At 36.1% G+C, this 72089-nt stretch overlaps 4 protein-coding genes and 2 pseudogenes across 10 annotated transcripts; 2 read left to right on the top strand and 4 right to left on the bottom strand.

Moving 5' to 3' along the window:
- Nucleotides 1-4019: 4019 nt before the first annotated feature.
- On the bottom strand, nucleotides 4020-7415 carry LOC103341620 (B3 domain-containing transcription factor VRN1-like). Of its 3 annotated transcripts, none has more exons than XM_089043483.1 (6): nucleotides 7176-7415; nucleotides 6527-7067; nucleotides 6246-6415; nucleotides 5647-6092; nucleotides 4884-5046; nucleotides 4020-4766 (listed from the first exon to the last, which is right to left on the bottom strand). In XM_089043483.1, the coding sequence occupies exons 1-4, from the start codon at nucleotides 7263-7265 to the stop codon at nucleotides 5826-5828; spliced, it is 1068 nt and encodes a 355-aa protein (XP_088899609.1). In that variant the 5' UTR covers nucleotides 7266-7415; the 3' UTR covers nucleotides 4020-4766; nucleotides 4884-5046; nucleotides 5647-5825. The 3 variants fall into 3 exon arrangements, with proteins under 3 accessions (XP_088899609.1, XP_088899610.1, XP_088899612.1); XM_089043484.1 differs by having other exon boundaries at nucleotides 4888-5046; XM_089043486.1 differs by lacking the exons at nucleotides 4020-4766; nucleotides 4884-5046 and having other exon boundaries at nucleotides 5725-6092; nucleotides 6268-6415.
- Nucleotides 7416-35421: 28006 nt separating this feature from the next.
- On the top strand, nucleotides 35422-42967 carry LOC103341392 (pentatricopeptide repeat-containing protein At5g39710-like). Of its 4 annotated transcripts, none has more exons than XM_016796576.2 (7): nucleotides 35422-38268; nucleotides 39024-39102; nucleotides 39198-39494; nucleotides 39576-39688; nucleotides 40074-40150; nucleotides 40259-40427; nucleotides 42518-42967. In XM_016796576.2, exon 1 carries the CDS (start codon nucleotides 35509-35511, stop codon nucleotides 37762-37764), a length of 2256 nt encoding a protein of 751 aa, XP_016652062.2. In that variant the 5' UTR covers nucleotides 35422-35508; the 3' UTR covers nucleotides 37765-38268; nucleotides 39024-39102; nucleotides 39198-39494; nucleotides 39576-39688; nucleotides 40074-40150; nucleotides 40259-40427; nucleotides 42518-42967. The 4 variants fall into 4 exon arrangements, with proteins under 4 accessions (XP_016652062.2, XP_088899547.1, XP_088899548.1 ...); XM_089043421.1 differs by lacking the exon at nucleotides 42518-42967 and adding an exon at nucleotides 41597-41669; XM_089043422.1 differs by lacking the exon at nucleotides 42518-42967 and having other exon boundaries at nucleotides 40086-40150; nucleotides 40259-40626.
- Nucleotides 42968-47223: 4256 nt separating this feature from the next.
- On the bottom strand, nucleotides 47224-48568 carry LOC103341393 (transcription factor ORG2-like; annotated as a pseudogene). Its single transcript, XR_016122468.1, has 3 exons — nucleotides 48263-48568; nucleotides 47608-47963; nucleotides 47224-47508 (listed from the first exon to the last, which is right to left on the bottom strand). The product of XR_016122468.1 is annotated as a transcription factor ORG2-like (transcript).
- Nucleotides 48569-54076: 5508 nt separating this feature from the next.
- On the bottom strand, nucleotides 54077-55417 carry LOC103341394 (transcription factor ORG2-like). Its single transcript, XM_008244908.3, has 3 exons — nucleotides 55088-55417; nucleotides 54448-54807; nucleotides 54077-54342 (listed from the first exon to the last, which is right to left on the bottom strand). Exons 1-3 carry the CDS (start codon nucleotides 55391-55393, stop codon nucleotides 54277-54279), a joined length of 732 nt encoding a protein of 243 aa, XP_008243130.2. The 5' UTR covers nucleotides 55394-55417; the 3' UTR covers nucleotides 54077-54276.
- Nucleotides 55418-59869: 4452 nt separating this feature from the next.
- LOC103341622 (putative polygalacturonase At3g15720) lies at nucleotides 59870-61616 on the top strand (annotated as a pseudogene).
- A 4612-nt stretch (nucleotides 61617-66228) lies between these two features.
- LOC103342955 (transcription factor ORG2-like) lies at nucleotides 66229-67796 on the bottom strand. The gene is made up of 3 exons (XM_008246620.3): nucleotides 67453-67796; nucleotides 66714-67073; nucleotides 66229-66604 (listed from the first exon to the last, which is right to left on the bottom strand). The coding sequence occupies exons 1-3, from the start codon at nucleotides 67765-67767 to the stop codon at nucleotides 66539-66541; spliced, it is 741 nt and encodes a 246-aa protein (XP_008244842.2). The 5' UTR covers nucleotides 67768-67796; the 3' UTR covers nucleotides 66229-66538.
- Between the last annotated feature and the right edge of the window lie 4293 nt (nucleotides 67797-72089).

Here is a 72089-nt window from a genome sequence, read left to right as displayed (position 1 = left end):
GCGGAAGCATTAAATAAACTAGGGATTCATGGAAGTCTCACTTGGTCCCAATCTTTATAAGTCTATGAAAGTGTGCACCAAAGACTCTCTAAATCCTATTTGAGAGAAAGATAAGATGTTCATACCCTTGGAGCGAATCTTGAAACCAAGAATGGTGTTCAAGTAGAGGGAGTGGTCCCTTTGTTGTTGGCTCTCCCTTTGATGCTGATTCTCCACCTTGTAGCTCTCCAAATAGGTACAAAGATATGCACCTCCCCAAAGCTCTTCACCAAGGACTGAATAGGATGAGAAAATGAGTAGACAACAAGTGAAGAGTGGTGCTAGCACCCTCACTTGATCTGCTAGCACCCTCACTTGATGTGATAGATTGAAGGGTTAGGGAGAGAGAGTTTGATATTTTCTCTTTTCCAATTTCACCAACTTGAAAACCCTAGGATGATAGGATTCCATAGCTACACACTTATAGGATCAAAAATGTCAAAAGAGTGACAAAAATGCCCCCAAACCTTAGTGTAGCCACACAACACCCCCCCTCTTTTGTGTGTCATCTTTTGCTATCTTGGTCCAACACATTAATCCTGTAATGTGTCACATATGTGCGTAAGTCTATATGGTCAAATCCATTTTGAATTTTCAAGTCATATGGGACCTTTAACTAAAGTTTCATAAATTTAATTGAATAATTAAACTAATCTAATCAATTTAATTACTCTAGTGACTATGTTAAGTGTCGGGATAACGGTTTGACTTTTGACTTTGACCTTGGACTTTCACATTGACTTTGACCAAGTCACAAAATCATTCATTCTCTTCATAATTTCCCAATCGATTCCTTTTTGGTATGCAATCTTATAAGTTCTAATTAGCAACGCAGTGGGTATGAATGATTCACTCTGAATCAAGTGTGAATTGCATCCCTCCATACAATTCTTCCTATTGGCATAGGCTAATTATAATTAGTCCTTACAGGGCTTCCACAAGTCATGAGTGATACCTAGCAGCAGGTCATGGCTACCCAAACTAGAAAGAATTCATTTAGAAAACCTAGTCAGTTTGTGATTACAATGCAATTTGATCCTTCTCTATGTCATATTCTCAAGATATGGTGAACTTGTGTCAAAATCCATAATATGACATCTCTAGATTATATGATTCAATTTGATGAAATTGCAAACGTTTTTGTTTCAATTTCCATCCAATACTTTGGCTAAAGATTCACGAATCATATCTTTAGAGTATTCTATCTTCTTACTAAGAACAAAGATCCCTTGTTGTACATTCACCTGTCTCTGCGTACACGCTGAGAATCCTAATGAACACATTTAAGTCTCATCATTTTGATACGACTGTATAGTGCTCTCAAAGAGAAACAACTTATACACAAGACAACTATGATGTCTCAAGTCTAAAGATTAATTTGCATTATCACAACTTAGAATTCTTTGTTTGACACTTGTGAGTAAGACTTCCATGCAAGAATTCTAGAGTTGATCGCGTTTAGTGGACTCCATCTTCTATAGAGCATCTACACATCTGTCTCAGTGTCTCTACACGAATAACTTGAGACTAGTCATCCTACCAATTGAGCAGACATAATGTGTACCAGTCTTCGCAGGTCACCATCGTCCAATTGGTGATCCTATGACTAGGAACATTTTAGGATACGATATTTATATGTATGGAAAGGTCTCGTGCATCTAACTTTTTTAGACAACTTTCCATTTATATCTTAATCCATGGACTTGTTACTTTGTGTACATTATGTATCTAAAGTAACGTTCTTATCCCTTTGATTATTATATATTATTTCCTTAAAATTATCCATTTTATATTGGCTTCTAGGGCATATATCTAACAACAATAAACTAAATGCAAAATGTAGACGAACCAGAAAGCCCAAGGCCTAGACAGATTGGTGGGGTAAACTGTTGGCGAGTCCTTACTTATTTAGGATTTTGGTTCCTTACTTAGTTAGGTTTTTGTTTACTTTCCCATTTATTTAGTCGTATTGTGATTGAGATTTATTTTCTATTGTAATTTAGATTTATTTTCTATTTTTTTTAGGGCTAACACATCTTTGTACTTCTTTATAAATACCTCCATATTGGAGAAGAATACAATCTGAGCATATACTAGCATAATTGAATATTTACCCTACTTTGTTTGACACAAACAACTCTTCTTTGAGGGCTTGCTTGTATCATTGAGAAATAAGTACATGAGAGGCCTTTTTCATTTTAAATTTTTTATGTTAAATTGTACTACAAATTGAGGGTTTTTATGGGAAGGAACCTTATGCACGTGGGACTGGATTCCCTACTTCAAAATTGATTTCTATTTCTTTTTTCCAGAAGACAACGACTTTCCTCTTTCTTTTCTTGTCATTAGTTGATTACGATTTGCCTTTCAATGATAACTGATATGTGAACATGGTAACAATGACATGGAATTCCTAGTTAAAGTAGGAAACTCTAACTTTTACTACATAGATAGAGTAAGAAGCATCAAATCTTGCTTTTTCTTCGAGAATCTCACGAATTCTACTTATCCTAATATGATTAGTTAAGTCTAGACCTTTAGGAAACACGAAGAAGAGTACATATTAGAAAATTACTTGCTGGAGAAGAAAATTTCGTGTTCTCCAACAAGTAGTCTTGTATTTCATGTTGAGAAGCTAGACATAATTTCAATTGCCACCAATGAGGGAGGAGGGGGTACCTACAAGAAAACACTCTGACACTCAAGTCAGTAGGAGTCTAATTGTATAAGAGTCATATCGAACATGTCTTTTAACCTTTCTTTAGGTTGGTGGCACTGACGACCAAGGAATTTTTCGGTGGAAGTGCAATTTTAAAAGGCTAAAAGCTTTTAAAAAAATTGATAACCAAATATCCTTATAATTCAAACAATACCAGTGCCATTCATAATTCATAGGTGGCGTGAGCAGCTGCCTGAGCGAAGAGGTAAGAGAACTGAACTGAACGAAGGGCAATGTGCCAAAAGTTTAGATTAGCTCCATTTTGGGGCTTGTGCCCCTTTTTATAAACCTTGGGAAGTGTGCGAGTTGTGTAGAATTTCGATGCGGGACTATTGACATTCACTGTAGAAGCCTCACGTGTCTAGTGGGTGATTTGTGTTTTAACCACGTGATCGGCAGGCCTGAGTGCCGAGAGCTTCCCTGCCGACGCCATATTTTGTCCACACGTCTAGCTTTTATTGGCCGTTGATTTTAGTATAAACAACACTTTTTACACACATGAGAAATGGAGACTCAGGGGAAAATCCTGGCCGGTCATCAATTTCCCGAGTAAAAGAAGCCATAGTTGATCTTCAAGCTTCAAAGCTTCACCACCAGTATATCGAAGAGAGTTGTATTTACTTAGGGGGGTGTATCCAATTTTAAAATGACAAAGTACAGTTATAAAATGACAAAGTACATTTGAAAATGTACCATAAGGAAATAATTGGCGTTCAGCTAGTCATGATTCAGAAAGCTTAGTCATGGTTCAATTTTTTTTTTTAGTGAGCTTAGCCATGATTCATTTCAATGACGGTGAATAAACCATAATACAAGATGGGATATCAAAGTAGAGCCCTAACCATAAAGAAAAAAGATCTCTTTGCTTGTTGCTTGATATAATGAGGGAAGAAAGAATTGGAGACATTTTGTTTCCATCTTTCCAATACTTTCATAAAGTCTGGTGTAAATTAGCAGAACTTTTGGTAGTAAGAATTAGCTTTAAAAGTATTGAAAATTTATTTATTTAACAAAGCTTTTAAAAGCCATTAACATTTTGGATATCGCAAAACTTTTAAATACTCTTTAAAACTCACAATTGAATACAACTAAACTTTTAAAGACTATTTAAAAATCACAATTGAATACCTTCAGACTTTTAAAACTTATTTAGTGTCAAGTATTCGAGTATAGAAGGGCAAAAGTCCAAGTAATGCAGAACGCCAAAAAACTCAAACGTCAGTAGTGCCACTCTCAGATAAAATTCTAATGCCAGAAAATGAACGTAAAATTTGAATATTAAGTTTAGCCAGCAAATTAAGAAATTCATCTGCCTTGGGGACACAGAATCATCCATCATTAAATGAGGGCATGATACAAAGTGTGAATTGGCTTCAGAATACAGAGGGATCTTGTTAGTTTGATAGGGCTGATAATCTCACGAGCACATTCTGTACGGAAAGAAAGGAGAAACTAAAAAAACCACAGGACTGATACATCTTGCAATTACAGGAAGGAGTCTGATTTGTCCAATTGGTTAACTGACTTAAACAAAAAAGACTTAAAGATCAATAATCAATTGATAAGGACTTTTCACCAGATTTTCAAGATCTTTTCACCACCCTTGTTTTTCTTGGGGGTGGAAACTTGTCCGTGATTTCAACAGAATCATCACCAGAATCATCACTCGAATCGTTACTAGAATCATCACTCGAATCCCCATCTTCATTATCAGTTTCTTCCTTCGTAGGTACTATTTGCTCCCCATCGTTGTGCACTTTGCACCTTCTCCAGAGCGGAAAATGACAAGATCAAACAAAGGTGTACTTTTGCTGGAAATCAACACAAAAAGACACAAATCACCAACTTCCAAATGATTGTCACGCACAACGTCCATCCAACCACGCCTGAATCTGGGCCTTCCTTTGCTCAAACCAACAGACCAAGTTCTCCCATTCGAAACTTGAAGGATGACTTCCCAGGAATGCTTAATACTAGGAGATAGCTTGTAAAACTTGGATGGCAACCACTGAAACAAAAAAACAAACCAAGGAAATGTTTGAAGGCGGAGAATATTAATGATTAGTAACTGATATAAATAAACAGAATTTGTTATGGCTCAGCAGGTGGCCTATAGAATGCTTACCAACCTCCAACGACCATTGATGTAACTGGGCCTAATTGAAACAATAAAAGAAGAAGGGTTTTGCAATCTGAAAGCATTCGCTCTGTCAAGAGCTGTAGCTTTTCCAGTTCGATTGCTATAGATGTGCCTCCACCACCTTTTTAAGTTGGAAAATCATGTCTCCCTGTGAAAATTTACAAGTATATCACAAGCAAGAACAGAAATGCAGGAAACACAATAAGATAATAAAATAGAATCATATAAGTTCCTATATTTTCGCTTCTAATTTAGAACAATGTGAATCTTCGTTTTCCATTGCCTTCTGAAGCATCATTGGTTCTCTGAAGAGCCAGAGCTTTTTCACATTTAGTCAATGGATACTTCCTCCCGAGAACATCAGTTGTTCGGTTTAGGAATATTTGACTGCTAGACAAGCCTCCTAAATCTTTCTTTGTGGGCAGATCATAGATTATAATCGGATATTACAAGAAAAATAAGGTTGCATCTTAATTAAAAAGAAGGTAAACTATAAAAAAAAATAACAAATATACATTCCATACTTTTGATTTCTGATTTTTGTGAAATGACTTGATTAGTTGTGGTTCCCTGATCTTAAAATAACCAAAAAGCTTACAATCAATAAGTGTGCACAATGTACTTAATTCACACCTCAGCACATTCCTCACTTACCTAGAGATGTGTTGCCTGCCTTCACAAAAGTTAAAAACAAAAGAACAGATAATGAATACGTAATGAATTCACAAATTAACAGCTGATTGTTTACCTGGAGACAAGGGGCAATTTGCAGCTTCTTCTGTGGTCCGGAAAAAGACAACATCAAATGAAAGTTTCACGTCCTGGATCAAGCTAAAGACACACACATCATTCACTTCCAAATTGTTGTCCCTTACAAATCCCAACCAACCATACTGGAATCGAGCTATTGATTTTTCATATTTGAATTTAACAGACCAAGTCAGCTTCTTTTGTAGTCCGGAAAAAGACAACATCAAATGAAAGTTTCACGTCCTCGATCAAGCTAAAGACACACACATCATTCACTTCCAAATTGTTGTCCCTTACAAATCCCAACCAACCATACTGGAATCGAGCTATTGATTTTTCATATTTGAATTTAACAGACCAAGTTCGTCCATCTGAAACCCGAAGGACAACATTACCAGCAGGGTGCTCAATAAGATGTCTCTTGGCAAACCCGGATGGCATTGGCTTAAAAGAAATGGAAAACAGGAAATTAAGACAGTAAGATTTTGAAGAAATAGAGCATTAATTTTGTTATTGTTCTTAATTATTTTCATGCTTGCATCTTTGACTGAAGTTAGAGGATTGTAGCGGTTGTAACTTGTTTGTAGATACGCTTACCAAAAAACTTTGTTTGACATACCAGGGTTGCATGACAACCCTGAAAGAAGGGTTTACAGATTTGAAAGCAATAGCTCTCTGAAGAGCTATAGCTTTTCCACTCGTAGTTGATATATGCATCCTCCCAACACCATCTTTGACCTCTGATGGTACTAATGGAGATTTGTCCCCTGTTCAAGATTATAATAGGATTTATTGCAAGCTAGAACATAATGAGACAAATTACAATAAAGGTAAGAAACAGAAGCAAAAAAAAAAAAAAAAAAGTATATATTCCTTACTTTTCATTTCTGATTTGGAGCAATCTGAGGCCTTGTTTCTCAGTGACTCTTCAAGCATCATTCCACTCGAACGTGTTCTCATTTTTCTGTGCGGTTGAGAACATGGCAATGGAGATTTCTCCCGTGCTTTTCTTGGGCAGGGTGGAAAAACATCCAAGATTTCAACAGATTCATTATCAGCATCATCTTGTTCTTCTTCTTCTTCAGAAACATCCAAGATTTCAACAGATCCATCATCAGCATCATCTTGTTCTTCAGAATCAGTTTCTTCCATCTCAGGCTTAGGATATTCAATTTCTGTAGCAGTTCTATCAAATATCAACACATGGAAGTTGGAGTTCCCTTCATATCCAAAGACTAGCCAACTACCATAGTCAAGAGAGCAAAACTTTGAGAACTCTGGCCAACCCTTGTCAAACCAAACCTCACCATTGTTGCATCTTCTGAGCTCTATTTCCATTTCCGCACCATTTGGAAGCTTAAGATGTACTGGACTTGATAAATTCTCTCCATATTTCATCAAAAACCTCATTGGAATTTTCTGCAGAACAGAACATGTTGAGAGAAAACATTATTAGCATATAGTAATAGAGAGAGAGAGAGAGAGAGAGAGAGAGAGAGAGAGAGAGAGAAAGAGAGAGGTGCTTACAATTCTGATTTTAGAACTGTCCTCTAGAATGATCTTGAAGAAGTGGGGTAACGAAGCTGAAAATGTTGGAGGGTCAAGAAGAGAAGCCATGGCTGAATTAACTCAAAAGCTTGATTGAGAGATGTATTTCTTTGAATGAGTCTAATGGATGCATGTTTTAAGTTGCCGACTAGACGGAGTTGATCTAGTTCACGAAGCTCGAAACGGAATCTAATCGTTTCAATCAACTCAAGAGACTACTTCAGTCGGTACTTATTACAACCCCTGCCTGTTGATTGATTTTATTTATTTACTAGCCCTTGGCATGTGTCAATTGGCTTTTTTATTATTATTTTTTCTAATTTATATAATTAAGAAAAGTATGATTTATTATCTGATTTTAATTTTAATTTTAATTTTTTTAATATTAAAAAATATGAATTTATCATATTATCCTCATTTAATTAATATTTTTAATTTTTAATGTTTGAATTAAACAATGACATTTTTTGATATTTTGAATGTTTCACCATTCCCTACCTTTTGCTTTATATATATAGATTATTCATGTTTTTTAGCTATCTCTTCTTCTTTTTTATTTTGAGATATAGTTATTTCTTCATATTAAAACAAAAAACATAAGGGAGTTTTTTTTTTTTTTTCCATTTTTGCTTTTTGAGAATGATAAAGATATTATAATATTTATGGTTAATTGGTGATTTGGCCCTTGAAATTGTACCTAACTCTCAATTTACCCTCTATTCTTTTTTTTTAATTTTTATAGAAAATTAAGGATATGAACTTTTTCTTTTCATCAATTTCCCCCATACCGTCTAAATTATCAACATTTCATTTAATTTTTTGTTAAATCATTGTACCACAACCATCACACACTCTCTCTCTCTTCCCCTAAACCCCAGGTCCATCCCTGACACCCACCTCACCACAACTTCTCTGCTCCTGATGCGGTTTTTGATCAAATAGATTTGGGTTTTTTGGTGTGTTCAAATATGTGCATATGGGTTTTTTTGTTCAAATATATGGTGGTGGTTTTGGTGTTGTATGGGATGTGTTTGATTTTGGGGAAGAAGAGGGTTGGTCTAAGGCTTATAGGAAGTAGGGTTGGTAAGCAGAAATTCACAGGCTAATAAGGAGTGGGGTTAGTCTGAGGATGACATTCTCTCTACTCTTTATTTTATTTTTTTTAATGAAAACTTTATTTCTATCATTATTGATTATTATTTCAAATTTCAAATTATTTTATTTCATTCTAACAGAGAAATGACCAATTTGCCCCTATATTTAATGGCAAATTGGATTAAGTGTTGAGATAAAAAAAAAAAGTTTGTATCGTTGATTTTCTATATAAAAAAAAAATAGGGGATAAATCAAAAGCTAAGAGCACCCCAGCAGCTTTGCCCGAGCAGGAGGGGGCTTAGGCCCACTTTTGGCTCCAGCACACCAGGCAGTTGATGGGGTCCACAAGCCTGGACAGGGCAAAGGCAAATCTTGCATGGGCTCTTGCTTGGTTTTTTTTTTTTTCTAGAGGTTCTTGCCTGGTTTGCTGACGTCATTAATGACGTCAACAACTAAATTTTTTTTTAATAAAATCGAAAAAAATACCAAAATTTTCAGATTTTTTATTATTTATAAATACCTAGTCCTATTTTTCACTTCTCATGCCAAAATTAATGGTTTAAGTATAAAAAATATATAATTAATTAAAATTAATAGTAATTGCCCTTACCCTTGCTATTTAGGGTGGAAAAAAAAGGCAAGGCTGGCACTATTCACGTGAATAGTGTCAAACCTTGCCTTGCATTTGCCTTACTATTGCCCTTTGGGGTGGAGGTGCTCTAAGTACAAGTTTAAGGGGCAAATCACCAATTAACCCTAATATTTATGATATTTGGGTGATTGGTCAGGGAGAACATGTTTACTTTAGAACCCATGATCAAAGAATTGGTGTTTGGTAATAAATTTGGTCAAAATAAATTGTGCATGTGTAATGGTTGTACGGATGAGAATGTCCTTAGTGGTTGGACCCAAGCATTGTCCTTTTCTCCGTTTTCTTCTTGCACCTACCTAGGAGTGAAGTAGATGGAAAGTTTAGTGTAATTGAAAAGACATAATAATATGCACAAAACAAATTTGTACATGTACATCGCGTTTAAGTCATCAATAACCTACCAATATAGTTTGGTATTTTATATCACCTTGGTTACATCTTATTGCCATCCAAAATCACAATATACTTCTCACTCAATCGATTCAGACTTGAATATAGCATCTACTTTGTGACTTTATACCTCACAATTTTGATTTCAACTCAAGACTTCTCCCAATTTGTCGCTCTCCCCTCTTCAATTCTCAATGAACAATATGATCTTGACCTATCATTTGTTCAATTTTTGGTCGATCTAAACCATAATAGCACAATATACTCTAACTTGTTGAGTTAGAGGAAGAAAACTAAACATGCTTTCTAGAAAAATTAAAATAAAAACTGCGCACTTAACAGAAAATAAAGAATTGTCTATAAATTATAAATTTTGGAAAACACAATTAGTAATTTGGCTAAAACTTTTTCTCAATGACTAAATTAAATTTTTGTGTAAAACTCAATGAGAAAAAGATAAAAAGAATAGAATATAAGTAAAAGGGATATTGAAGAAACTGGAAATGTCTATAATAGTGGAGATATTATAGAATATCGGGGAAACCATGGGACCAAGACGATGCATCCCTTTTACTCATATTCGGGTCTGCTACCATTGGTGGGCATCCATAGGAAATGTCTATAATAATAGGGAAACCATGAGATATTCAGAAATGTGAGCAAAAAGGTTTGATTTGCAATTTATAGACAGCGCCGACTATTGCAAGAGATATCTTGGTTTATGTGTATGAGATAAGAAGATCTGAAGATGAGTAAAGGGAAAGGGAAAGGAAAAGGATATAAATAGTGTACGGCAGATAAAAATTAGGTTCGATGGGCTGTATCTTAGGCCCAATGGGTGATCTGGGATGAAGTAATTCGGCTAAATGGGCTGGACCATGCTGGTTCAAAACTCGAAGGGCTGGACCTTGCTGGCCCGAAACCCGTAGGGCCAGCCCTTTTAAAGTTGGGGAGGTGCCGGTTGCGGTAGGAGGGGAGGAGTAGTGGGTCGTCGATGGGGATTTTGTGCTGACATTGGTTTTTTTAAAAAAAAATTTAAGGTTCCAAGTTTTATATATTTTTGTTTCATTAGAAGTGCAAAATTCCACTTTAGGCTGTTTAAAAAATATGATGGGTCTCATAACATAAATCTAAATTGTATAGTAGCTGATGTGTCATGTTATAGGACGTTAGATTATTACAACGATTAAGATGAAGTAAAATGCGAAAAAATACGTAAATTCTTAATACAAAGGCTCAACATCCGTATGGGTTCACCCAACCAAAAAATTATTTCACATCTAATGGATGATGACTGGTTATGGGTTCATTGTGCGGGGTCATCTTTGAAACAAATTTTTTTTTCTTTCTCTTTCTTCTGTTTTCTTTTCCTTTTCTCTTTCTTCTGTTTTCTTTTTCTTTTGGCTTACATAAGTACATCTATAAAATTCTATCTTTATATTAGTATTAAATAAAACTTCATAAATAAGAATATTGGTGTCCACAAATAGAGTTTGTATTGATACTTTCATGTCCAATGTAGTGGAAGGAGTACCCATGAATTTAGCAAAAATGGATCTCCAAGTGCTTCAACCCACTAGAGCATTGCAACTAGGGGAGAGCGGATCCACTGTCCTAAATATAACCCAGAAGGAATCCATAGTCAAGAATGTTGGCGTGACTTGTGGATATTGACTTACTTTCCTTACACACCAAGAATTCCTATTATAATTGTAATCGATTTACTTTATTTCCTGATTTCCTACTGTAAATAGATTTAGGAATTTATTATTTATTTGCCCATTCAGGTTTCATTGTATTATAAATATGACCTCCTACAAGGAGAAGAATACATAGAAAATTCCAACAAACAAATATTTTCTCATAGTTTTCATATTTTAGTATGGTATCAGAGCGGCGATCTTGGAATTGCTGACTCTAGTTTCACACCCCCGCCACTGCTATGGGGTTGATGATTTTTTCATCCCTCATGGAGGTAGCACCATCGACTCCTTCTCTCCTTCTCAACCAACCATAGCCGAGTTGAGTGCCCAGATGGCTCAGCTCCTACAGATGCAGACTTTGGCCCCAAATTTGATTCTGAATCAGGATCCTCTTTTGACGACCTCGACTATGACGACGACGACGACCCGACCGACCGACTCCAACAACGACCTCGACCCCACTCCGATGATGACTCCGACCCGACCCGAATTTGTCTTTGATTCGCACCTCGATCCCGACTTCGACTCGACTTCGCCCGACTCGAGCTCGGATCCCGATCCGAATTCCTACTAAACCTGTATCCTATACATCTTCCGCTGCACAGATTATGACTTCTCGACTAACGATCCCGACACATGGACAAGATTGTGAATATTGTGGTGATCTAAGACACACTCATGAGACTTGTTTTAAATTGCATAGCTATCCCAATTGGTGGGCTACTCTTAAAGATCGAGGACAACACAATACGACCAGTAATGGTACTGGTTATGGATTCTATACTTCCGTTAAGATTGATTCCAATGGCTAGATAATTGATTCCGGTGCAACTGATCATATGACGTTTGATCCTAATGATTTTCTTAATACTACATAACCTCGACAAACTTGTATTGCAAATGTCAATGGAGTAACTTATCTTGTGACAAGGGCTGGCACTGTTGAACTCTCATCCTCTCTCTCACTATCTAATATTTTACTTGTTCCATCTTTATCCAATAAATTGTTGTCAGTTAGTCAGCTTCCTGAACAATTGAATTGTTGTGTATTTACTCGAGTTTTTGTTTGCTTCAGGATATTCACACTAAGGAGATTCTTGGTCGTGGTACTAAGAGAGGGGGGCTATATTATGTAGATGACTTCAGTCCCGACGTGGCTAATAATGTGGCGCATCCTTTTGATAGCAAACAACAACAAATCTAGTTGTGGCACCGTCGATTGGGACATCCGTCTTTTAGTTATATGAAGCATCTTATACCAAATTTATTCTCAGGTTTCAAGGACTCCGACTCCACATGTGATACTTGTATTTTGACCAAGAGTCACCGTGTGCCCTACCCGTTGAGTACGAACAAGTATACTACTCCATTTACGTTAATTCACTCTGATGTCTAGGGACCTTCACCTATCACTGCTTCTTCTGGTGTTCGATGGTTTGTCACATTCATAGATGATTATATACGAATGACATGGCTTTATTTGTTGAAGAATAAAAATGAAGTGTTTTCCCGTTTTCAGTCCTTCCACAAACAGATGAAGACTCAGTTTAATGCTCAAATCCAGATTCTTCGCTCAGACAATGATGGAGAATTTGTCAATCATGACTTTCAAACTTACTTCCAACAACATGGAATTATCCATGAGACGACTTCTCCTTAGACACTGCAACAAAGTGGTGTTACTGAACGAAAGAATCGACATCTTCTTGAAACCGCCCGAGCACTTCTGATTAGCACTCATGTTCCTCGCTATCACTGGGATGATGCTATTGTCACCGCAGTTCACCTGATCAACCGCATGTCTTCTGGTGTATTGACCTTTAAAACTCCCTTACAAGTGCTTGCGCAACACAAACCTCTGCCCTCTGTTTTGGTACTCATACCCCGAATCTTTGGATGTGTGGCTTTCGTTCATCTCCACAAAAATTAACGTAGCAAACTTGATCCCTGTGCACTTCGTTGTGTTTTTGTGGGTTATGCCACTCATTAGAAAGGCTACCGCTGTTATCACCCTCCTATCTGACGTGGAATCTGAGTTGTTCTTCCATGACCCGTCATCCAACCCTACGCCTTCAGGGGGAGATACGGCGAAAAGCGCACTAGAGCAACTTATAAAATGAAGAAATTCTTCTCTGTACAGAAATGATCGATCGTCCCAAGTCTGGAGCACGGGATTACTCTCTGCCGACAAACAATCAATCACCCATTCATAGCGATCAATTGCTTGACCCACCTGATCCATGCGAAGATATTTCTGATTCGAGTCTCACACCTACAGACAATACAGAACAACAAGATGAAGAACCCCCTCTAACTCAACAGTACCAACAAACCAATCTCCTGAGAATATCTTTGAGGTAACTACTCCTACTAGACTTGTGCATTAAAAGGATAAAACTATTGGATATCAATTACCTTTCAGGTAAAATCGTGGGAAGCCACCAAACCATTATTCACCTGATATTGGCAAGACATCCAAGTATCCAATTGCAAATTATGTATGCACTGAGAAGCTTTCTGAATCACTCAAGGCTTTTGTGCATCAATTGTCTGTTATCCATATTCCAACCAAGGTCTCTGAAGCATTGAAAGATCCTAAGTGGGTCCAAGCTATAAAAGAGGAGATGAAAGCTCTTGAGAAAAATTAGACTTGGATATTGGAGACTATACTACGAGGAAAAAAGACTATCGGATGTAGATGGATGTTTACTATAAAAAACAATGTAGATGTATCTATCGAGCGATACAAAGCAAGACTTGTGGCAAAATGGTACACACAGACCTATGGTATAGACTATGAAGAAACCTTTGCTCCAGTTGCAAAGTTAAACACTGTCAGAGTCTTATTGTGCCTTGCAGCGAATTTGGATTGGCCATTACACCAGTTTGATGTAAAGGATGCTTTTCTACATGGCGAACTCACGGAGGAGGTGTATATGGACATTCCTCTTGGATATAATACTACTCAGACTGGAACAGTTTGCAAGTTACGAAAAGCATTGTATGGATTGAAACAGTCACCACCTGCATGGTTTGAACGGTTCACCATGGCAATGAAAAACAATGGTTTCAAACAGTGCAACTCAGATCATACTATGTTCTTGAAACATCGGAAAAGGATGGTAACAACATTAATAATCTATGTTGATGATATGATTATTACTGGGAATGATAAACAGGAAATATCACAACTACAAGACTATTTGGCTACTAAGTTTGAGATGAAGGATCTAGATGGACTCAAGTATTTCTTGGAAATTGAGATGACTTGATAACAGCAAGGCATATTTCTCTCTCAAAGGAAATATGTCTTGGACTTGTTGACAGACACAGGAATGCTAGATTGCAAACCTGCGGACACTCCTATTGTTCAGAATCATCATCTTGGAGAATATCCAGATCAAGTTCCAACAAATAAAGAAAGATACCAAAGGTTAGTGGGAAGATTGATCTTTTTGTCACATACTTGACCAGACATGCTTATGCGGTGAGCGTTGTTAGTCAATTTATGCACTTTCCAAGTGAAGACCACATGAATGCAGTTCTTCAGATACTTAGATATTTGAAGTTTGCACTTGGAAAAAGACTTATGTTCTCAAAACATGTTCATCTAAATATTAATGGTTATTCATATGCAGATTGGGCAGGTAATGTAACAAATAGAAAATCCACATCGGGTTACTTCACATTCGTGGGAGGTAATTTAGTGACATGGAGGAGGAAGAAATAGAATGTAGTAGCTTTATCCAGTGCAGAAGCCGAGTTAAGAGGCATGACTAAAGGGATTTGTGAACTTCCTTGGTTAAGAAAGTTGCTTACTAAACTTGGGTATAAACCTACATCCACAATGAATCTCTTTTGTGACAACAAGGCTGCTATAGCCATTGCACAGAATCCAATTCAGCATGATCGTACTAAACATGTTGAGGTGAATTGACACTTCATCAAACAGAAGCTTGAGGCTAAAGTGTTTCAGTTTCCTTTTGTGAAATCCGAGGATCAATTGGCAGATATTTTGACAAAGGCGATTTCCAGTAAAGCATTCTACAATTCACTGGATCAGTTGGGCATTGACGACATCTATGTACCAACGTGAGGGGGAGTGTTGGTGTGACTTGTGGATATTGACTTACTTTCCTTACACACCAAGAATTCCTATTATAATTATAATTGATTTACTTTAATTCCTGATTTCCTACTGTAAATAGATTTAGGAATTTATTATTTACTTGCCCATTTAGGTTTCGTTGTATTATAAATATGACCTCCTACAAGGACTACAAGGAGAAGAATACACAAAAAATTCCCACAAACAAATATTCTCTCATAGTTTTCATATTTTAACAAAGAAAAACATAAAGAAACTCCAAAACCCCAAAATAACCCCCAAAAAGGCATAAAACAAATAGAAAATTTGGACATCTTTAACAACATGAAGCTCTCCACAACCAAAATTCATGCAGACGTAGACACGGCCAAAGGCATCGCAACCGTAAACTAATTCCTTAATTTTATCTTATGAAATAAAATTAGAAAATACAAAAACTTAAGGAAAAAGAGAGAATTACCAACAACTACTCCTCTCGACCATAACACTCCTAAGAGCCCTTCCGCCAGTGTTCTTTTGCTAGGGCAGCCTGGGCTTGGAAGAAGCTCCACAACAAGAAAACTCAACTTGGGCAAGAACGGGCCCTAATTACTCAGGCCAGCCCAAAGGCAAGAGTTGCCTGAGCTGGTGCTTAGGGTTTTTCTTCATGCTGACGTCGACCAATTTAAATACAAAAAAAAATTAGAATATTTTTTTCTATAAATAACTAGCCATATTCTTCACTTCTCACATTAAAACTCTATACAAATTCATCTTTACATATCTCATGTGAATAGTGCTTGCAATGGTAATGAGTGAGAAAACCAAATTAAAAAAAAGTAGGACAGTCACTATTCACATGAATAGTGTATGCCCTTACTTGCCCTTTGCCATGACCAAATGGGTGAAAGTGCTTTAATGCCCAAAACCTGCCATGACTGCCACTCATCTCCCAACTACCTGTCATGATTGCCACCCATCTCCACACTACTTTCCATGACTACCACCCATCTCCTTTCCTCTTCATTTTCACTCCTTATAGTAATTGCAGGCAGTGGAGTTTAAAGGGAGAAAGAGAAAACTGGTATTGATGATGATGATGATGATGATGATGAAATGGATTAGTGGAAGTGTTGGTGTTTGTGTTAATGGTTGTGAAATGTTAGAGTGAATGCAAAATAGAGAGACCTTTGGGAGAATTTTTTTATTGTATTAATTGAAGTAATTTTACAAAGGAGTTATAGTATTAATGATAGGATCTGCCCCGGATTCCCCCTTGAAATCAGTGACGAACCCTACTTCATGTCCCACATCTAACCAATGCTAGGCCCACTTACTAAAATAACCCATTTTCCCAAAACAAAGAAGATGGGCCGAGACTTTTACCAAAATTTCGGCAGAGTCTCCCCTGAAAAATGGACTTTTCCCCAAACTACAAACGTCTGCAAATGAAGCAATAAAAAAAATCTCAAACGGCAACACGCACAATTCTAAGCACACATTTTACAACATAGGCCTCCCACCTCAGATTCAACCCTACATGGGCAATATTAGAGCAATCTAAGATATTCTTTAGTTTACACAACCCAAGTAGTTTTTGAAAAGAAATAAACAACAAGATATCCTACAAGGAAGTCGATGCACCGGAAGAGAAAGACTTGGCTTGGTTGTGCGAGTCACGTCAAGCTACGACTGGGGGGCGCAAATTAGAAATTGTGAGTGGACAAAAAAAAAAGTTTGTACATAATTATAATCAAACATACTAACCCTAGCATTTTATGAAAACGATGAAAAACCATGCAATGAAATCCATTATTATAGTATACATGAAATTGAAACCATTGTAATCCCATAAAACAAATATAGTATATAATACAATAATCAAATTGGACCTTTTTCACTTTAACTAACCCCTTTCCGAGACATATGCTTGTAAAAACACAATATGCAAGGAAAGATCCTTATAAATATATAAGTATAATATATATATATATATATGTAGAGTCCCCTTCAGTTGAGGGATCCCTCAAATAGTGTTATTTGAGGGATGAGGCGCTCAACCGTTGGATATGTTTTAATGACCTTGTGTGGCTGAGATTGAATTACATCTTTTAACCCGTTTTCACACTCTTGATCCACCACAAACTCCACTTATGCTTGGTAACGACGTACGCTAGAAAACCAAACGTCTCTCTTCTTCCTCCAACGCTTGGAGACCTTTCACGTAGACCAAACGACCCAACATGAAGAAGAAGACTCACCATCGTCAGCTGAAGAAGAAGACCCACCATCATCAGTTGAAGAAGAAGACCCACTATCTATGCGACAAAGGTATGCTATCATTGGTTCTGATTCTTTCAATATATGGGCCATGGTTCTTCGATTTGTAGTTCTGGGATGAGTTCTGATATGGTTTTAATGGGTTTGAAGATCACTCCTCCAGATTTTTAATGGTTTTTTAAAATTTTGGAATATCATGTGTATGACGTACAAAAAAACACAAAAAAAAGGGATATCCTGAGTTTTGATATAAAATTTAAGAACTCATCAACAATTCTACAACTTTTTTTTATTGAGTATTGTAGTTTTGTAATTTTCCATCAAACTTGTGCTTTCAATGCTCCATTCAACGTGGTTTGTGTTTCTTGTGATTCTTGGCTACTTATTTATTGTCTTTTTTTTTTTAATATTTATTAATCTAGTCTTTTGGATTAAGGAAAACAGATTTGCCCACCTGTTGTTCAATGGTTAAACAGATTTGCTCAATGGTTAAATAGATTTGCTCAATGGTTAATCTAGTCTTGTGCATGTTCTATGGTTAAACAGATTTGCTCACCTGTTGTTCAACTATGGAAGCTACTAATGGCATATTAGTTCACATGGAAACTGATTCGGAAACAAATCCTTCCGTATCAATTTTCTATCCTCAAGTAATTGGTGAGATCACTCCCTTCCAAGGTTAACAATTTGAAACATTAAAAGAAGTGTATGACTTTTACAATCAATATGCAAGGGAAGCTGGGTTTAGTGTTCAATCATACTCTAGTAAGAAGAGTAAAGACGAAGAGGTCATACGAAAAGAGTACGTTTGGCATAAAGGAGTTGGCGAGATCATGTTAAAGCAAAAGGAAGTGGGAACAGACTTAAGGGCATAAAGGAGTTGGCGAGAGAAAAATACAAAGGTCGGCATTGTAATGGGTGTGGAAAATATGGACAAACACATGACAAAAGGAACTGTCCTATGCTTCAAAAATCGTAAGAATGCAAACTTATTTGTAATTTTCCTTTTTTATTATTATGTATTAACCTCCTGTGTAACTTTGTGATGTTATCTTTGACCATGATAGATCTTCAAATGTTGACAAAGATGCTTCTAATGGAAAAGATAATAGTTCCTCATCACAGGTAATTATAGTTATACACATAACTTATGTGGAGAATTTTGTTGATGATATGGATAATAATTCTTCCACCTATATAACTTGCTTGTTATTGAAAACGATGAATTTTATTTATTTATTTATTTATTTACTTTGTCTTGTCAGGATGATGAGTTTTTTAGATGATGTTTCGAACTCCAGCGATTCCACCTATTTCTTGGGTTGTAGAGTTGCACTTGAAGAAAGACTATGTTTGCCCAGTCAAGCTTCCTGTAGCTAGCCTCCTAATGAAAATATTGTGTTTGTATTTTTTGTTTTCATTAGAATGCCTTTTGATGCGCAGTGTATTGAACAAAGAAAACATTCAGAAATCATTTCAATTAAAAGGAAACAAATTTGTTTTGCTACTATTCTCTAATATCATAGTTAAGTTTTGGTGTTATATGAATGAATGTCTTGGATGAGTTTGCTAGTATTGAAAAAGTGAAACAAACTATCATATGCCATTGAAGTTCAGAACAGTGAAAGAGAAAACACGGAAAAACTGCCACACTATGAACTGAATAAAGTTTTCATTACTAAGATAAAATAAACTTGATAACATCGAGTATTCATTACAGAAGGGAAAAACAATTATGTACGACATCCATTATAGAAAGTGAGCTCATCATCCCTATACAAATTACCAACCCGCAAAAAAAAAAAAAAAAAAACCATTCTTATTACAGAGAAGAGCTACAAAATCCTTATTGAGTTTAAACAAACAACAGCAAAGATTAGATCCAGAGTACATCAGATGTTGGACTTCAAGAGTGAACGAACAAGATTACTCCACTACAAACCTGCAATGCAAGAAAAAATAAATAAAAGTAAGACCACACTACAGTTATTAAAAATAATATTGAGTTTGGGACAAAGAGGTTAGCCTTGTATTCACAAAGCCCTTCAACATAGAATTGCTTGAAAGCAAGGTGGTCCTTAAATTGATTATTAACTTCAATAAATTTCACAAGTTGGCATTCAGAAAGTATTCATCTAAACAGAAAGTAGTACAATCTTGATCACTTTGAATGTTTCACATTGATAGAAAGCCACAAACATTATTATTGGGGTAGCACATTAGCAAAATGCTGTTCTTTTTTTTTTCTTCTCCTGAAAGCAGCAAAATGTCTGATATAGTTCTATACATATCAAAACTATCTGCCAAGGACAAAAGTGTATGAAACATCTACATTTCATTTTCTTTTTACCTTATACTCTATCTGATGTTCAAAAAACAGAGCCCTATGAGATTTAACTAAGATACCGAACTAGTATAGCAAAATCAACAATCATCTTTTACTAGTTTGTAACTGAGATGTACTGTTGTGAATTACCGGACCCTCATCATGAATTGGGTTGACATCTTGTTCTAGCAGTACTTCGTCCTTGAATAAATAAATTGGGGTTAACATTAAAAAAAATAACAATAATTAGCAAGAACCCCCAAATTAAGAATTACTCAATAGAACCCAAATCGAAACTCATCACACAGAAACCCAAATTCGAAATTCCATTCATCAAATTGTTGTTTTTTTTTATACTTCATACACATGATATTCCAAAATTTTAAAAAACCATTAAAATTCTGGAGGAGTGATCTTCAAACCCATTAAAACCATATCAGAACTCATCCCAGAACTCCAAATGGAAGAACCATGGCTCAGATATTGAAAGAATGAGAACCAAAGATAGGATACCTTTGTCGCATAGATGGTGGGTCTTCTTCTTCAACTGACGATGGTGGGTCTTCTTCTTCACGTTGAGTCGTTTGGTCTGCGTGAAAGGTCTCCAAGCGTTGGAGGAAAAAGAGAGACGTTTGGTTTTCCAGCGTACGTCATTCCCAAGCGTAAGTAGAGTTTGTGGTGGGTCATGAGTGTGAAAACGGGTTAAAAGATGTAATTCAATCTCAGCCACACAAGGTCATTATAACAGATCCAACGGTTGAGCGCCCTATCCCTCAAATAACACTATTTGAGGGATCCCTCAATCTGAAGGGGATGTATATATGTATGTATATATATATATATATACACACGCATATATACTCACTACACCATTACTAAGTACCGGGAAGCAATCTAACTGGGGGATTGTTTGGCTAGAGCATGGGATAGCATCACATTAACCCGTGATTAGGTTGAGCAGTCCAACCAGTGGACTACACGAGCATACATGCCGTCAACACATCGTACGTGTGGCGGAAACAAGTCTTACGCGTGCAGACTGCCCATTAAGGGCCTACAGCACACCCCACAAGGGTGCTCGAGTTCTGACATATCCAAACATCCATCGTATCCAAGTATCAGTATCCAAGGAGAGGTACATATCATGGTGCAATCCAAACTCCAATATACCATATTCAATTTCCCAATTCAATTACTATAAACATATATGAATTCCAAATATTCAAATGTACCCAAATCCATATACATAAACATCTCGACAACATCATAGTCCAAAACTCCATATCCAATTTATTTATATAAAATATTGGTACTAAGCTCTCATACATGTTGTAAAACCATAGCTAAGACAATAAAATAATTTCATAGTCTTAATAACCAAAATAATCAATTCCTCCATCAAACCCATATATGCATGTAATTCCATTATTTGAAAATAATGATCATTTAAAAATAAAGTTCACTCACAAAAAGTCCAAAGCTGCTTGACCCTGCGAGGGTCCCACATGTTAAGTACGTGGAGCCGGGGTACCTTTTTAGAAGAACATGAGGACTTAATCAATAAAAATATCCAACCATGAGCTTTAACCCAAAATCCTAATTCCCAAGACTCAAATTGTATGCACCACTTTCAGGGAGTTCCTAGGGTCAATCTAGTACCTTTGAAGGATGAGACGACCTTGGAAGACTCGTGGGAGTGATCAAAATCTCTATTGGTCAACAGGGCTCGCGGGGCCAACGACCTCAGATTACCTACTCAAAAGTTCTGATAAGTCCAACAACGTCTACCAAACAATTGGTTCCGAGTATCCAGGATTCTGATTCTCTATCAACAAGTTCCAACAGGATCCTAGAGGAACGAGGAATAAAATAATTGAAAATGGAATTGATCGAACGGTCCAAACCTATTAAACGTGGATATCGCATACTAGGCTCAATATCCGTTTGACAGTCAAACGGTAACCAAAAGCTAATCTGAGCATACCATCGTGCTCAAGAAAACATGGGGAGTATTTTAGAACTCAACGGGCCCAATATTTTAAATTTTGACTTCTCCAAAATTAAGATTATGCCACTGCACTTCCGCATATCACAACTTCCTCGTTAAAAGTTCGATTTGAGCCCACTACATGTCGATGAACTCGTGAGATCGAGCTCTATGCAATGGTGCAACTCTAAATCCAAAAAATAATTCCAAACAAAAAGCGACTACAATAGCCCCTACCCCGAAAGGCAAAAATGTAATTTCACAAAATAAAATAATTAGTCAGGATGGGGTGTAGATCTGGGTTTGAAAATAGTATGAGGTGGCATAGGTTGTCATGATCAATTTCAGAGAAAGGGGCATTAAGGAAGATGAGGGTTTTGATGGTGATGATGTCACATGGCAATATTTAAATGGGAGTATCACACGATCACGTGGTGCATCCGTACCACTCTAGAATTTCTCATAAAACTGAGACAACCACAAGAAAATAAAAAAATAAAAAAGCATCCTACTTTGGTATCATAATCAATTGACATCTATGTTTGGTTTAAATATATAGGATTTTTTCTTTTAGAAAGATGTATGTCTTGTGAATTTACTGAGGAATGTTGATGCATGGATAGTTTTTGAAATGCATTGTGTTAGTTTATACTATTTTTTAGTATCAAACTTATAACTGCAAGTGACTATGTATGAAAAAAAATATATATATATATTAGATGTGAATTTATAGTATTATGAAAAACAAATAAAATAAAGACTTATTTATTGTAATGCCTCCTGAAACTTCAGTTAAATCTCACTTTACCCCACTAAAGTTAAAGTGGCCTACTTAACCTCCTTGATCGTGATTTCGTGTTCCACTTTACCCCCCCACCATTATCTTTATTAATAACTTTGTCAATTTTGATGACGTGACATGGTTATTTTAGTCTTTCTACCACAAGTGATGATGTGTCATGTAAAGGCATCACAATTCCCACGTCATCAAAACTGAGATTTGGGCCATTCATATGATACATCATCACTTATGGTAAAAAGACTAAAATAGCCATGCCACGTTATCAAAACTGACAAAATTATTAATGGAGATAATGGTGGGGGGTAAAGTGGAATACGAAATCACGGTCGATGGGGTTAAGTGAGCCACTTTAACTTTGGGTGAGATATGACCGAAGTTTCAGGGGCCGCTACATTAAATAAGCCTAAAATAAATCTAATTAGTTACCAATTTTTCCACAACCAATTAGTGACTAAACAGTTAGGTCACTAATATGGGCACATGACCCATGTTTTATTGACCAAATGGTGTGTTATAGTGACATTCTTTTCAATAATGTAGCACATAAGATTTGGCAAACTTAAGATGCATACACCAGTCTTTTAACAAGTCAAAGTTCCATAGGAATTGGTTACCTTGGCCACTAGCTCTAAAGCAAGAAAGCTCTTACGTTGCCAACAACAGATAAAAAGTAAGTCGATGAAGTATCTATAAACTGCTCTTGGTGAGTAGTGTTTTAAATCGCTCTCACTTAACGTGTCACAATTTATATTTCGTAACAAGTAGTGTAAGCCCCAATGCGTTGACGAGTAAGTTTTTTTGGTATTAAAATTTTATATAATAAGAAAATACATAAAATAAATATAATATAGTTAATAAATAAAAAATTTAAGAGGTTTTTTGTGTATGGTAAATAATTTCATTAAATAGTCCACATAAGTAGGCATCTCACATATGTTGAGGCCAACAACTAAAAAGCAAATAAGCCAAAATCAGCCCATTTTTATTAGACGCATATACTAAACTAAACGATGGCGTATTGCCAAATCAAGAATGTTGAGCATCTTCTCTTCTTGTACGTGAAGCTGCGAGTCAGAGATGAGAACCGTAGTCCTCGCTACCTCTCTCCTCTTCCTCATCTGAACCCTAAACCTCTCTCACAAAGCATCACATTCGTCTTGGACTTGCTTCTCTCACTCTCTCATACTAAGACAACATATCAACGTTAGATTCATATCCGAGTGGATCTAACTTTGCACAAACTTGAATGCAATACTGACACCTCGATAACGTCACGTATGCTTTGCTCAAATTGCATGCTCTATCTAGGAGTTTGCTAAGTGACTGTGTGTTATCGAAAAAATTCAACGCATCGCCTTTATGCACGATGCATAGTGCGTGAAGAAAACGTTATTTAAAACATTGTTAGTGACCATGAATGAGTAAAATAAACATAAGGATAACAAATTTCAGATGCAACTATAAGTCTATAAGGGCAATCCCAATGAGTTTAGTAAATGGGGCTGCAAGGTATAGCAACCCATGAATGGAGCAAAATATTACAACTAGGTCCCTAAATATATGGATGTGGTTGAAGCCCCTGCCAATTAGCCCCACACAGAACAAAAGATGTAGCTTGCACTGTATTTTAAGCCCTAATCAGTGGGCACCATACATTTATTTTGTATTTCAAAACCCCAACCATTAGGATACTATTTAAGATTTCATCAGAGCTTTAAATTATTCTATATTCGCCCGTTTTAGATCCCCAACCATTGGGCTCTCTCTAACAAACACTATACTAAACTAAAAAAGCAAACTACAAGTTGAAATTATGATACAATAGCCCATTCTTTAACCCAAAGATAGTCTAGCCTTCTTTTACAAGTCAAAGGTCCATAGTGATTGCTTACTTGGCCACCATCACTAAGTGAAATTCCATTCTTCATATATGCACGACTTTTTATCACAAAACATTCTTGAGAGTTAATTTCACATATATATGGTGTTGGTCGAAGCTTATGGAGCTGCAGTGGGGCTCACTTCATTTATAGTGCTGGTCCAAGCCAAACCACGACTCTTGCCCATTAGTTTTTCTGTGCTGGCCGAAAATAGAGACCCACAAGAAAATTAAAAAGCAAAAAATAAAAAAGCATCCTACTTTGATTCTCTGTTGTAAGAAGCTAGCCCAAAGCAACTAGGGTCACGCCCCAACTCGTTTTAATGGGTCGGCATGTCCCAACACGACACAAGCCCAACCCGTTTAAATGGGGCATGACACGGCCCAAACATGATTATTGGCGGGCTGTGCTAGACACGACATGAAAACATGGGGCCTTGTTGCGATTAGAAAATTAAGCCCAATGAATCAGGCTAGCTCGTGGCCCAATTATATGGGCCATTGGATAAGCTGTTGACTGATGTAGGGTAATCTACACCATTGATAGTGAGTGACCGATTAAATTGATTATTCTAGGTAAAAGGAAACCAAAACAATAATTAATAAAAAAATTAATAAAAAGAAGAAAGAAATCTGAACAATAACAAAAGAAAAAAAGAAGGCTCAGCTTAGAGACTCCTGTGACTTCTCTCTTATTCTTCTTGGCACGACTCGTCTCTCTCTTCTTATTCTTGGCAGTCTCAGTCTTTGTTCCATTGTTGCTCTCTCTTATTCAATTGAGCTTCTTGGTTTGAACAACGGCAACTGGTGGTTATCAATTTGTTGATCTTGAAGTCACTTGAGTACAAAAAATGCCAATTTGTTTTGAGGTTTAATGGGTTTTTTTTTGCTAAAAAGAAACCCATTGTAATTTGATTTTTTTTACAGACAAGAAATCCAATTTGATTAATCTTAATATGTTTCTCTTCTTTGATGTTGGACAGTGTTGTTGAAAATTTTGTCTCATTCCAAAAGCATTGTGTAGAATTTCTTACTTGCAATGATATTCTAAGCATTGACATTGAGTTCATCTTCGTTGGAATTGTTGTATTATATTGAAATTTGGTATAATAGTTAGGTGTGCAATTACCAAATCGTAAGAGAGAGAGAGAGAGAGAGAGAGAGGGGGGGGGGTGTTTTGCAATTGGTGTACGTACTTGGCATGCAATTGGCAAGCTTTTGCATTTTCAGAATGCAATTACCAACTTATTAGTCTATTATTACAATTATTCTAATGAAAATGCCTTGATATTTGTAGCCTTGTTTTTTGGTAATAGAAATGCAAGAGGTACTTCGATATGTCATTTTTGAATCTAATTACCAATTGTATAGATCGATTTTCCAATTAGTCTGTTCTTCAATTTTGAGAACGTAAATACAATAGGTGATTTATGAATGCAATTGACAAACATGTAGTTTGAATTGCATTATAGTCTTACAATTGACAAACATGTGGATATGAATAGCATTATAGTCTTGCAATTCACAAACCGAACAATCTCATTTGCATTCCAAATTGCCATTATCTGTGTGCAATTATGAAACGTAGATTATCTTATTAATGACAAATCCTTCATAATTAATTGTATATTTATACTTCTACTAAATGCAATTGATGTGTATCCATTTATTTTCATATTAATTAAACTATGAAAGACATGTTGCCTATTTTCAGGAAAAATGGATGGAGAAGCAAGAAAAAACAATGGAAATCAGGGCCAAAGCTCCGTACCTAGCAACTCCACCCATTTGCCCATTGCCATGGCGGGGGCCAACTAGGGCATCCAATATTCACGTGAATAGTGATTGCCCTTGCAAATAGTATTGTGTATTTCCACCCGTTGCTATGGCAAAGGGCAATTACTATTCATTTTTTGGTTTTTTTTACAAATGTTTTTACCTCAATAATTAATTTGGATAATATTTTCGGATTCCTACGTGTCAAGACTATTCATAATTGGATAAAATTTTCGGATAAGATTTTTGGGTTCAAATTTCGGATGAATTTCAAATTTCAGATAAGATTTTCATCCAATCAAATCAAGCCACGTGGCATCTCTATCTGGCCAAAATTTTCTATAAAACCAGAGGCTCAGCTTATAGTTTTCACACCACATCTTTTTATATTTTCATTTCTCATAGTGTAGAATTCATACTCCATTCTCAAATGGAAGATTTTAAGAGATTCTTGGAGAGGGAAGAGCGAGAAACAAATGAGAGAAACCGTAGAGGAGATGAAAGAAATATGTTGCAGAGAGAAGAAGATGAACAAGTTGTCATAGCAGAGGCTTTGCTTGATGAAGAGAACCAAGGTCGCTGCCGTGGTTCACAAGTCGGCCGTCGCCGAAATGTGGACAGACATAGGCATTCTCGGGGTAAGAATCTTTTGGAAGATTATTTTATCCTAACTTCTTTGTACTATGATGTTGATTTTCAAAGGCGATATAGAATGCAACCCCATTTGTTCAATAAAGTCATGCATGATATTTGCAATTATGATGCATACTTTATTCAAAAGTGTGATGTTGCTAGGGTTTTGGGACTTCTTCTGGAGCAAAAGCTTACAGCTGTTATACGAATGTTGGCGTATGGTTCATCTGTTGATCAGGTGGATGAGATTGCCCGGATGAGGAAGTCCACTACGTTAGAGGCCTTGGTAAGATTTTGTGATGTAGTTGAAACTCTGTACACTAAGGACTACCTTCGCAGACCGACTCCCAGGGACCTCCAACGACTTTTACAAAAAGCCGAAGCTCGAGGATTTTCAAGAATGATTGGTAGCATCGACTGCATGCAGTGGCAATGACAGAATTACCCAACTGCTTGGCAAGGAGATTATGGCAATAGAAAAGGCCAAAAAAGTATCATCCTTGAAGTCGTTGCTGGTTTCGATACATGGCTTTGGCATGCCTTCTTCGGAGTTGCCGGATCCCAAAATGACCTCAACGTGCTGGATCAATCCCCGGTCTTCAACGATGTTTTGAGAGGCTAATGCCCCAATATCACCTACTAAGTAAACAATACAGTCTACCAGACGGGGTATTATCTAGCTGACGACATCTACTCGAGGTGGACCACATTTGTTAAATCCATTCCGAATCCCCGATCCTAGAAGCAAAAATTATTTGCTTTCTATCAAGAAGATACAGGAAAGATGTCAAAAAGTGTTTTGGCATCCTTCAAGCTCGGTGGTTGATTATTCAAGGTGCAGCCCATATGTTTGATGAGGAGGTCCTCAGAAGCATTATGATGACTTGCATCATCCTCCATAATATGATTGTGGAGGATGAGTATGATTACGATGTTGTAGAGGTCTACAAACCGGATCCCATGAACACGGCCTTGACACGAATTTATGAAAGGCCCATGGGGCCAAGTGGAGAACTATTTGAGCCAAATCCGTTGGTTAGGGATGGTCGTTTCATGACCCGTATGCTAGATCGATATACAGAGATGCAATCTTCGTATGTTCATAAAAGATGTCAACTTAACTTGATGGAGCATCTATGAACGATGAAAGGCAATGATGGTGAATGATGGAGCATAGATGCTTTGGTTAGGTTTTATTTAGTTATGGTTTGGTTGTGTTGTTTATTTATTTATTTATGGTTTGGTTGTGGTTTGTTTTTATTATTGTGCTTTGGTTGTAATTTCTTTTATTTTTTATTATGGTTTGGTTGTGGTTTTTCCTTTTAATTATGTTTTCTTTGATGTATGGAATATGTTGAATAAAAAATTATTTTATTGAATGCTTTGTTTATTAAATCAAGAAAGCCAATACAAGTCATTAAGAATTACTACTACTAAAATAAAATACATGAATTACAACAACTTTAATAGAAAACATGAAAAATACAAATACATAAAAGGTATGCCAACTAATTTAATGGTTTTTATCATTTAACCAATCCGTGTTGCTAGGCCCATCATCCTGAAAAAGTCTTCTTCTCATAACATCCCTTCATTCTAGCTTCCAATTTTTTTTTTGTTTCAGGGGACATATGGCTTGTATCCATCGTCATCTTGTCCATCTCTTTTTTGAGCAAATACTCCATTTCTTGTGCATATTCTGCTCGAATTGCCATCTCATTCTCTTGGCGTTTCTACTCCATTTCAACTCTTATGGAGCTCTGCCTTGCAATTTCCTCCAAAACTTTTGATGTATTACTGCTCGAATTACCCCATTTCTTTGCATTCGCAGCCTTTCGGCCAATGGGCCTCGGCTCATTTTCGATGGATGAGTCTTGACTCATAAGGGAATCAAGAGGTGAATCCGATGTCATTGAATTACGGAGTGGCTTCTCGTTTAACATAATGGCGGGACCCGTGGGAATAATTCTGAAGCGTTTGCAATTTTTCACCACCTCTCAACATTCATGATGGTTGAAACTTTTTTTGCCTTGCTGAGTTGCACCAAACCACATCTGTGCTTGAATCATATATTAACAAATATATTGAACATGCAAGAAATATTAAGAAACAATTGGAAATGTGAGAAATATTAACAAAATATTGAACATGCAAGAAATATTAACAAATTATTGAAAATGCAAGAAATATTAACAAAATATTGAAAATGCGATAAACATTAAATATATATATATATATATATTAGGACATTAAACTTAATAAAACGAAAATTACAAAATACTTACCTCGTTACTAAGATTTTCCCACTTCTATGGTTGTCCATTGCTTTTGCCAAGGCATCTCTCCATTTTTCCAACTCTTTATTGATAATTTTTCACCTACTAGACAATGTCATTTCTGTACGAGTTGACCCTGGAATTTTTTTACAAAATTTGGTATAAATTTTTCTCCACATATGAAAAAATTTCATCTCATTGCCTGACACGGGACAATGACAAACTTGGAGCCAAGCCTTATAAAAGGAAACATCTTTTATGGTGCTCCACGCCCCTCCGGTTTCGATAGAAGAAGCCATAAAGATGAGAAATAAAAATACAATTTGAAAGAGAGGAAAATGTTGAGTAAAGAGTGAATAATAGTACAAGTAGAAGAAAATGTATGAGGATTGGTGTTGAAAGTGAAGGGTATTGATAGGTATTTATAAATAATAATAAAAATCAGAATTTTTTAGTTTTTTTTTTTTTTTTTAAATTTGATTTTTTTTCATAATTTTATTGCTAAAAAAATGACAGGCGTTAGATTGGAGGAGGAGAAGTAGATCGGAGCGCCTAGGCCTTGACACCTGTCTTCTACTCGTTGGAGCTTGCAGAGCGTCGTGCACGCGAGTTTAAACACGCCAACAAAAAAATTTAAATCGCGCGATGACGTCGAGCCTAACGTCTTCAACCCTCGGGCTCGAGCTCGCGAACCGCCTTTGGGCCAGCCCGTCTTTGTGGTCCCACTCCCAGCCCGAGCTTGGGCTCCTCGCTGAAATGGATTTTTGCGTAGCACTTCCCAAGACAGAGGCTTGGGCTCCTTGCTAGAATGGCTCTAACGGTGAAAGTTATTTTTTAGAGGCTAGGTCACTAGAAGAAACAGAAAATGTCCCATCTTTACAGTATTTGGATGAGAGAATAGAAGAAATTATTGTGATTAGCGGAAATTGTGAGTATGATGAGTTAAACTTCCAAAATATGAGCATTGTTGATTTAGAAGGGAGGGAGTGAGCAAAATTTGAGAAAGCAGAAAGATTTTACTGGAACTATACTCTTGCAATTGGTTTTAGCACAAGAAAAAGTCGTTTGAGACGTAGCGAGGGTGGGGTTGTGATAGGATGACAATGGGTGTGCTCAAAAGAAGGGAGCAGATCCACAATTCTTTATGAACAAACTTCTTACATTGTTGTGACCCATTTTATTATAGTTCCCATAAATCATTATAAAGAATCATTTACAAATCAATCTAAGTGAAACAAAAAAACATTAGATGATGCAATGAGTGTGCATAAAATAAGGACATCTAACTTTGTTATTACATAGGGAGAAAAACCAAATAAAAATACAACATAACCCATAGTACAATGATTTCTGCAAATCAAATACTCAATGATTGTCATGATCCAAACATGTAAACCAACAAGTGAAATTATTAAAACACATACAAACAAACTACAACCACTACTCATCATACCTCATTATGAGGTTGTTTTGCATGTTTTCTCTCACGAATAACTTCAACGAAGGGAGCCAAAGTTTTATCAAGATTTGCAAATTCTTTGACATCATCACCTTGCTTGTTGGGAGTTCTGCGTTATTTGTCTTGTCTACTTTTTGGAGATTTAGTATTTCCAGGGTTTAGTTGTCCCCAATCACACCCCATATCAAACATGTTATCATGTTCCTCATTCAGTTTAACTTTGTGTTGATGAGGGTGTGGAGTGTGCAGTGTTCTATCTTTCTCCTCATTTTTTGATTCTAACTCAAAAATAACCTTGGAGAGTAATTCGTCCATACGAGCAATAGTGGCCACCAAAGTTGCCACATTCTTTTTTACTAAACTTAACTCTTCGGCAAATTGAGTCATTGTTTTCGCATAATGGCGTGAGAAATAACTAACGCACAAACTAAACCCTATAATTTATGCAATCGTAGTACGAGTAAGTAGGGATCGTTCTATTCCGGGGATTAGGAGGGATGCTAATCAACACAAATCAGACTTATTAAATTGGAAACTAAGTTAAGGGAACAATGATTGGGGGGAAATTGGATGATTTAGAATAAAGTAAAACTGACAGCAGCAAACAACTAAGTTGTGAATGAAATATGGATTAAGGGATAGCTAAGAGGATTCTTCTCCACACATGGAACATATGCACACAAATCGATCTCCAGTTACTCTTTCTATAAAGTATGAATGACAAAGCCCCAAATTAATTGTGAATGCACTAATTAACTCTCAGATTTTCCTAAGTTCATTGAATTGGACTCAGCGACGCAATCAAATTATCCTTATCAAGTTCCCTATATGAACAGCATGATAGAGATACATATCAAAGATCATTAAGTTCTATGAAAATCATAAGCCTTGACAAGGCAATTGTAACTATGAAAAGCATGATACTCCTGCCAAGAATTTACTTAACGCAATCATGACTAGTGACTTTTACTACTTATGAATATAAGTTCATAACGATTAGGTGAAATTCCCTTATATTCTAGCATCAAATCCCTGCATACAAACTAAGTATGCATCCTTAATAAACATGCAAGAATAAGTTCTCAATAAAACAGAAAAGTAAATCACATTCATACTTTATGAAACCATAACTGGAAGTAATCAATTCATGTAAAACATATGTCCATGGCTTCGAATTCACCTCTAACTAAGAAGAAATTCAGTTACACATGTTCATAATAATTGAAAAGCAATCTAGAATAAACATTTGAACTAATCAAGGGAAGAACTCTGAAAAACCCAATGGATGCAGCAGGTTCCGGCACCAAGTTCTTCTTCTCCCTTTCTCCTTTCTTGCTACGGCACCAAAAGAACTCCCTTCTCCTGCGGCAACCCCTCCTTTATATATGTGGTAGATCTAGGGTAAAAGGGCCCAGCAGAAACCCACGAAATTAGGGTTTTATTTGGCAGATTTCTTTAGGCATTATAGGGCCCAATAGAAACCCACGAAATTAGGGTTTTTAGGTTTCCTAATATGAAATTAATCCCCCCCTTTTCCAGCTGGAATTTAGGTCGAATAGGATTAGGATAAGGTAAAATAAAATAAAATCAGTTAGGGTTTTTACTTCCCAGAAGCTGATTCTTGAATTAATTTCCCCATCTTTTTAGCACATTCCTAGCCTATTCGAACTTCAAAAACGTCCATCCATCTTGGCCCATGCATATGCTATCCATTCCAAGTCCAAAACTGCTCCAAAATGCCCTTTCTTGCCAATCTTGCCATTTGGACCTACAATAGTACGACAATAAGCTAAATCACTCTAATAAATGGGAATTAACTAAGTAAATGCAAAGAAATAAGATAGCAAAGTCGCATAAATATGCTCCTATCACATAATCCCCGAGACCTCCAGATTCAGATTTGATAACAACTACCTTATCACTTTCAAACCCCCCTATTTTCTTTAGCCACTTCTTCATTTTTTCGGTCTCTACTTTCCCCCACACAGCAAGTGATAACACAGACCTATCCACAAGTAGACTACCATGAGCTATAGCGTCAAGGTAAAATAATTGAAGGAATAACAAGCAACCACCGATATAAACTTAATTGTTCTCCTTAAATGACTTGACACTGTCCAATAAAAATTGGAAGGAATAACTTGCCCAGTTTTTTCTTGATATTGCCTTGCTATCTCTTAATGGAAGCAGATCTTTTAGATTCACATACATAGAAGTTGTTGGACATAGCAACGTGCATAGAGCAAACATGGCAAAACCAACTTTAAAAAAGTCACATGCTTCTTCTGTCCCCACTATTATCTGCTTCAACTCATTATTCTTTAAAAGCTTCTTCCCAACCAAAAAAGAATTTCGCACATTTACAATTTGTTGCTCATCCATGGATCTTGTGAAGTCAACTTCCTCTCCTCCATCCTTAACACCCATTATGCGCACAAAGTCATCCACTTATATCTTAAGTGTTTTCCCATATAACACGATTGATGATTCATAAGGATTGAGTTTATTAACCAAAAAACGACACATTGAATGAGATAGTTTTCTGAACTTCATTTTCAATAAAGAAACAAATCCCATTTCTTGAATTGCTGCTTTTTTCTCATCGCTTAAAATATTTATAGTGTCATTTACATCCTTCGGACTGCATCGTGTGGCTATCTTCAAACAACTCTTGTTCGAGGCATTCATTGAAGGTTTTTTAGGTTCATACTTTGCTTTATGAGTAGCATTCAACTGTTGCCACTTATCAACGATTTCCTTCTTGGTTTGAGGAAGAAAAAAATAAAATTCAATCAAATCATTATAAGTTTTGAGCTGTAATGTCTCTATTTAAATGTATTTTTGCCAATTTATCACCTTAGTATCTACCTTCTCCACTATTTTTTGTTGCTTCATTTCATCGCCCTTTATTTTCCTATTTAAAACATTCACATTTAGTTAATCCTATTAAAACTACTTAATATACTGGAAGAGACATTTAACACTTACAAATAATTAAAATAACTGGCCTTGCGACCAATCACCGTCTTTGACTGGTCTTTTATTGTTTTTGGCCCTTTGCCTTTATTATGCACATCACTGGTCTTTCCCATCATTTTATAGTTCCAATTAATGATGAACCTACATTAAACGAGAAAAACATTTTATCATATCAAATAAACTCAATCGAAAATAATAACATGTCAACTCTTATGCAAATTGTCAAACTATATCAAACAAACTCAATGGGAAAATAGCATTTCAACTCATATGCATTTGCCAAAGGAGATATGAAATTGCAGGACCCTAAGGCATTGCATATTTGTGCTCTAATATATCTCCCTCTATGCATCCAACGTAATTCTCAGGCATCCAAAACTATTTCAATGCTTATTCTCATTCTATCAACTTTCATGAAAATTTTACAATTTTAATAATATGTAAAGGAAATTAAATTCATATTAGGTTACCACCCATTATTTTTAAATCTTTCAATTCATTACATAGTTAGAAAATCCAAGAATACAACATATTAAACAAAACAAAATTAGTAATATCAAATAAACTCAATTGAAAAATAACATATCTCATATGTTAATTGTCAACCAGGTGATATGAAATTGCATTACCCCTAGACAATTGCATTTTCGTGCTCCAATATATCACATTCTACATATCCAATGTAATTCTAAGACATTACGAAACTCTTTTAATTGTTGTTCTCATCCTATTGACTTTAATGATAATTTTACAATTTTGAATAAGGTTACCCACCTACAGAAATTAAATTCATATTAGGTTTTCAAAAATTAACTTAGGAGGTGAGGTCAGGGTTTAGCAAAACATAGGTCATATTTGCAATACTAATTTTACAAAAGTTTAGGGTTTATCAAGAGATAATATGCGATTCCTCATTACTACCCTAACAAAACTTCAAATCCAATGCTTAAACCTTAAGGAAATAGCTGACAATCAATGAAGGAATGTTCACCACAAAACATTTCAACCTATATGCAATTGCCAAATCATAGAAACAAATTGCATGAACCCAATATAATTGAATTTTAGTCAATTATATCGAATAAACCTTAAAAAATAACATGTCAACTCATATTTCAACTGTCAAACTGGTTTTTATTGAACCATATATGAAATTGCATTCTCTCCAGTCATATCAAACAAACTCAATTGGGAAGTAACATGTCAACACATATGCCAATTGCCAAACAGGGAGCTCTGAATTGCATGACCCTTATGCAATTGTATTTTCGTGTTCCAATAAATCATCTTCTATACATCCAAGGAAATTCTCATACATAATATTACAATAGTTGTTGTTTGTATAAAAGGTAAAACTGCAATACTACTGACTTTCATGCAAATTTTACAATTTAGAATAAGGTTACCTACCTAAACAAATTAAATTCAAATTTGGTACAAAACTTAGGTGAGATTAAGATTTACCCACAAACATAAAGTAACTTAAAAAATGGTGAGGTTAGTTAGAGCTTAGCAAGAGATATGTGAGATTAAGGTTTACTCATAAACATAATTAACTTAAAAAGAGGTGAGGCTAGTTAGGGCTTAGCAAGAGATATGTGAGATTGCTCAATACTAACCTTTGAAAGCTTCAAACCCAGTGGTACCCAGTGCTTTAAACCTTAGGAAACAACTGAAACCCAATTAAGTTGATGGTCACCTTCAACACCAGCAGACGCACCAAGTTCAGTAGTAGAGGTTTTTTTTTAGAGAAAAAACCCATCACCTTGACCTGTTATGGCAGGTTTTCTTTAATTTTTTAAAGAAATCAATTAGCATGTGCAACGCACATGCTTCATAAAAGACCAAAGGTGCACTATAGACGTTGTCAGCCACCTACCAAAAATTCTCAGTTTCTGAAAATTTCATTCAGTTGAATCAGTTCTGGGTTTCATGAAATCTCTTCCCGTTGCGCTTCTGATAAACCTCTAACTTCTTCAATTCCGGAAATGCCCCTCCTGAAACCTCATATTCCCAAGTCCTCTTCCTTCCCCTGTGCTCCCTCCGACACCCTGCTCGCAGAAAAAGCAATCACATACCTCAAACGCCATCCCCACAATCTCAATTCACTATCTTCCTGTTTTACCCCCGAGGCAGCCTCCTATTTACTCCAAAAGTCCCAATTCGACCAGCCCCTAACCCTCAAGTTCCTCAGTTGGGCTCGAAACCATGGTTTCTTCACCTTCCAATGCAAGTGCCTCGCCCTCCACATCCTCACTCGCTTCAAGCTGTACAAGAGCGCCCAAGCCCTCGCCGAGGACGTTGCCGTCAATTCCATCGACGACAGGGGCAATTTGGTCTTTCAGTGCCTCAGTGACTCCTTGCATATCTGCAATTCGAGCTCGGCGGTTTTTGACTTGGTGGTGAAGTCTTACTCTCACTTGAATTTCATTGATAAGGCTCTGAATATTGTTCATTTAGCCAAAGTTCATGGATTTATACCTGGTGTGCTTTCATATAATGCAATTTTAGATGCAATAATTAGGTCAAAAGGGTCTGTTCAATTTGCTGAGGAGGTGTTTAGTGAGATGATTAGGAATGGGGTCTCCCCGAATGTTTATACTTACAACATTTTGATTAGGGGTTTTAGTGGAGCAGGGAATTTGAAAATGGGGCTGTACTTTTTTGGTGAAATGGAAAGAAATGGATGTTTGCCGAATGTGGTTACTTACAATACGTTGATTGACGCATACTGCAAATTGAAGAAGATTGATCAGGCATTTGAACTGTTGAGATCGATGGCGTTGAAGGGTTTGGAGCCAAATTTGATTTCATATAATGTGGTAATCAATGGGTTGTGTCGAGAAGGGAGGATGAACGAGACAAGTCAGGTTCTCGAGGAGATGAAAAGAAAAGGTTTTGTTCCTGATGAGGTGACTTGTAATACACTTATTAGTGGGTATTGCAAGGAAGATAATTTTCACCAAGCACTTCTTCTGCAAGAGGAGATGCGGAGGAATGGCTTGTCTCCAAATGTTGTCACTTATACAGCATTGATTAATGCTATGTGTAAGGCTAAGAATTTGAATCGAGCAATGGAGTTTTTCGATCAGATGCATGTTAGGGGACTTCGTCCAAATCAGAGGACGTATACTACATTGATTGATGGATTCTCCCAACAGGGGTTCTTAAATGAAGCTTATGATATTCTGAAGGAAATGACTGGGAATGGATTCTCACCTTCGGTTGTGACTTACAATGCACTTATCAATGGATACTGCTTATTGGGGAGGATGGAAGATGCCATTGGAATCCTACAAGATATGACAGGGAAAGGGTTGTCCCCTGATGTCATAAGTTATAGTACTATTATAACTGGGTTTTGTCGGCATCAGGAATTGGAGAGCGCATTTAGAATGAAGCTGGAGATGGTGAAGAAGGGTGTATCACCTGATGCTGTTACCTATTCATCACTCATTCAAGGTGTCTGCCAGCAAAGAAGACTAATTGAAGCTTGTGATCTATTCAAAGAAATGTTGAGTATGGGTATGCCTCCTGATGAATTTACATACACAACATTGATCAATGCTTACTGTGTGGAAGGTGATTTAAATAAGGCTCTTCAGTTGAATGATGAAATGATACAAAAAGGTTTCCTACCTGATGTTGTTACCTACAGTGTGCTTATTAATGGACTTAACAAACAAGCTCGGACGAGGGAAGCAAAGAGGCTTCTGCTCAAGTTGTTCTACGAGGAATCTGTCCCTGATGGTGTCACATATAATACACTAATAGAGAACTGCACTAATGGTGAATTTAAGAGTGTGGTAGCCCTTGTAAAGGGATTCTGTATGAAGGGTTTGATGAACGAGGCAGACCAAGTTTTTGAGACAATGGTTGAGAGAAGACACAGGCCTAACGAAGCAGTTTATGATGTTATTATTCATGGTCATTGTAAGGGTGGAAATGTTCAGAAGGCATATAATTTGTACAAGGAAATGTTGCATTCTGGATTTGTTCCGCATACTGTGACGGTTATTGCGCTGGTTAAAGCACTTTTCACAGAGGGGATGAACAATGAATTGAGTCAAGTCATAGGGAACACACTGAGAAGCTGTCAGCTTTCTGATGCTGAACTTGCAAAACTACTTGTTGACATCAACCATAAAGAAGGAAATATGGATGAAGTTTTTAATGTGCTTAGTGACATGGCTAAGGACGGCCTCCTTCCAAATAGTGGGGTAAGAGCTTCTGCAGGGGGATAAATAATGGCAAACATTATCTTATTAAAGGGAGAAAAAATGATGGAAAACGTTCAAGCTGATTGCAATCTTTTTGGCTGGCAAAGTAAATGATGAATAGCATGTCGAAATGCACAATCACCTTGATTGTCATTATTGTCAGATAAAATACTTCAGTGCTAAAGTGGCTTGCTCAAATGAGTCTGAAGCAATTGGAAGTGACACTTTTGGCTCTTATACAGAACAAGAATATGAACTTCTTCTTCAAGAAATGGGAAAGAAGACAAAACTGTAGGGGCAATATCTGCCATGTTTATGGAGAACAAAATGTGGTAGCAGATGCTCTTTCCTGTTTGGGATCTCTCTTATTGTTTCCGTTTTTGTATTTTGGAGTCTTGCCCTCCTCTAGTGTTGCAAGCCTTGTGGCTGAGGATGCTTTTGGTTTCCCCTGCCTAGGGACGTCCTAGTCCTAGTAATGGTCTTTCTTGTTGTAATCGAGGATGCTTTCCGATCACAATACCATTCAAGGTACTTAGTTTGTATTCATAATTGGGTTTTAAATTTTCAAGAATAAGCTGAGTGATTTTGTTCATTCAATTCGTTGTTGTCATACGTCTGGGGAACAAGCCAAATGGTTAAGTTTATCTTTCTCTTTTGTTATATATATATTTCTTCGTATTTTAGAGGTGGCTATAAAAGGTCCCTTGCTTGAGCTGGGTTCCGGCTTAAAGCTGAAAGGCTTCATTCCTTTTGCCCAACTGAACTAGTTTGATGGAAGCTCGGACTTAGACCAGATCGATGAGCCGCCCATGTCATATCATGGTGGCATGGCATATCTCTCAGTGCATTTGCTAAACAGTTCATTATGTTTGGTTCATTAGGTGTGATGAAAATCCTATCAATCTCTTTGGCCTGCCATCTTTTGATGTCATTGCTGTTCGGGGCTGTAGTTGGTTCCCAGCTGTTTCTTTAACAGGTGTTTTTGAAGAACTGAAGAAAAAATCTGAGTCTTGACCTATATTTTCTTGGTCCATATGGTATCTTTTGTGAGTTTGTTCAAAAGAAGTTTTATGTGGGAAGTGTAGGGTTTCCTCCTAACAATTTAAAACTAGTTCACAAGAAAACTGATGTCTGTCTTATTGCTGAGCAAGATGCCTTGGTACATATGTCAGATATCCATCATTAAAGCTAGAAGTTCTGGTCTACTTGATATATTGATTGTGCTTTCTGTATGTAATTATATTTGTATTAAACTAATGTTCTATTTTCATTTTTATTATCAGAACTCTTTGTATTCCACTAAGGATGAGAATTCCCAGTTGAAAGCCTTTGATTTTGGCTTATCAGATTTTGCCAAACCAGGTTTTCCTTTCTTGAATAATCCAGCTCTTTCTTATTATCAATGTCTCAGTCTTTGGAGTTTGGCGTGGGATTTTAATACTCACTCTGGCTTACAGATGAGAGGCTTAATGATATTGTTGGAAGCGCATACTACGTCACCCTTGAGGTTCTACATAGATCTTATAGTACAGAGGCTGATGTTTGGAGTATAGGTGTAATATCATATATTCTTTTATGTGGTAGTTGCCCATTTTGGGCACGGACTGAGTTTGGGACTTTTCGGGCGGTGTTGAAAGCTGATCCCAGATTTGATGAAGCACTTTGGCCTTCTTTATCTCTTGAAGCAAAGGATGTTGTTAAATGCTTGTTGAACAAGGACCCTCAGAAATGAATGACTGCAGCGCAGACTTTAAGTGAGTTTTCCCTATCTCTATTATGTTCTAAGTTTCCGCCATCACTTTCCTGAGTCACTGACCATAATCTTTTGTTGGCAGGTCATCCTTGGATGAGGAATTATAATGATGTAAAAGTGCCTCTTGATATTTTAATATTTAGACTCATGAAGGCTTATATGCGATCGTCATCCCTTTAAAAGGCTGCTTGAAGGGTGTGTATATGTTGACAAAAGAAAGAGAACTTTTTCTCGAATTTTGCCCATGCTGAATCAGATTCTTGGTCTTAAGAAATTTATATATTTTCTTGATGAATAGGATTCTTGTTTCTGTGTTCTAAAACATTTTAAAAGTTGAAAATAATTGTTAGTATTCCATAATTATAATGATGACTCAATGAACCCATCAAGGCCTGTTAAAAGTAGGGGAAAGGACAGGGTCTGCTAAGGTGTTATCATCTGATACTCCACCGCTTCATCCAAATTATACTTCTTTATGTGTGCCTAATTGTGTTTTTAATTTTCTTGTTTTTGTATGTTTTATATTGTTCATGACTTGAAATTTTGGCATATATATAATTAACATTTCATTTTGTGGCAGGCCTTATCTTAGACATTGACTGTAGATCATTCTTTTATCTGTAGGAGAAGTTTGCACTATTGGATCTCATTGCATCGGTAATAAATTGGTTCCTAATTGTTTTGCTTCGATGTTCCATGACTTTTTCTATGGTGTTAGGCCTCATAGGTTGTAAAACTACTGACTGGTTATTTCTTCCATGACAGCTAAATGGACTTCAATACAGAAGAATGGATTTTGAAGAGTTCCGTGCCACTGCATTAAGTGTTCATCAGCTTGAGGCACTTGATCGTTGGGAACAACATGCTCGATGTGCATGTGAACTTTTTGAGAAGGATGCAAAACAGAGCAATTGTCATTGGAGAACTTGCTTCAGTAAGTTGAAATTTTAATGCTGCATTTTGAAGTCTTGCTATAAATGAAATAAACAGTTTGATAACATGGGTTGATTTTTTATTATTCAATATGTTATAAATTGGACTTGATTTTCATCTCTAACAAATTTCTCTTCTCCTTGTTACTGTGAAGAGAACTAGTGATCACAATATGCCACAATAACTTGTTTTTCTTTTCAGTTGTTTTGACCATGTCCTCTTATGTTTCGAATTGAAGCAATGTAGTTTACTCCTCCATCACAATAATGATTTGCTATATCCTGAGAAAACGAAGAATTTGAACTACTGCAGTTAGTAATGTTAGTAATCCTGATTTTAGTTGAGCTCACTGTAAGCAATTTCAATGCTCAAATTCGGAAAAATGGACTTATTATATCGTATATAGACTATAATACGGATGGGTGTGGGTGGCAGGAAAGCTGTATGGTTATATGCTCTGTACTGTCCTTTGACGCCATATCAGTAAACAGTGGCCCGCATCAAAACTTTGATAACAAAATCATGATTATGGTGCACAAAAGATCTCATTGCTTCACTTAAAAATTTAAAGATCTAATCGAAACAATTGAAAAAATAAGGACCACACTTGGAGGACCATACTCTCAAACTCAAAGTGTATTCTGGTCTAGGGTTTTTTTATTTTTAGGTCAGCACATCCTATGCATCTGCATTTTCGTAGGATCCTCCCTTTCTCAAACCATTTAGAAAACACGATCTTGACATGTTGATTTGCCTTTTCTTTTACTTCCTTCTAATTTTTACCATTCTAGAAACATAAGATTTATAAGGCTCAGCACATTTTGGAATTGTATCAAACATACAGGCATCACCTTCTTCCAAATGATTTTCCTTCACAAATGCTCCCCAACCAAAATTGTGGAATCTTGTACTTGGTCTCCCATTGTATACAGTGATAATGCACTTGACTGGCCAAGATCTCTCATCTGAGATCTGTAGGGTTACGTCTGAAACACCTCTTGCACAGGTGTTTGTTGGCAAAAGGTACACTTATTGGCTGCAAACATAAGAATACACAAAATAAGCAAAACCAAACCAAACCAAAAATATAAAGAATTATTATTTTTTAAATATATATAAAATATTGTGCCCAGCTCATTTCTCTCCTAACCTCTTAGGGTTGCTTACCAGGTGAGTTGATAAGTATGATGGATGCATTTTCATCACAAAAAATGGATTCTCATATTTCAGCAGGCTAAATCTTCAAGTTCTGTCTTTGCAAAAGTTCTCAATGTCGAAGGAGCTTTTGATCTCAGTGTGTAGACTTTCCTCCGTGATCAGCACCTGTTTATAGCTCCCATGATTCAAAACCATGACAAGTCACTGAAAGTAGGCAGGCTAAGGAAGCTTACTAGGTGAACTTACCATGAGTTCTATTTTCCCTGTCATGCTTCATTCTTGATCTTCAGCTGAAAAAGTTCTCAACCATGCTTTGTCGAAGGAGTCCTTTTGCAACCAAATCTCTCCATCGAATGAACTAGTCAGTTTTACTCAAACTGCACCATCTGGAACCTCAAGGAATATTGTGCCCGCCATGACATATTCCATCACAACCATCTTTGGAATTTTCTACAATTAATTACTTCCTCAAATTAAGATGTTCATGTATAAAATATGTGCACCCTGATATAAAGATTATACTTGCGGCATGCAGCTGGTTAATTTCCTTTGAGTTTGAGTTATTCATACCAACTTTTAGATGAAAAAGGAAAACATGTTAAGGTCAAGTGAAACATCTTCATCCAAGTCATCATCTTCTTCATCTTCATCTTTGAGCTAATGTTAAAGCTGCCGAAAGATGCGGTTTGCTGTTTCTTCGTTGTATAATTATTTGCTGGCAATGACCCTTACCATATTAAGGGACGGCTCCAGAATGACTTTGAAGAATGGGTGGCTTGAGAGGAACTTGTTGGCAGCTTTACGTTAACCGTCAAAGATGAAGATGAAGAAGATGATGACTTGGATGAAGAGTGGGGATTTGTTCTGTTTTTCTCTTGAGGCAGAGGAGATGGCAGAGGACCTTAACCTTTTGTGTGCTTTGTTTTTGGGCAGTGGAAAGTACTCCAAACTTTCAACAGACTTATCATCATCATGTAGACCAGTTTCTTCAATCTGGGTTTTTGGGCAGAGTGGAAAATACTCCAAACTTTCAACAGACTTCGTCATTCGTCTTCTTCATTAGTTTCTTCAATCTGGGATTTTTAATCTCTATGCCGCTTTCATCAAATATCAAAATGTGGAATTTTGAGTTCCCTTCGTATGGGAAAACTAAACTCTGAGAAACTCTGAGAACTCTGGGCAACCATTTTCAAACCAAACCTCACTATTACATCTTCTGAGTTTGATTTTCCGTTCTGAACCACTTGGGAATTCAAGTTGTATTTGATCTGATAGATGCTATCCATATTTGTCCAGAAATGTCTTGGGAACCGTCTGCACAAAACAAAAACCTATCGTGTAGCTATTTCATAAAGCAATCTATTAGCTTCTCTTTTAATTGAAGTCCTCGGCTAAGAAAAAAAGAAGTATATGCACTTGCAAATCAGTACATACATATGGTTAAAGAGAGAGAATTCGGTTTGCGTACAAGTTTTTTTTTGTCTCTAGAAGAAGTCTCGTTTAGGATCATGTTCAAAAACTGGAGAGTTGTAGCAGAAAAGTTTGGACCTTCATGATCAATTTTCTGGCGAGGAGAAGGAGCCATTGTAGGTAGCACTTCAAAATAAAGCTTTGAGACGTATGTTCAAAATGAAGACCTTTAGGCAATCTACAAGTGAGGGCTTTATCCTCAAACATAGCCCAAAATCCATCTCCAAGAGTGAGATATACAAAGGGCTACAAAAATAAGAGAGGGCTACACAAATGGGCAATTCCTAAAATGAGGGCACATGTGGCCCAGGCTAAATAATTGGATAGGGCCCAGCTGACATCACCTAGCCGTTAGGTGACATTAACTAGCTTTTTATTTAAATCTGAAAAAAAAATTCTAAATTTTTGTATAAATATTCTTATATAATTTCTCACAACATCTTCATCATTTTACATATTATCCTTTCCCAATTTCATCATTTTACATAATTTCTCACAATCTCTTCATTATTTTACAAACTATCCTTCATCCTTTTCCATTTAAAGTAAATTTTAAGTTGTTTTTAAAACAAGAAAAAATCTAATCATAAATCTATAGGGCTAATCACGTGCCGACATGTGGATGTCAAAATCCTATCCCATAATATTTTTATCCTCTAAAATGTATTTTAAATAGGATTAAATAGTAGTTTAATTAAATTAACTAATAAATTTAAATAATAGACTAAAAACTATTAAAATATTAAATTTAGCCATTTGTAACTGGAGATAGTTAAAATGTAGCTTGACACTATTTCTTATAAAATCATTTATTAGAGGGCTAAATGGAGCCCGTGCTTGAATATAGCCCTCCTCACCTAAAGATGGCATTAGCTTCATTTTTATGGTGGATTTGTTCTTTGTTTTATTCATATAGTTGCATTTGTGTCATCTCAGCTAAAGTGAAGTATAGTGGCAAATGTAGCATTTAACATGAAAGAGGAAAAACTTGTAAGACCATCTCCAACCATATTGAGGCTAAACTCAAATTTTCACCCTTTAAAATACAACTATTCACTCAAATTCTTTTTTCCTCCAACCTTACTCATAATTTGAGTTCGCAACTTTATTAAATTGTTTCAAAATGGGTTAATTTTTCTTGACATTATTTTTGTCAATGTTAATGAGGCTTGGTGGCATTATCTAAAGATGGCCCTCCTCACCTAAGTATTGCCCGTGCCTGAATATTGCCCTCCTCACCTAAAGATGGCATTAGCTTCATTTTTATGGTGGATTTGTTCTTTGTTGTATTCATCTAGGTAGAGGGCTACCATGGGCTCTATGTAGTTACATATATTTTAATGTTATTCATCCCATAAAAATTTAGTAACCCACTCAAATGTAGTTTTGTAACCCATTGTCTACTCAATTTTTGTAGGCATATAATCATAATATATTTAATTTGTTTGCTCAATTAATAAAATAATCTCTTAATAAACACTCATGATTTTAACTCTCAACCTTTTACTATTTTATCCCAATCTGTACTTTAATATATTTCTAGAAAAACTATAGAAACAGTAAGTATCCAAACATTGGTCCTTAGATTTTAAGCTAAACAACTTTAATTAGCCCACCCATTGAAAAATTCATGTTTCCGCCCTTGGTTGTATTCATATAGTTGCAAGCACTTAACAAAGCAGTCTAACCGATGTGTCAAACATGCCACATAGATATTTAACAGCTATAAATAACATCTCACATCACTCCAACCGATGTGTCAAAGTTGATGTGGAATGAAGGCTAGAGGTTGAGATGTTATTTTTGACATCCCAAAAGCAAGATGTCAAATGAATATTTTATTATTTTTTCTTTTCTATTCTTTTTAATTAAAAATGAATCAACAATAAAATGTAATAAAATAATAATTTAATTTGACATAGAGTGTAAAGCTGTGTAAGACAAATTTCAGCCATCAAATTTAAATTTGATGTTCATAAGATGCTCTAAGACCATTTACAACCATGTTGAGGCTAAACTCAAATTTTCACCCTTTAAAATACAACTATTCATGTATTTTTAAGACTCAAATTATTTTTTCCTCCAACCTTGACTCATAATTTGAGTTCACAACTTTATTAAATTGTTTCAAAATGGTTTCCATAATATTTATTTTATTGTTAATTTTTCTTGACATTATTTTTGTTTCAACATTCATAATTTAATTTTCTAAACATTTTGATCTAAAAAAAATCCAAAAATAATTTTGACTTAAAGAATAAAAGCAAGTATAACAAAAAGATGGGTATTTATAGAGTTTGGGATGAGTTTTGAGGTTAGATCTAATTTAGATTAATTATACAAATTATTTGACCATTGGATTTAAATTTCAGCCGTTGGATGTGAATTTTTCCCGTCAAGATTGCCTAAAAATAATCGTGGCCATTGATTATATATAGATGTTGGAATTAAAAATAAAATAAAATGGGAAACATCAACTTCTTTGGAATAGCTGTTGGTATTTTTTATATAAAGGATCAGGAGCTTTCAAAATGGAGCCGTTGGATTTCAACGCCTCCTTCATGTGCCATGACACTTGTCACATGGAAAGGAGGTGAGTGGTCGACATTAGTCTGCAGCACAGGGCCCGCTTTTTTTCTCCTTTCACATGGGCTGCACAGTTGGCTATTGGGCTCCACATAAAATACTAGTCCAGGGAAGACTTGGATTGGAATTCACCCTAAATTTGACATTTTTCAAATTTCCAACCCCCAAAATACATGGATTGGAGAAGAATTTTGAACTCAAAACTGAAAATTTGGGTTTCCACCCCTCGGGTTGGAGATGGACCAAAGGTTGTAGAAAACTGGGATTTGACTCATTGGAAGGTTTTAGAAAACAGGGATTTGACTCATTGGACAATTGTGGATATATTTACCATAGCAGATTGTGGAGATCGAAAGAAATGGTTTTGGGATATTGCATTATGACCAGATTGAGGCTAGTACTATCCATTGCCAAACATGGCACAAATTTGTCAGAAAAGTAGAGGCATGATGCAGAAAAACACCACCCACATCAGCTGTTTGGGAAGTCCAAACACAGCTGTACAACGTTGGCAGGCAGAATAAAAAAAAAAAAAAAGAGTGGAGAAGGAAATGCCAATTTTAACAAGATGTTTTTGTGAGGACCTGGACCTTTCCTATTGAGAATGTGTAATAATATACTAAACACACACAAACTGCATGGATGCAAGGACTCGAACCCAAGATCTATTCTGGGTAGAACAATTGCTCCAAACCACTACACTAATGAATCCTTTGCCTAACAAGAAGATGAAGAAGAAGATGTGTTTTTAGGTGCCTAACAAAGCATTATAGCCGAACAAAACAAAGAACGTGCAAGAAAAGGGCAGAGCCCATACAACAAGAAGGCCTAGAAGGCCTAACAAAGCATCCAACACAAAGATGTAATAATCATGCTTTCCTTTTTGAGTTCTGAAATTAAAACTCAAAAAGTAGAAGTAATTAACAACGAGGTTTGCAAGGTGTCCTTTCCAGGAAAGAACATGCCAAACAAAATTGTGTGGAAAATAAAGAGTAAAGAACAAGAGGCCAAAAAACAAAGATATTTTAGCCTGTTATAAGACTTGCTGATAGTAAATGCAGCAAATGCTTTTTTTCTCTTCCAATGCGACTGAAGCATCAAAGCTGAGCATGGAGTGAGGTTGTTTCAACTCAAGGGTTTAGATTATGCGGGGCGCAAGTTATTGTTCATTCATTCAGTCTATTAGACATTCTCAAGTACTTGGTCTATTTCTGAGGCTAAGGCCATTTGGGGTAAAAGAAGAAGCTTCTGATTCCACCAACAAATCAAAAGAAAATGTCTGTAAAAAAATTAGATCACTTCAACTAACAAGATGAATATTTTACGGATTGACCTTTCAGATTGCAATCAATGTTTTACAGTCCTCATGCTGGTTTTCTCAACATCTCGTGATGCTTCTAGGAAAAGCCAATTAGTAAACAAAGTAGGCCAACTTTTGTCATGAACTTATTACTTTTCCCTTTATGGTGTTTTCAGCAGTTGTATTTTTAAGACAGATTACTGATATGCGAGGTGCAGGTTATGCTCTCTTATATGGATTACTAATAAAAGATTCAATTTTTCTTTAATTTGATCCAGGATAATTATCAAGTGAACTTTGTTAGATTAAAATGTATGACACATAACTTGTAAATCATACACTTATGCATATGTTCTGATAGGTGTAGAGACGATATCGGGGAGTTCCTGTCGACATAACAAATTGTCTACCCATTTTTGGCCTGTTCACCAATGAAGGTTGGGTACTTTCAACCAGTACTTTACATGCAAAATTCCTATGGAAATAACTCTCTTGCCTTTTCTCACGCATAGAAGGACATGAGCTTCTCGCTTAAATTCTCGCATTCTAATCTGTCAGCTCTTTCCACCTGTATATAATATATAAGATATTGGTTAGTTGTGGCACTTTGTAAACATATTAGTTAGATCGAAGCAAGCTAAATATATGTTGTACAAAATTAACATACCTCAAGATGTATATTATAGAAGACCCTCCCTCCAGATGACTGGAAGGAAGAAGCATTTAGAACTTGAAGCCCCTCCTCCTCCAAAATTAGCAATATCTCAGATAATAGATTGTTGTGGGTCTTCAAGGTAGATATTTGAATTGCTACTGCTCTATCACTAAGCCGATTGGTTGAAACGGCAGATAATGAGCTCCGAGCTGTGCTTTTATTTGCTTCTCCTCATGCATTGCAGCTTCTTGCTTACAAGCTCTTGATAAGAGCTCCTCCCTGTTTTGAATTAATCCCTCCACTTGCTTTTGAAGCTCTGGTATGTATTTCAGCACGTGCGAAATTGTATTTGGAATGCTTAACTTTTTCTGTAACAATCACATGGAATTTTCACAACTGTGAGTACGTAGTGTTCATTACTTTCTTGTGTTTAAAATTGAAAGTTACTAATACTCCCAAAGTTTTCCTTTTGTCATATAGGTTACATATGTTGTCAGACTGTTAATTCGGGCTGTACATGTAGATAAGGTGAGTTTTTGTTTGAATCCACTGTCCACAGTCCAAATTCATAGTCTGCCGATATATTATATGCCAAATATCTGACAAGAGAAATGGGGAAACTAATGAAGTTCGATGTTAATGAATAAAATCATCATTTTGTACGTACCCCTTGATCGGCAGGAAGCAGTGAACGCAGTGAGGAATACAAGCTGTTCATCTTCTTGCGACGGTCACGCTCGCTAGCATTATGGTTAAGCTTCTTTGCCATTGTGGAAACACCGGAGTAGTCGCGGCTGATAGTAGTGGAACGATCGAGGTCAACTTGTGGCTGATGAGATGGAAGGATATGAAGGAAGGACTCTGCACTCTGATCAATAGAACTGTCTCTGTTGAAGTAGTTCTGGTCATGACTTAAGAGATCCTCTGAAGGCCATGCAATGGTTGAAAACAAAGGGGGAGATAAAGCTAGCATTATGTGATGATCAGTTAATTTGGGGCTGCGTTTTGGCCAAATTTTCTTAGCAAGTGAGATGATCATGTCATCCATATATACAAACAACCGTCGTTTTCATGATTCATCTCAGCATTTGTTAATTAAAATATTGGTTTTTTTCTTTAAAAAAATGAAAATATGCTTTACAATAACATGGTTGTGAAAATGACTTGTCCACTTCCACTGTGTGTGGGCATGTGCCCTTTGTTGGGGTAGCGATCTACGTGGCTTAACCTTATGTATTATTAGTATTAAGGTTTAGAGTTCAGCCTTTAATAGTAATAATAATAATAAACTCAAGTAATAAGTCACGTGAAGGATACCTGATTTCTTGGATGGAAATGTGGATGAAATTCCAAAATTTTGAAATTGGATGTTTCAATGAATTCGGGTGGTAACTTGGCTGAAATTTAATTCGGAGAGTTAAGTTCAATTAGCGTTATAGTTCGAACTCGAGTAAAACAGATGAAAATCCAATTGGAAAACATAAAGATAGAGACCCAAATAAGTCATGATAATTAGTTATCTCTCACTCTGAATGTTTATGCATAGAGGCGATGATATTGCAGTTTCGTTCTTTGAGTAACACTAGAGGGATTGTACTTTTTTGCCACATTAATTCGTTCATTATAGTGTGATAGTTTTTTAAATTTATAATTTATAATTCATGTATTAAGAACACATCAATTACAACATAATATGATCTAGTGTCGTTTTATCTTTGAGGGCTCTAGAGTTGGGTTGTATAAACATGTTATATATTGTTAAAATTCCCAACTTTGTTTTCGAATACTTGGAGTTGAGAAATGTTGATATAAAAGATGAGAGTTTTGTTTTTTCAAATGCATTTCATGTTCCTGCAAGCTCCTCTTTGGGCAGTTGGAAATACAAAGGGCAATTAAATGCTCCGTGGGTTCTTTTCCAAGAGAAAAAATATGGTCTCGCTCTCGTGGACATGAGTTTACTCAAGTAGGTTACAGTAAATATGCTCTTCACTCTATATCCGAGTTCAAATCCTCTTATCCGCAGTTTAGATTAAATTAAAATAAAATCTTATCTGTATAAAAGAAAAACAAAAAAAAACAAAAAATTGTGTCGGGTTTGGCTGAGGTCAAAACTGCAAAGGAAAATAGTTGGTGAGATTTCTTACAAGATTCACAAATAGTTGGAAGTGCAGACAGCGCGTGTCAAGCATTATCATACACGAGGCCACGCCGGAGTTTGCTACTTATTCCACGTGTATAAGCTGCTGTGTCCCATGGAGACCGCACGCACATCCTCCTTATATGCAGAAACAAACATTTGTATGTCTATATATTTCACACAAGCAACAAATGACGTTTGCTTTGTTGACATTTTCCCTTGCACTGTGTTTTTCCTGTGCAGATGATTTTCAAGTGTGCATTAATTAATTTCAATATAAGCTCATTGAGTATCTTTCCACGTTAGCTAAGCTCATATATATATTAACTATCATATTCTTTTCTGACGAATTATATAGTCCTATGATTTCATGTTCTAATAAAGTTATCAAATGAATTGTAATTATATTGAAATGATAGAAAAGGATATATGAGTTAATATATGCTCTAAAGTTGAAAATATCATAAAAATTATTAAAAGGGGTTCCCGCAATTATAGGAATTGAAATCGGGAATATTGAATTCAATATAGGACTTACTCTTTTAGAAGATGCCATGCCACCACTTGGACTCGAACCAAGATGCTCTAGCATTGCTTCCTAAGAGCAGTGTGTCTATCGATTTCACCATAGCGGCTTATTTGAAATCATAATAACCTATTTTTATTCAATCGTTGAGATTGAATGAGTTAATTAAATGCAATATTTTTTTATGAAACCATTAAATTGATGAATAAAAACTTGTTTAAGAATTAGGGATTTAAACGTTTTCGTTAATAATATTTATTATTGATTTATTTATTATTTTAGAATGTCAATGTTATTTAACTGAACTAAAAATGTAGTTTTTTTGTAAGTTATTACTTTATGTTTTCCTAAAACAAAAATGTTACGTATGGTTGTAACTAGATTATTTTGACTTCAATCCATAGATAGATTTAAAATCAATGTTCTGTCTCGTTTGCATTTTTTAATGATTCATTTATTTTATTAATCTAAAATAAAAAAATAATTTTATGGATAAAATATAATTTTTATATAACACAATTTCAGTGATACACTCAAGGGGTTTTTGTAAATATTTGCATAGTTAGTTTTATATGAATTCTTAGGGTTTTTCGTTGTGTAGAGAATTTGTGTTAAGATTTAGCAACCCGATTAAGTTAGGTATTAGTATGGAGTGTATCAATTATATATCCTATTATGTATATATATATATATATATACAGAGATCTTCCATTGAGTGACACCCTTGTAAGGCTCACTCTAGATTGTATTTTACTAATCCACACTGTCTATTTTGCAGATATTGATTCAAAGATCATCTCTACAAAAAATCACTTGAATCTGATATCACTTGAGCACGCAATTAAATTATTAAAATTTTAGTACTTTCTTTAAGCATCGTGTTCGTTGGTTTTGTTTAACACAATTAGATGTTTAAACGGTTTTCGATTTGTCTAATTTTTTGCAAGGGATGATATGTAAATGAAGACTTAAAAAATAGATGGTTTGAATAGTTAAAAAAAAATTTCGTAGGGTACCCTAAAGGGTGTCTCTTAAATAAAATTATTTGAGAGATCTCTCAATAGAGGGCCAGGGGTAGGCATGGTCCGGATCGAATCGGTTTCACCTCAAAATTCGTGACCAAACCAATTAAAATAAAACAGTTTAGTTCAATTCGATATTGAAGAAGTAAGAATGGAAACCGAACCAGCCCAATTTAAGACATTTTGGTTCAATTTGGGCCTAAGCCCAATTCTTTTTTATTTTAAGTTTGTAAGCACAATTATTATTATTATTTTGTCTCATTTCTAGCATATCAAACCATCCTAAAATTTAACACACTAATATAATTAAAATTCAAATATCAATAACTTAAGTTTCATCAAACCTACATTCAACATCCTTATATAATTATTATCGAAAGAAAGGACTATACATGTAATATAAAATAAAATAAATATAAATAAACAAGTAGATCGTCGGGTTTAGTTTAGGTCCGTTTGTCAAAACTCAAAACCAAATCAAACCATTATAGTCCAGTTTTCTTTTTAAACCGTTTGAATTCTCTTTAGGTCAAAATCAAACCAAACCAACTATGATGGTTTGCTTGGGCCAGTTTAGTCAGCCGGCCGAATTAATGTCCACCCCTAATTATAGGAATCAAAACAAGAGTGGATCCCTCAAAAAATCATCAATCACACTGCTGCTTCATTTTTCAAGAGCGGGACTCCATAATAAGGGCGGTATTGTGATTACAGGTAATCATCATGAGTCATGATTAATCACTCTTATAGTAAAAATGATAGAAATTCTTTGTCTAATTTAAAGTTAATTTAATTATGACAGTAAAAAGGGATAACAAATTAGTTTTTCGGTCAATCATTATTAGATTTAACTACTTGAAAGAATTCCTCAACATATGTGTGTTACTTTCCATTCCGATGGGATTAGTAAGTGAAGAGCAAGTCAGACTCTGACTTATCCCTTCCTCAACTCTCTCACTGCCGATTTATCACTACTTGGGAAGATTTGGTCAAGAAGTTCATATTAAAGTGCTTCCTCGCTCAAAACACGAACGCTTTGGGGAAAGAGATTATGGGTTTTGCTCAATAAGATGGAGATCCGTTTTAATTAAGAAAGTTGGAAGGGCTATGAAGATATGTTTTTTAGGTATCCTTCCTCGTCATGGTTTTATCACATGTGGCGAAAAGTCCAATAGATTTTTGAAGGTTTCAATCCCAAAGTCGAAGCACGTTTGAGTCAAGGGTTTTTATGGACTTAATAACTTCCCCCTCTATTGTGTTGTCAGCTGTTGATGTGAGGACAGATTGTCAATTTTTGCCGTCAAAAATCAGTTATTTCCAACGGTAAAAGAACTCTTTTCTGAGGGCAATTTGGGTGTCGGAAATAGTGAACACTCGGTATTTCCAACATATGGTACTTTGTTGTCGGAAATAGTGTTTATTCCGAGGATATTTGGAGTCCCTAGGAAAAAATTGGTCCCAAATGACTACTTTTTTTGTAGTTTTGTTGCCATGCCTTCTGATCATGGCTTCCAATTTTCAACTAGTATTTACATGGCATTGTCTAAAATTTACTTTTGTTTCGTTCATACTCCTATGGTTGAGACCAGTGTTTTCAAAGGCATGCCTTCGCGCTCGTCGGAGTGTGCGTCGGCGCAAGCGGGAGGAAAACGCCGAGGCGTCGACTGTTTCGCGAGTTGCACGCTTAGCGCCGAAAGTGTGAGAAGGCGTTGCAAGGCGTACCAGATCTGGAATCTTCTGAAACAGAAGAAATTGAAAGTTCGCAAATTTTTTTTGAGGAAGATGAACTCGAGAGGGAGACGACTCGATTTTTTTTTTTATAGGTTTGTGACGAAACGACGTCGTTTTGGTTGCAGAGTTTTAAAAACAATCTTATAGTGAAACGACGTCATTTCACTTGGAGTGTGTTTTGAAAAAAAAAAACCGCAAGTTTTAGTTTTTTTTTTTCCTTACCTTTATTGTAATAGGCAAGAATTAATATCTTTAATATCTTTCTTTTTCTTTCCTAACTCCAACTGGCTGTAGCTTTGTACTTACCTTTTTTTTTTTTTTTTATTTTTCTCTAAATTAATATATTAACACATGGACTATATATATATATATATATATATATATTGTATAGTACGTGTACAACCCTAATTTCTACCCTTACCAGATAACTCCATCAATTTCAAGAATTCTCTTCATCTTTCGACTGCAAGTAAGTCTTCTTTTTTATTTTTATTTTATTTTTATTTTTTTTATACGTACATGCATCATACTTGTATAATTTGACTGTAATAAACTATAATTTGAAGTTTCATATAATTTTTTTTCAATATGTTTTAAATATACTAGTTTTTTTTTTTTTGACGTACATGCATCACACTTGTATCTTAGAAATATTAATTGTATTGTTTTATAGATATGAATCGAAGTCCTGCGTGGAAGTATGCAAAAGAAATAGAGGGGGGGAAAATACTTGAGATGCGCATTTTGTGATCAAAGATGCAGTGGAGGAATTTTTAGACTTAAGCATCATTTAGGTTAAACTCATCACGGTATGCAACCATGTAAGAAAGTTCCTGAGCATGTGAAAAAAGAGTGTGCCGCAACTTTGAAAAATCTTCAGCTTGAAAGAAGAAAGAAAAATGAAATGCTTAGAGAGATTGGGGATGGTCCAGGAGGAGGGGCTCTGAGCATCTGGCTTACGTTTTGGGATTGATTATTATGTTTTGAATGACAATTAGTACTTATATTTGATTATATTTAAAAGATTGTTATAGTTGAATAAGAATTAGTTGTACAATTTAATCGTATTGTATTATTCATAAATTTTTCTTATTAAAATAACTTAATGTTCAAAAGGCTTACGCCTCGCATAGCGCTACTAAAAACGCCTCGCCTATACGCCTCGCCTTTGAAAATATTGGTTGAGACTAATCTTCTCCATAAGTACCTGCTACAAACTGCACATCAGAACCAAACATTCCTATGGGAATAACTCCTGCCTTTTCTCAGGCATAGAAGGACATGAGCTTCTCGCTTATATTCTCACATTCTAATCTGTAACTTCTTTCCACCTGTATATAATATGAAGAAAAGATATATAAGTAGGGATATTCGTCGTTGTAAAAAAAATTATTTATATGGAACAAAGCTAAATATGTTGTACAAAATTAACATACCTGAAGATGTAAATTATAGAAGACCCTCTCTCCAGATGACTCCAAGAAAGAAGCATTTAGTACTTGAAGCCCCTCCTCCTCCAAATTTAGCAATATCTCAGATAATAGATTGTTGTGAGTCTTCAAGGTAGATATTTGAATTGCTACTTCTCTATCACTAAGCCGATAGGTTGAAACAGCAGATAATGATGAGCTTGGAGCTGTGCTTTTCATGTCCTTCTCCTCCTGCATCACATCTTCTTGCTTAGAAGCTCTTGATAAAAGCTCCTCCCTCTTTCGAATTAGTCCCTCCACTTGCTTTTGGAGCTCCGGTATGTATTTCAGCACTCGCGAAATTGTATTCGGAATGCTTAATTTTTTCTGTAACAATCACATGGAATTTTCACAAATGTGAGTATGTAGCAGTAGTATTCTGTACTTTCTTGTCTTTAGTATTGAAATCTACTAATAACAACTGGGAAATTTCTTCACTTGTGTCAGACTATTAATTCGGACTGTAGATATGTAGATAAGGTGAATTTTTGTTTGAATGTATAGTCCAAATTCATTGTCTGACGACATTTAACATGCAAAATTTCCGATGATAAATTACCAAACTAACGCAGTTCGATACTAATGAATGAAATCATTGTATACATACCGCTTGATCTGCAGGAAGCAGTGAACGCATTGAGGAATACAAGCTATTAATCTTCTTGCGACGATCACGCTCACTAGCGTTATGATTAAGCTTCTTAGCCACTGTGGAACCGCTGGAATTGTCCCCGCTGATAGTTGTGGAAAGATCGAGCTCAAATTGTGGCAGCTGAGATGGAAGGATATGAAGGAACGACTCTGCAGTTTGATCATTGGAACTGTCTCTGTAGAAGTACTTCTGCTCATAACCTATGGGATCCTCTGAAGGCCATCCAACGGTTGAAAACAAAGGAGGAGATAAAGCTAGCATGATGATGATCAGTTTGGGGCTGGTTTTGGTCTAATTTGCTTAGAAAGTGAGGTGACCATGTCAGTTATATATACAAGTTATAACTAGCCTTCGTTTTCATGATTCATCTCAGCATTTGTAAATTAAAATCTAGAAGATTAGTACACTTAACTAAATAAAATACTGGATTATAATAAAATGGTTGAGAAAATAACTTCTCAACTTCCACAGCGTGTGTGGGCATGTGCCTTTCTGTTGGGAAAGAGATCCAGGTGGATTAACCTTTAAAATAATAATAATAATAATTAATAATTAATAATTAAATTAGGTTCCTATACTTTTGGCTTCTATTTGATTTTTTTTTTGTTTCGAAATTTTGCTTCCAAAGTAAACAAAGATTTTAATTCTACATTTTGTGCGCTTTCTGTTGTTGGCGGACTCCTCCGTATTTTAGATTGAAATTAAGAATGAAATCTATCGCGTTTTTCTTATTAAAAAAAATTTAACATAATTTTCAAGTTGCAGTTTCTGGACTTTTTCAAAATTAAGAAGAGAGAGTGAGCAAAATAATTAAGCAGATTAATAAATGCTTTGCAAATGCAGATTGCATGCGCGTGTCATGAATAAAATACACGAGGCCTGGTGAGAGTTTGTTGCTTGCTCCACGTGCGAATGCTGCTTTGTCGCATGGAGAGCGCACATCGCTTCTTCTTCTCCTTTTTATTCCTGCAAGTTTATTAGCAGACTTGCAAACATGACGTTCCCTTTCTTGACATTTTGGCTTCTACTGTGTTTTTTAAGAATAATGGTTTCGAGTGTACATTAATTTATAAGGACAAAGCTAGTCATTGAAATGTTTAATATGCTGAAGTGTTTGGATAGACAAAGCTAGTCATTTGGTAACATGTTTTGTTTGCCAGTATTTCATTTGTTTAGAAAAAACCAATCGTTTTCCATAGGGTCTTTGATGGGAATGGTTGCTTTGCATGACTAGTCATCTACACTAGTCATCTGAATTGAATGGTTCTTATTTTTTTTGTGGCTTAAGACTCGAACACAACTTTTTACTTTCCAGGGTTTTTACTTGAGCATTCACCACTCTCTTATTTATTAGCTATGTCTTTGGCCGTCAAATCATGTTGTACATGCTTAATAGGGATCTCGTGCCTTTTGGTGAAATTAATTTTCACTCTCTAAGAACCAAGACCATCGGTTATGATACAAAGCACAAAGGCTCACTTGTCTTGTCCCTATCTCATTTACACCCTTGTTTGAACACTATTGTGTTTATGTATGATCGTGTTTGGATGATGCCACTTTGGTCCATGACCCGTCATCTTGATAAGTTGTGTTCCCACATTTAATGATTTAGCTTAACATAATTCTTGAAATGCTTACGAGTCTGTTGTGCTATATGAGTCGTTAAATTTTGGGGGTTTGAGATGCATTTGTTTTGGCACATTCTTGCTAGTTGTTTTATCATTTTCATATATCAATGTTGTCCTCCTAAGCCTTGTTTTGGTTGATTGCTCTCTTTTGTTTTTAGGATGTGTTTATGAAGTTGTTGGTCTTTTGATGTTACCTCAAATTTAAACATGCGTGACTAGTCCGTTTTACTTGAATTTGTTCCCACTGGGGCTTGCCCATTGTTTTCCTTGGCTTTTGATGGTTGGATTCTACCCGTAAACCTGAGTATTTTGAGAAAGAGTCAAACTCAAAATCTAACAATTCTCAATGTTGGTACAAACTAAATAGGGAGTCAGTGAAGCTTTATTTTATGCTACACACTCCACTGTAGCTAAAGAGCTCAAATAAGATATGAACGTTGTACACAATCTATTGTAATGAAAATAAATAGTTATTCAATCTAGCTTGCACGAAAATCGATAGCTTACACATGAGGCTCTTGTACATAATGATTAGTTCAAATTTGTTAACCTTTTTTGTAACATATCTTGGTCATTCTACAATCTGCAAAGATAAATTTAACCCAAAAATATAATGAAATTGATTCCTCCCTCAAAAGGAAACAAATTTGTATTGAAATTTCACCTAAGTAGACTAATGATTTTGCATATTTTACTGAAAAAAAAGAAAAACAAAAAAATTCCCTATAGCAAAGCACAGATATGTTGAGAAGAAACCTCCACAAATATCAATATTGCTCAGGGACATCACGGCTTGGAGCCATTCAACATGACTTGGGATTTGATAATGTTATTTGTTTATGGAAGTATAACGAAGGATTCACTGTTGGCGGAACAAACAATCAGTATTACATTAATACTTTAATTAGAAAATTTGGAATAAGTCCAAAATTGAGAACATATCATCGCATTTGTTGTCGTTGATATAAGTCCTTTAACTTTTCTACCAAATAGGATTACATTCCTTTTTTTTTATTATTATTTGATGTAGATCTATTATTGTTATTATTATTATTAAATTATCTAGTTGTTTCTATTATACGGTTGAAGTATAAACTATGTAAAAAATAATTTATAAGACAACAATTATGAGATCTACAATAATAATGTAGATATATTATTATTATTATTATTATATACTCTTGTAGATATATTATCATATGTTGTTGGTATATTGTCCTATTGACTATTGCATAGGTATATTATATATATATATATATATATATGTTTTTTCATATTTTTGACAATGTGTAATAGTATTTTATGTACTTTTATTTTTATTTTTATAGGTAACATACAATTGTATTTGTCTATTTTGGTATCCGACTTATGGGTAGTCCTCCAATTTATGTTTCTAACTTATAGGTAGTCGTCTAATTTATGTTCCTAACTTATAGGTAACATGTGTTGGATGCGCAAATCTTACGGCCTACGTTTGAGGCCGAAGGAATATACGTATGCCAACATAGGTCATCTTACTTGGGAGTCATTCTATAGTGAGGGCCTTATATATGGCCCTTAGATGAGATCATATATCTTAACCGTTGGATCAAGCTAACTAATTTGATCCAACGGTTAAGAGATAGGGTTGCACCTAAGCACCAGTTCTTCATATACGAATGTTTGTGAGTTTCAGAAATTGTACTTGTTGCCAGTTCCCCTTATCAGGAATTGATCAGGTGAACAACTGAGCAACCTTTTTCATAATTTGTCACATTTCTTTCAAAGTCTACTTTAGGTGCAACCTGCTCTTAATGACCCCTGTTATATAGTAAATGTCAAACAATCACATATACAAATTAGCTTGGTTCAATTTGAGACTTAATGTGCATTATTCCTTTATGCTAGCATTTCCACCTTTTTATTATTATATTTAAATCGCATGTCACCAATAATGGTAAGGAGCAAGTAAAGTCATTGACCAATCCTCTAATGATTCGAAAATCAGTTTCCTAAGTGAATATAGATGCAATTAATTAAAAATAAATCATTGCCATAATATTTGGAAGCTCATCTAGTTTCACCTTTTATAAATTATTATGTAATAAAAGTAGAGATGCGATTCTACCTTCAACATGGAAATTTTGATTAATCAGAAGAAGTATTTCGGTTAAGGTTGACAAAAGAAAGAAAGAAGAACAAAAAAGAGAGGAAATAATTTGAATTCCCAATTGATTGATTGATTGATTGATATTTTTTCTTTCTTTCTACTTTACGTTGTTTTTATCACATGCATGCATGCACTATATACACATTATATATATATATAGCTCTCCTCCCACCAACATTTCACTGTGATCTGAGTTATTTCTAGAGCTCCAAAGCCTTGCCTTTTTTTGTCTCTTGATCTAAACCCTAAACCCTAAACCCATTAGAAATGAAGGTCCCGCTTACCTCCACCGCTTTGGTCCTAATTATTTGGCTAATTGCTTCACCTAATCATTCATGTAGTGCTAGAATAGTCGTGCCAGATGATTTCGATTTGTTTGATTATGGTGCTGTTCATCACAACACCCAAACTGATGATGAGGGTTTTTCTAAAGTATATTTACACTATTTCTTCATCCTCTTTTATTTATTTATTATTTTTGTTTTGCCTTTTTTTAACCCCATTGATCTAATTTGCGTTTTCTTTTTAATTTTGTGTTTTGTATTAATTGTGCAACTAAAAGGAGGCCTCCCCAGAAGGATGGGAGACTGGTGCAACAACAAGAGATTCATTCAATCGTGCGAATGCTCAAACTGAAGAATATAATCCACAAGTACATAGTTCTTCATCTCTCTCTCTCTCTCTCTCTCTCTCTCTCTCTCTTCTCCCATTAAATTTTCTATTTTCTAATGAATTTTGTTCTTGATTGTGCAACTGAAAGCAGGCCTTCCTGGAAGCATGGGAAGCAAAAACAAATACTTTCAATGTGGTAGATTATGGTGCTGTTGGGAATGGCCTAGTAGATGATACAAAAGTATGTGTAATATATATATAATTTTTATTATATTGTTTATTTCTTGTAGCAAGTTGCCTATTTAACTGTGTCTTGGTTTAATTTTTTCAAACTCAAAGGCCTTCCTCAAGGCATGGGGAGCTATGTGTGCATCACCAACTCAAGGCACCCTTACCCTGGTGGTACCACAGGGCAAAAGATTCCTGTTAAATGCTGTGGCGTTTGAAGGGCCTTGCAGGGCTAGTAAAGTCAATTTCCAGGTAAACAAATGTCGATAATTCACATTAACTTAAAAAACTAAAATAATAATTGATGCCTATATTGCTATTACTATTGTTTATAAACTCTGTACGTTTTACAGATACAAGGGAGTATTGTTGCACCGAATAACATTGGTGCATGGACAAACAAGGAGATGTGGATTCAGTTTTCGAATGTACAAGGTCTATCAGTCAATGGAGGAGGTCGAATTGATGGAAATGGCGCCGTTTGGTGGAAAGCTTGCGGTAGCAAGGGCTGCCAGAGACCAACTGTATGTTAATGATCCGAACCGTAAATTTTTTTTTTTTTTTTTTGTCAACTAAAATTGAAGTTTAAACTGTTGGTTAGAATTAGTATTTAATAATTAATGCATGGTGGTGCAGGCTCTCCATTTCAACAAATGTCATGGCTTCCAACTGAGTCGTCTGGCATTTTCAATAGCCCTAAAAATCATATAAGCATTTGTAGCTGCAATGGCCCCCGAGTTTTCGGTCTCTTAATTTGGGCTCCTGAAGACAGTCCAAACACAGATGGAATTGATATTTCCCACTCAACCCGAGTCACAATTCAATCTTCTCATATAGCAACTGGTAATTATATATGGTAAACCTTTTCGTAATTAGTTTTAGTTTATGGTGGTATTGGCGTAATTATTATTTGTTTTGCTATATATATATAGGTGATGATTGTATTGCCATCAATAGCGGTTCATCTTATATCAAGATTAGGGATATAAATTGCGGACCAGGCCATGGGATTAGGTAATCATTCATTCATTTTAATTACATGAAAATGGCTTAGTTATTAATTAATTAATTAACTGATTTGTATGTGTGTGTACATGTATGTATGTAGTATTGGCAGTCTAGGTGAGCATGGAGAATACAGTCAAGTGGAAGAGGTGCAAGTGAGTAATTGCACCTTCAAGGGGACAACAAATGGAGTGAGAATCAAGACATGGGAAGTAAGTGAGAGATGCATCAAATTGAATTGAATGAGAGAGTAACTTAATTGATTTTGTAACTAATGTGATTTCTGTACGAATTGAATGAAGGGCGGTTCGGGATATGCTAGGAAGATCACTTTCGAGGGGATCACATTTGAAGACACCAAAAATCCTATCGTAATAGACCAGCACTATTTCGCTAAACCTACTTCAGCAATAATGGACATAAGCAAGGTGAAATAAAATAACATAATAAATTGATTCTCAAAATAGAGCAATATGATATGATTTGTAACTAATAATTAGAGTGATTATAATTGTGTAATTTGGATTGTGTAGTCGGTACAAGTTAGCGACGTGACGTACCGAAACATAAACGGAACTTGCGCTGATGAGAAAGCCATAACTTTGGCCTGCGCAGGGGGCGGATGCACAAACATTGTGATGGACAACGTGACCATAAAATCGGATCTTCCAAACAAGAGGTCTTATGCTTACTGCGACAATGCCCATGGCACCTCGTCCTTCTCTGTGCCTTCTGTCCCATGCCTTTCGCATTGACATAGCTCCTATCCCTAGCCTTAGCCCTAGCCCTAGCCCTAGCCCTAGTAGTTGGTGGCTTCTATGTTTTTTGGGTTTTTCTTTTTCCTTTTTAGTTTGCTGATGTAACAATAAATTAATTAGTAAGAATGGAATCATTTATGTTTTGGTAGCTCCTTCAATCAATATATAGTTCACATATTATATAGCTTTCCTCTTCTTCAGTGTCAAATTAATTCCCATTGATTTTTTTTTGAAAATATATTTCGTTGACAGAGCTAAAAAAGGAAGAAGAAAAAACATTACAGCGCTCTTGCCTTAATTGCTATAAAGGCTTGTATTCTGACTCCAAGCTTTGCCTGTTTTCTTCTTTCGTAAAGGAAGGAAATATTTATATGGAAACAAAATTCAAGGAAAACAAGGTAAATTTTCAATTTTAGTTGGAAGAAGAATAGGATGGGGGGGTCACTGAGATTCCAAATGTCACCAAACGAGTGACTATGAGACCCTAGTGTTTTTTTTATATTTTATTTATTTATTTAAAATTATTGATATTTATTAATATATTTATCGGATAATATATATTTATTAGTAAATATATTTTAACTTAATATTTTTAATTAACTTTTCTTGTGTGTAATATTGTTTTAGGGTAACTTTCTTGGTTACTAGCATCTATGCACAAGCTCTGTGCGACTTAGAGGTTTCTCGTGTTATTCTTTGCAATTCTATTTGTATTTGTTGAGAGACTTTCTATTATGCAAATATTGAATTTGTTGCTTCATTTGCACCCGCTATGTACAAACTCAAAATCTAACCATTCTCAATTTTGGTACAAACTTAATAGGGAGTCTGAAGCTTTATTTTATGCTATACACTCCACTGTAGCTAAAGAGCTCAAATAAGATATGAACGTTGTACACAATCTTTTATAACCAAAATTAATAGTTATTCAATCTAGCTTACACGAAAATCAATATAGCTTACACATGAGGCTCTTGTACATAATGATCAGTTCAAGTTTATAAACCTCTTTTGTTTCATACCTTGGTCATTCTACAATCTGCAAAGATAAATTTGACCTAAAAATATAATGAAATTGATTCCTCCCTCAAAAGGAAACAATAGGATAATAGACCTAATTGAAATTTCACTTAAGTAGACTAATGATTTTGCATCTTTTACCAAAAAAAGAAGGAAAAATTAAAAAACAAATGTTCCCTATACATATAATGAAGGATTGACTGTTGGCTGAACAACAATCAATATTACATTAATATTTTAATTAGAAAATTTGGGATAAGTCTAAAATAATTGAGAACATAAGTTGGGTTTAATCCTTACATTTGTTGTCGTTGATATAAGTCCTTTAACTTTTTGCCAAATAAGATTACATTCCTTTTTTGTATTTTCTGATGTAGATCTATTATTATTATTATTATTAAATTATCTACTTGTTCTTATTATACTTGTAACACCCCGACTCCAAATTAAATCCCATATTTAAATAATTGGAGTGAAATTACGAATTTACTCGTGAGATAGGGGTATTTTAGTCATTTTCTTATTCAGAAGGAATTTGGGAATTCGGCTGTACCATTACGTAGAGCGGCGACATGAGTCCGTAGACGAGTAGTGGGCTCGAATCAAGCTTATAACGAGAGAATCTGATCCAAATACCTCATCGCTGTACCGTAAATATTTCAAAAGGGTTTTGTTATAAGTCGAAATAACCTTCACTTTCTCTCTCCCCTCCCGTCTCTCTCTCTCTCTCTCTCTCTCTCTTGATTCACGGCCGTCCGCCACCGCATGACATGAGACCGGTCACGTTCGAACCGGCTTGACGTCCCGGTCACGTCGCACCCAAAGTCCTAGAAACCTCGAATTCCGCCACGGTTTCGGTTTGAACAGGGTTTTTCCCGCGTTGCGCCACCGCCTCCGTTGCCCAATATCGGTGAAACATGTATGGTTCCTCACCTATTTTGTGAGCTCTAGCTTCCTGTTGGATAGGATTGGATCAATTCTTAACGTAGATAACTCGATTTAGAATCTAGGTTTTGGCCGGATTTCGGGGTGAAATTCGCCACTTGCCGTCCGAATTGGACGTTGCCGCAGTTGAATAAGTTGCTCCACTCGTTGAATAGTAGCTGTATCCAGAAGGGTGGCTCTTGATTTTGAAGTTTTCGCGATCGTATCGCTTTGGACACCCCAGCGGCCGGCGTGTGGCGGCGTGTGGAATGTAGCTCGGGGCATTTTGTCCCAATGGGATCCCCTTGATGTCACGAGCGCGTAAGTGTGCTTGGATTTCAATTTGGATATCGTTAGAGTCCCGTACGGATATCGCATATTGCGTATTATCCGGGTTTGCTAGGTTTGGACCGTTGGATGGTCCTGAATTTATTCTATGTAAATCTAGACATCGTTAGAATCATGTAGGATTTGACGGATCATAAAACGGAGTCCCGGATACTCGAAAATGCCAACCCTAGGGTTAGGTTTATAGTAACCGTCCGATCGTGCGATCGTGAGCGATCCGACCATCCGATCTGGACCAAACTTGCAGGACGTGCATCGTAGACCTTGTAGAACCTATAGGAACTTTCGGATCAGAATTTGGAGGTCGTGGGCCCCACAGGCCCGTATGACCAAGGGTGGGTAGTTTGACCCCAGGTTGACTGTGAAACTTCCTAGGTAGTGTTACCTTCCCAGGAAGATTAAAATGACCGTAGTGACAGGTCTTGATGTTATGTGGGTTATGGGGGATTATCGAATGCTGGATGCTTGTTAAGGTGTTTACAGTATTAGAAATAAATGTATATAATTAGGTGTGTATAGAAATGTATAAAAAGAGTTTAGAATGTCAGTTTGAAGTGCTATACACACTATCCTATGTACCTCCTTGGATAGAGATGATACTGTGTAAGTCCCATCTTGTGCTTGTGAGGTCGCATGAGGCGTAGGATTTTCCGGCATGTTGACAGGCCCCATATGCAGTGTTGGATTTATCCAGCGTATGGGGAGGTTCTACAAGATGGGATAATTGTGAGGTCACACATGTCGTAGAAGTAGCCGGCGTGTTGAGGCCCCATATGCGGCGTTGGTCGTCGTACCGGCATATGGGGATATTGATATTGTGTTGAGGTCGCATGTGTCGTAGGAGTAGCTGGCGTGTTGACAGACCCCATATGCGGCGTTGGTCGTCGTACCGGCATATGGGGATATTGATATTGTGTTGAGGCCGCACGTGTCGTAGGAGTAGCCGGCGTGTTGGCAGACCCCATATGCGGCGTTGATAGTAGTATCGGCATATGGGGAGTTATTGTGAAATGATGATGAGGTCCCACGTGTCGTAGGATTAGCCGGCGTGCGGACAGGCCCCATACGTGACTTTGGATGTTCCGGCGTATAGGGAGATTTTGTGAGTATTTGGGAGATAAATATAAGATTGTGATTGTTGAAATATGATTTAGAGAAAAAAGGTTTTAGAGATAGAATTACGTGTGGCTTGATCCCTCAGTAAGGGTACGTAGGCAGCCTAGGATAGCGCCTAGGTGTAGCCGCCGGTTAAACTTTACTTTTGTGTGTTTTGAGTGTGGTGCGGACCTTGTCATTGGTCCTGAGATTCAGGTGAGGTCGAGAGGTGTTCGTGTTAGGAGGTTGAATCCTCATATGTAGAGATTGGGAAAGTTAGAGGTTGTAAACTTTGCTTTCGGCATTCATAAGTGTGCTTGAACTTATTTTTGCCCTGTTTAAGGTATTTTTATTTAAGGACTTTGTTGGCAATTCTATTTCGGAATATTTGAAGGACGGAGGCCAATTAGATGAATTGCATGTTGTTATCTTGTGCATACTGCCGGTTGGATTATATCAAATGTGTTTTATGCAGGTTGAACATTTGGGGAATGTTCAATTTACAGAGGAGGCTCTGTTGAATTTTTGGCAGAAAAGTCTCGTACCCTTACTCTTTTAAGAGAAAGAGGATATAGTTTTCAGAGTTGGGCCCGACATTTGGGTGATGTCGGAATTCCTGAGGTTAAATCTCAGTTCGGGAAATTGGGCGGGTTCTGTCAATACCGTTGAAGAATAAATCGTGTAAAAAATAATTTATAAGACAATAATTACGAGATTTGCAATAATAATGTAGATATATTATTATTATTATATACTCTTGTAGATATATTGTCATATGTTGTAGGTATATTGTCCTAGCCTATTGCATGGGTATATTATATATGTGTTTTTTTATGTTTTCGACAATGTGTAATAGTATTTTATGTACCTTTTTTTTTATAGGTAACACACAATTTTATTTGTCTATTTTTGTATATGACTTATAGGTAGTCTTCTAATTTATATTCATAACTTATAGGTAGGTTTTTATTTTTATAATGTAATCCTAAGTTAGACTTATAGCATGTTTACTAATATGTAATTGGGTGAGGAGTAATTGAATTGAGGAGGAGTTGGATTGAGGAGAGTTAGAATCCGGATTCTGATTAAAGTTGTTTACTAAATCATATAAGATTGGAGTAGGAGTGATACTGATGCCTTATAAGTTGTTTACTAAATTCTCATGAATATGAATTGAAACCAACCTGATTACTAAAATTCCCTTATTGTTGGGTAAAAGCATATGGCAAATCTGGAATTTTAAAAATTGTGTGTGGATATAATGGGTAAAAAGAAAGGATTCATGATAGGTTAGTTCTCTAAAAATTATAGTATCACCTCTCACTCAAGAGTCCAATTCCTCCAAAATAAGGAGTTGAATTCCTAATTTTGTGTGATGCCCCACTTACATTTCATTCCTCTATATGAAGTTGTTCGTAATCGGAATCCAACTGTTATTTTGATTCCGACTACTAGATATGTGGAAATGACATGGAAATATATTAACATAAATTTAAATTAACTAAGGGATCCCATGGTTGACACTAATATCTCCGTAGCCCTTCTATACACATACACTTCAATTGAACGAGGAGAGAGCAATTGGGGTAACATATTCTGTCAGCACCAAAACTGCTGTGGGAATGACTCTTTCCTTTTCTCAGGCATAGAAGGACATGAGCTTCTCGCTTAAATTCTCACATTCTAATCTATAACTTCTTTCTACCTGTATAATCGATAATGCATAAACAAAAACATAAAAAAAACATATCAGAATGGATTGAATCTAAACAGCAATAGAAATAAGCTAAATATATATGGAGTACAACAAATACCTGAAGATGTAAATTATAGAAGACCCTCTCTCCAGAGGACTCAAAGGAAGAAGCATTTAGTATTTGAAGCCCTTCCTCCTCCAAGTTTAACAAGATCTCAGATAATAGATTGTTGTGGGTCTTAAAGGTGGATATTTGAATCGCAACTTCTCTGTCGTTAAGACGGTAAGTTGAAACGGCAGATAATGAGCTCCCAGCTGTGCTTTTCATTTTCTTCTCTTCATGCAATTCCTGATCTTCTTGCTTAGAAATTCTTACCAAAAGTTCCTCCCTCTTTCTAATTAGTCCCTCCACTTGCTTTTGGAGCTCTGGTATGTACTTCACCACACGCGAAATTGTGTTTGGAATGCTTAATTTCTTCTGTAACAATAGCATATGGAAATAGTTTCAGAAATTGTGAGTACGATTCAGTACTTTCTCATGTCCATACTGAAATTTACTCGAGAATTGGATAATTCACAAGATTCAAGGTATGTTGAAGTAAGAAATAAAGAGAGGGTTGAAGGATTTTTCATTTTGCGCGGATTAGAAGGGACAATATATATTATAAAGTCTTGATATCCTACTATTTTGTGGGGATTAGAAGGAATGCGATTCCTTTATGACTAATTCATATTCAACCTTCAATTTGGACACAATTTTGAAGTTGGCCTCTGTTTCTTCTTTCAACATACCTCATATCATAGTGAGTTATCCAATCCTAAACATCAAGAGTGGCCTTAATAAATTTCGTACGTACCATTTGATCTGCAGGAAGCAGTGAACGCAATGAAGAATACAAGCTGTTGATCTTCTGTCGACGATCACGCTCACTAGCATTATGGTTAAGCTTCTTCACCATGGTGGAAACGCCGGCGTACTCTCCGCTTACAGTTGTGGATGGTGTGGACCGAGCAGGCTCAACTTGTGGCAGCTGAGATGGAAGGATATGAAGAAATGACTCTGCAATTTGATCCGTAAAACTATCCCTGTAGAAGTAGTTCTGGTCATGACTTTTGGGATCCTCTAAGGGCCATCCAATGGTTGAAAACGAGGGAGGAGATAAAGCCAACATGATGTGATTATTTGGAGATGTGTAAATGTCTAGTTTGCTCAGAAATTGAAAATGATCATGTCATATATATACATATAAATAGACAGAGGCATTTTTAAATTTAAATGTAGAAGGTGACTGATTTTTAATTAATTATATAAAAGTGGCTTGTTTATAAATAAAATAAAATTTAGATTACAATAAGAAATGGTCGGCAAAATGACTTGGCAACTTCCACTGCGTGTGTGTGTGGGCATGTGTGACATGTCTTCTGTTGGGAGAGAGATCCAGGTGGATTAACCTGTAGGTAGTTAAGTAAAAACTGTACTATACCAAAGTATTTTGGACGTTCGAAAAAATCAAATTCATGGTGAGAAATGTAAATGTTAGTATTCTACTCATTTCATTTTTATTAGATCAAGTTGAGGTCAATTGGCAATGGGGGAGTTGTCCAACTGAAATTCCTATTTTTCAATGTGAACAAATACTCGTGTGTGGGTTCATGCGGCCGTTGGACCCAACACGAAAGTAATCTTCCCTAATACCATTAAGAAAGTTGACGTTTCATTCCAAAATCAATTATTGATTCCTTATAAGCCTATGCAAAATCGCTTTCGATGTACCCTCAACAAGTAGGATCCATTTTGTGGTTGCTGAAATTTTTGTCTAGAATTATCTTTTACAAGTCTCTTCTTGCAATGGGAATTATGCAGACGACGGATCAGGCACAAGATCTAACAAGCCAATCAGAGTTTATCCACGAACGTTAATATAAACAATAACTTCCCAAGCTTTTGGCTTTCGAAACCAAAGGTTGACATCATTTTATTATTATTATATAATTTCCTCAAAATTACAAAATTAATTAATATTTAAGAATATTCTGGAAGTGCAGACAGCGCGTGCCATGCATAACATACCATGTGCTTAAGTTGTGTATCGCATGGAGAGCACACATCCTTCTTATTCCTCATTTTTTAATAACAAGCTAATTAACAAAGATTTAACTATATCTATATAGGGTTATCCAGTCATGCAAACATGACGTCTCCTTTATTGACATTTTGGCTTCTACTGTGTTTTTTTTATAAGCAAAATGTTATCAAGTGTACATTAATTTAGAACGATTATTTTATAAAATATATAGTTCATGTCTGGTGAGTTAGACTGGATCTGACTTCTCCAATTAAAATGGATTAAAATTTTATCTGTTGTTTGGTGGGCCTAATGCACTATGGAACTGGTTGGGCCTCATATTTAGATCGGATACCAATCTAGTGAATGAGGATTTTATAAACCCAAGTGGAACCATGGGTTTCGAAGCCTCCGCCTCCGCCTTTCGCTTTTTACGTAGAGCATCTCCTTCTTCTCATTGTCTCTTTTTCTTCTTTTCATTCTCCCATGTGACTTCAGTTAAACAGTATAGGTAGAATGTTTCAGATGTATTTCATTCTCCGAAAGGAGGTATTTATAATACAAGGTTACAAACCCTAGTAGGGTTATACTAGGAAATAAGAAAAGTCCTAATTACATAATATCTATACAAAAAGGAAACAAATAAAATCCTAATAGAATAAGAAAAAAATATCCTAATAAGACTAGGATATCTCGTCAACACTCCCCCTCAAGTTGGAGCAAAGACGTCACGCATGCCCAACTTGTCAAGCGAGTTGTGGAAGATACTAGTAGAAACAGTCTTCGTAAGGACATCGCTAATCGATACTCAGAATCGATGAATGGGAAGGAAACAATCTTCGCATCCAACTTTTCTTTAATGAAATTTCGATCAACCTCCACATGCTTTGTACGATCATGTTGTACAGGGTTATGAGCAATTGCAATCGCAGCCTTATTATTGCAATATAAATCCATAGGTTTCTTAGGCCCAAAGCCAAAATATCTCAATAATCTCCTCAACCACAGTAACTTACATACACCATGGGCCATTCTACGATACTCGGCCTCAGCACTAGATCGAGACACCACCTTTTGTTTCTTGCTTCTCCAAGTAACAAGATTACCACCAACAAACGTAAAATACCCAGACGTAGAACGTCTATCAGTAGCCGAACTTGCCCAATCAGCATCGGTGTATCCTTCCACATCTGTATGACCATACTTGGAAAACATTAACCCTTTGCTAGGAGTTACTTTGAGATATCTCAAAATACGCGTCACAGCTGCCATATGATCTTCACTAGGTGCGTGCATAAACTGACTCACCACACTTACTGCATATGCAATGTCAGGACGTGTATGAGCTAAATAAATTAATTTCCCCACAAGCCGTTGATAGCGCTCCTTATCAGTAGGAACTTGATCAGGATATAACCCCAACTTGTGATTCTGTTCATTAGGAGTATCAATTGGTTTACAATTCAACATTCCAGTTTCTGCAAGTAAATCCAAAACATACTTCCTTTGGGACAAGAAAATACCATGCTTAGATCTGGCCACTTCAATCCCGAGAAAGTACTTCAAGTCACCTAATGATTTCATCTCAAATTCAGACGCCAGATATTTCTGGAGACTCTGTATTTCTGTCTGATCATCTCTAGTTACAATCATATCATTAACATAAATTATTAAAGCTGTTAATTTACTTTTCCGACGCTTCAGAAACAAAGTATGATCCAAATTACTTTGTACATACCCAGACTTCCTCATAGATGCAGCAAACCTCCCAAACCAAGCTCTTGGAGATTGCTTTAATCCATATAAGGATTTCTGTAGTTTGCACACCATACCCTTCTTAGAGGTTACAGGGATACCTGGCGGAGGGTCCATGTATATTTCTTCCTTGAGGTCACCATGAAGGAATGCATTTTTGACATCAAATTGTAACAGAGGCCAATCATGATTAGCAGCCAAGGACAAAAGTATGCGTACAGTATTGAGCTTTGCTATTGAAGCGAAGGTCTCCGTGTAATTCACTTCATAGGTCTGAGTATAACCTTTTGCTACCAACTTTGTCTTGTAACGGTCAATAGAACCATCAGCCTTGTGTTTCAGAGTAAACACCCAACTGCCTTTTTTCCTTTTGGTAAAGGGACTAGCTCCCAAGTGGCATTCTTATTTAAGGCTTCCATCTCAACATGCATTGCATCTACCCATTTTGGATTTGATAGAGCATCCTGCAACTTAGTTGGCACATATACACTAGATAATTGACACAAATATGATGCATATGACTTAGACAGCCGATGAGTTGACACATAATGATTAATGGGATATTTAGATTTGGCATGTATATCAGGGGAATATTGCACTTTAGGTTTACCACGAGTAGTGTGGGGGTAAGGGATAAATAGATACATCATTAGAGAGTACCTCATCATCATCACGAGTTGATTGGGACAATGGCAGGGCAGAGGGGGGTCTTATATCAATCTCATCTTCACAGGAGTCACCAATATCACTGTTACATTCTTTTGGCGAAGGGCAAATCTCATCAAGGAATTCAACTGGCGACCGGTCGTTATCTTCTGGGTGACCGGTCGGTTTTGCATAGATTGTTGGGCGACGGTCGTATCCTCTGGACGACTGGTCGTTTCTACGCATTCATCGCGCATTGTGCCGTGCGACCGGTCGTCACCCTCTACACAACCGGTCAGGTTTGCACAGATTGCTTGGGGACCGGTCGCGTCCTTTAAACGACCGGTCGTTGGCACTCCGTCAAAGATTCCTTCAGATGCCTCTGTACATCCAAGATTTTCACATGCATTTTTCCGTCCAAGATCTTCCATTCCGAAATTCTTCAATTTACTCCCCCTCTCCCCTGAATTAGAGAGGAGGAAGAGACATAATACGGTACTTCTTCATGAAAAGTGACATCTAAAGTAACATGTACCTTCTGTGAAGGAGGGTGGTACCTACGCTTGGGAAAGTTGATTGGGACGGGAATTGAACGGGATGGACTATACTATCTCGATCCACCAAAGAAAGGAACATGCAATGCCATTCAAACATCCAACCATCACCTTTGGCATCAACGCCTAGGACATCCATCACAAACTATTTCCATGTTATTTCCTTGTTTTCAACATAAATCTTGTGATTCTAATAAGTGTGTCATCTGCCTATTAGCCAAACAAACAAGAGCACCATTTTCATTGAGTTATATATCCACTAAATCATGTTTTGAATTGATACATGTTGATATCTTTTGGGGAGGGGGGGGGGTTATCATGTTCCTTCTATTTCTGGTGCAAAATACTTTCTTACTATTGTTGATGATTACAGTAGGAGCACATGGATTTATTTGATGAAACACAAATCTGACACACAACAACTCCTTGTCCAATTTATCCATTTGGTCAAAACTTAATTCAACACCAAAGTCA

Source organism: Prunus mume, linkage group LG8, assembly GCF_029339155.1.
Source record: "Prunus mume cultivar Tortuosa linkage group LG8, ASM2933915v1, whole genome shotgun sequence".
NCBI lineage: Eukaryota > Viridiplantae > Streptophyta > Magnoliopsida > Rosales > Rosaceae > Prunus > Prunus mume.
Note: the sequence above shows the minus strand (reverse complement) of the source record. Positions and strands in the feature narration are given on the sequence as shown.

Excerpts from the sequence above, each read along its gene's own strand:
- LOC103342955 (XM_008246620.3), bottom strand. The coding sequence starts at position 67,767 with ATGTTGGCTTTATCTCCTCCCTCGTTTTCAACCATTGGATGGCCCTTA. Across the intron at positions 67,074-67,452 it reads TGCTTCCTGCAGATCAAATG|AAGAAATTAAGCATTCCAAA; the intron begins GTACGTACGAAA and ends CTATTGTTACAG. Across the intron at positions 66,605-66,713 it reads TCTATAATTTACATCTTCAG|GTAGAAAGAAGTTATAGATT; the intron begins GTATTTGTTGTA and ends TCGATTATACAG.
- LOC103341392 (XM_016796576.2), top strand. The coding sequence starts at position 35,509 with ATGCCCCTCCTGAAACCTCATATTCCCAAGTCCTCTTCCTTCCCCTGT.
- LOC103341620 (XM_089043483.1), bottom strand. The coding sequence starts at position 7,265 with ATGGCTTCTCTTCTTGACCCTCCAACATTTTCAGCTTCGTTACCCCAC. Across the intron at positions 6,416-6,526 it reads CTCCAAATCAGAAATGAAAA|GGGACAAATCTCCATTAGTA; the intron begins GTAAGGAATATA and ends AATCTTGAACAG. Across the intron at positions 6,093-6,245 it reads ATGTCAAACAAAGTTTTTTG|CCAATGCCATCCGGGTTTGC; the intron begins GTAAGCGTATCT and ends ATTTCTTTTAAG.
- LOC103341394 (XM_008244908.3), bottom strand. The coding sequence starts at position 55,393 with ATGCTAGCTTTATCTCCTCCTTTGTTTTCAACCGTTGGATGGCCTTCA. Across the intron at positions 54,808-55,087 it reads TGCTTCCTGCAGATCAAGCG|AAAAAATTAAGCATTCCGAA; the intron begins GTATGTATACAA and ends TGATTGTTACAG. Across the intron at positions 54,343-54,447 it reads TCTATAATTTACATCTTCAG|GTGGAAAGAAGTTACAGATT; the intron begins GTATGTTAATTT and ends TATTATATACAG.